The sequence below is a fragment of the Balaenoptera ricei genome, chromosome 20 (genome assembly GCF_028023285.1).
Source record: "Balaenoptera ricei isolate mBalRic1 chromosome 20, mBalRic1.hap2, whole genome shotgun sequence".
NCBI classification, from domain to species: Eukaryota; Metazoa; Chordata; class Mammalia; order Artiodactyla; family Balaenopteridae; genus Balaenoptera; species Balaenoptera ricei.
This window is the reverse complement of record NC_082658.1, coordinates 61505079-61573441: the sequence shown is the minus strand read 5'-3', so window position 1 is coordinate 61573441 and position 68363 is coordinate 61505079. Positions and strand designations below refer to the sequence as shown.

Genomic DNA, 68363 nt, shown 5'->3' with positions numbered 1-68363 from the left:
TTCAAGAGGTGCGGACCACATGTTGAAGGAGTGGAGGGGCTGGGCCAGCAGGGCCACCTGGTCCCAGAACTCAGGCTGCTCCTCAAAGCAGCAGCAAGTTCACATCCATCCCCACAGCAGGCTCTGGAGCAGGGGCAGGGCCGATGGAGGCCTGGCTCTGCTCAGCCTGCCTTTCTTCAGACTTCTCGTTTTCAGAACTGCTCTGCTCACCCTGAGTCAGAGTGGAAAATCCTGACCATCGCATCCAGCAAAGAGGATGCTTCAGCGTTTGGGAGAGAAAAGGGCCTTTGGGGCTTACCCAAAGAAGGCCTTACTTCCCAGGGAGAATGCTCTCCCCTTCCGTAACCCTCGGCCTTCCCTCCCTGCTACATGTGGGTTAGCTGGCAGCTCCAATACCTCCTGCTTTGCCCTGGCTTCTGAGAATCGGCACCCCGACCCCTCCCACTCCGGTGAAAGCTGTTTTTCTGAGCATCAGGCCTGAGCGTAATCACCTTTAGGAGCTGAAGCGGCCTGCTCTCTTTTTGCAGCCAATACTTAAATTCAGAGGCTCTGACGGCCTTTTAGATGATCCTACTCCTCCCCCGAGCTCTTCCTGGAGGCTCCTGTCCCCACACCAGCCAGGACCTCGGGAGGGACCAAGGCCCCGAGCCACCCAAGGGCGTGAGCAGGGAGCTGAGACAGACAGAGACCTCCAAGGCGAGAAGACAGAGGCTGAAGGGGTGCGGCGGGGGCCGGAAGGCTCTGCACGTCGCATCCTCTGCGCTCCTCTGGCACCCGCCCCCCCCCACGCTGAAACCTCTGCGACCTCCTCTCCTCTTTTCTGTAAAACCACAAGAAGGCAGGTGGAGGCCGCTCAGTCCCACTGAAGTGCTGATGGTTTCCTCTAAGAGGCTGCTCCCCTACAGACTCACGTCACCCACCTACAATAAGTCACTCATCGCACTTCCAGCTTTGCCCTCCCCACTTGTATTTCAGGCCAGCGCAACACAGCGCGGCTCCACGCTCTGGCCACGGGGTTCAGGTGAGTGGGGCCTGACATGGGTCTCCTCACATGGAGATTTATAGTGAAATACGGGGCCCACGCCTGAAGACATACCCCAAAGTAAATACACCATCTGTGCAGGCTCTCTGGGGTGACCCAGGAACACAGAATGTAAGGGGCAGAAGGCGGAGACACAAACTTTCTGTGGCGCATGGTTTGGGCTCACCCAGAAATCAGCAAATGTCACCACTTCCATCTGGAAAGATGGGGCCGAACAGCTCTGTGTGAATCCGGGCCTAAACATCTCCTGGGGATATGAGTTCTGAGTCTTACTCCAAAGCCTCACGTGTGTAGAAATAAAATTAGTCCTTCTGGGAGGGGAGGGAGAGGGACGGACTGGGAGTCTGGGGTTAGTAGATGCAAACTATTACATGTAGAATGGATAAACAACAAGGTCCTACTGTAGAGCACAGGGAACTCTATCTAATCTCCTGGGATAAACCAGAATGGAAAAGAATATTTAAAAAAATGTCTATATGTGTATAACTGAGTCACTTTGCTGTACAGCAAAGATTAGCACAACACTGTAAATCAACTATACTTCAATTAAAAAAATTTTTTTAAAAAGGAAAAAAAAAAATTGGTCCTTCTTACCCTGTGCAAAGTGCTAAGGCCGCCCAGACAAACATGCTCAGTCATCAAGTGGAAGAGGCCTGTAACATCCCCATTTACCAGGGGTGATAAATACCAAGCTAGGTCAGGGTCAGGCGCCCTGAGGGCTCCTCCCCAGGAGAGGGGAGGGTGTGAAAGTCTCCCGCGGTGCTGGGGAACGACGTGCTGCTCTGAACTGGGACGATGAAATGGAGGACTGGCTTCGCTCCTGCTTCTGCCCCACCGTTGCGCTGGAACACGCAGTACCTGCTGCCACCCCTCCACTGACTCTGATCTCCGCTCCAGGCCTCTGGAGCCAAATCAGGGCGGCCCAGACCTCCTGCGTTTGGGAGATGCTGAGAAAAACAGGCTGGGACTGACTGATTTCGGCAACTGCCTACTCATCCCCCCTCCAAACAACCAGGCCTAACGGATGACACTGTAGGGGTGAGCCCTCCTAATGCTGCTTCCCTCTGGAGAGCACAGTGTGAAAACAGGCCTGGAGGGGTTGTTCTGTGGGTCGAGGGGTGGTTGGCTGTGTTTTTCTGGAGCCTCCCTCTGGGGTTTATCTACTCCCCATGCGCTGAGCTGGTTGGGGCCTGCGGACAGAACAGAATATACCCAGAGGATATAGTATGGCAACCTCCTCTGCTCTCAGGTACGGCACGTCTGATACTTCTGGTCACCAAATGTGAGGTTGTTTTTTTTTTTTTTTTTCCCAACACCAACCAATTCAGCAACACCAGCTGGGTGTCCTACAATTTAACTAAATTCTGACATTATCTACTTGGAGACAAGTCAGATCCCACAGGTTAAGGACACCACCACTTTCAAGAGAAAAGCTGCACACTGCATTATCTTCAGAATAAGAATTTTAAATTAGATTAATAAACATGTTAAAAGATATAAGGAAGCTATTGGAACTACAAAACAAGAAAACAGAAACATCAAAAAGAACCAATAAGAGAGACTAGGTTGAATACGTAATAATTGGACTAAAAAACAATATTTAAACGTTCTCTTGAATGGATGAATTAGATAGCTGAAGAATGAATTAGTCAACTGGAAGAACAGAAATTCCCCAAAAGGGGGCTTCCCTGGTGGCGCAGTGGTTAAGAATCTGCCTGCCAATGCAGGGGACACGGGTTCGAGCCCTGGTCTGGGAAGATCCCACATGCCACGGAGCAACTAAGCCTGTGAGCCACAATTACTGAGCCTGCGCATCTGGAGCCTGTGCTCCGCAACAAGAGAGGCCACGATAGTGAGATGCCCGCGCACCGCGATGAAGAGTGGCCCCCGCTCGCCGCAACTGGAGAAAGCCCTCGCACAGAAACGAAGACCCACAACAGCCATAAATAAATAAATAAATATAAGTAAATTAATTAATTAAAGAAACGTTTAAAAAAAAAAAAAAAGAAATTCCCCAAAAGGAAAAAAGAAAGAACAAAGGAACAGAAAATATAAAACAGAAGCTAAGAGATATGGAGGATAAAAGTAGAAGTGGTAACATTTAGAAAATAGGAGTCCTGGAAGAAGGAGATAAAAATGGAGGGGAGGAAAGGCAAAATAAATAAAAGCAAAAATAAACAAATGGGACCTAATCAAACTTATATGCTTTTGCACAGCAAAGGAAACCATCAACAAAATGAAATGACAACCTATGGAAGGGGAGAAAATATCTGCAAATGATGCAACTGACAAGAGTTTTAACTTCCAAAACATACAAACAGCTCATATAGCTCAACAAAAATTAAAAAATCGGCAGAAGACCTAAATAGACATTTCTCCACAGAATACATACAGGTGCCCAAGAAGCACATGAAAAGATGTACTAACTAATAACATCACTAATTGGGACTTCCCTGGTGGTGCAGTGGTTAAGAATCCACCTGCCAGTGCAGGAAACACGGGTTCAAGCCCTGGTCTGGGAAGATCCCACATGCGGCGGAGCAACTAAGCCCGTGCACCACAACTACTGAGCCTGCGCTCTAGAGCCTGAGAGCCACAACTACTGAGCCCACCTGCCACAACTACTGAAGCCCATGTGCCTAGAGCCCGTGCTCCACAACAAGAGAAGCCACTGCAATGAGAAGCCCGCGCACCGCAACGAAGAGTAGCCCCCGCTCGCCGCAACTAGAGAAAGCCCGTGTGCAGCAACGAAGAGCCAACACAGCCAAAAATAAATAAAATTTTTAAAAAACATCACTAATTATTAGAGAAATGCAAATTAAAACTACCATGAGGTATCACCTCACACCAGTCAGAAGGGCCATCATCAAAAAGTCTACAAATAACAAATACTGGAGAGGGTATGGAGAACAGGATGGAGGTTCCTTAAAAAACTGAAAATAGAGTTACCATTTGATTCAGCAATCCCACTCCTGGGCATATATCCAAAAAAGACAAAAACTCTAATTAGAACTGAGATCCTGTGAGCCACATGGCGCAGCCAAAAAAAAAAGAAAAAAGGAAAATATATATAGCTAAGAGCAAAGAAAAAGAGGAAATACTTTCATAAAGCCAACCATTGAAGTCAGAATTAAAATAACTTTTGCACACATGAGTTCAGAACTGGGTAGAGCCTTGGCACTTCTGCAGATTTGAGGTACAGAAGTGAATTCAGAGCCCCAGCCCCTGGCATGAGTCCTTTATTGGGCAGGGTCAGCTCTCTGGGTTGAAGGTTAATTAATGTCCCCTACTTCAGCCTCTGGAAAGCCCTTCTTTTTCCTTCTCTGACATTCTCCCTGAGTTTCTCAGGCTCGGGCAGATTTGTGCACCAGCTGTCACGTGGCACCTGGCTTATTTACAAGAGAGGCTGGGAACCCCTTTAGCCTTGAGGTACCCAGGGCCCTGGGAGCTGCTGGGGTGGGGGAGGGAGGAGAGGGTCTGATCCCTGCATATACCCTCCCTTGGAAACACACCTCTTCCTCTTCCCTAGTCACCTAGCAAAACCTGAAGCCTGGAAGAGTCCTGCACCTGCCTTCAGGGGAGGGTATCACACACCTCAGCTGACTGGCTTCATTCTAAATTCATGACGACAAAACTTGAAGGGGTTTGCACACTGCCCTGCAGTTCTCCTCCATTTCTCTAAGAGGTGACAGGCTCTGTTTCTCCAACCTTCCCACACCCTTACTCCCACATGGTGACCCTGACCTCACATTTCTTTGAGGAAACACCGGCCACTAGACCTTCCCACCCTTGGCCTGAAACCTGTCCACACCTGGACCACCTGACTCCTTTTCTCGCTCCGTGAACAGAGATGAAAGCCTCCACTTGGGCCATCCTCTCACCTTCCCGAGGTCTCTGTTCTTGCAGGTACCCTCCCCCCTGCACTGACCACTGGACGTGCATCAGCATACAAACAGAATCTGTCATTTCATGGACAGCTGATCTTTAAACGAACAATCGCCCCCCACCTTGACCCCATGTCTCCTTGCGGTTACTGGGCCACCCCCCTGCTTCCCTGTGTAATGAAACACCTCCAAAGGGTGGTCTGCACATTGTCCCAACTTCAACTTCTTCACCTTCTGTGGGCAGAGGGGGTGGGGATGACTTCAGATTGTCTTGAAAAAAAGAAATAAAACATCACAACCATGGTTTAAAAATGGCTTCCTCCCCAAGCCCCTCTAAAGTGATCATAGAAGATTAAAAAAAAAAAAAAAAAAAAAGATGTAAATCCACAAGGACCAGGCAGAGGCACGGCCAGCAGTGTTTGCGCCATGGACGGCGGATGGCCCCTCGTAACTCAGGAGAGAAGCTGAGACCTAGTGCCCTGGGAACCCAAGCACCGAGGAGACCCTGCTGACCGGGGGGAATGAAGTGGACACCTGTCTGCTAAGCTGTGGGAACTGTGACATCACCCACGGAGGACGCTCAGTGAAGCCCCATCCACACAGCTGGCTTTCTGGTGCCAGACATTCGAGAGCCTCTTCCATGAAAGGCAGAGATACCCCCAAAACAAACAGAAAAAGTGGAACTGGGACCAAAGGAGACCACGCAGAGAAACAAAGGAGACTCTGATGCATAAGCTTTCCTGTTCTCGCTCCAACTCTCTGGACCCAAGTGCTGCTTTCAGGCTGTGCTGGCCTGGACACTCAGCCTTTCTGGCCAACAACCTTTTTTAACATTGAGGTTTTTAACATTGAGGCAGCCCCCTGGGGCACGCTGGGGCTCTGAGGGAGGGTCTAACATTCAACTCTAACTCACTCTCCACGACTTACATGATAAAGTCTAAATGTGAGTGGCATTTCTGAAATGTCCTAAACCCTTGTTCTGCACTCCTGTCCCCGGTTCTTGAGTCAACTTGTCCTTCCCTCTGCTGTGGTCTGAAAGTCTGTGTGCCCCCCAAAACTCACAGGTTGAAATCCTATTGCCCAGGATGACAGAATTAGGAGGTAGGGCTTTGGGAAGTGCTTAGTACAGGAGGATGGAACCCTCATGAATGACATTAGTGCCCTGATAAAGGAGACCCAGAGGGGTGTTGTCCTTGCATCCGGTGAGGAAACAGGGAGAAGGCCCTGGCTGCCATCCTGGCCCTCACCAGTAGGTGACCATGCTGGGGCCTTGACTTGAACTCCCAGCTTCCAGAACTAAGAGAAATAAATGTCTGTTGTTTATAAGCTACCTAGTCCGTGGTAGCAGCCTGAATGGACTAAGGCACCTTCAAAGCATCCTTCCTTTCCAGGCCTGCACTAGCCCCAGGCAGGGACAACAAACTTTCCTCAAAGTCTAGGGGCCTGGGAGGTGGTCAGACACTGCCAAGGGGAACTGCAGCAAAAGCAAGACATGTGGGACCTGAAAGGAAGCCAGGCATGACACATACCGTGTGACTGCACTCACATGACACTGCGGAGACGGCAGACGTAGCGGACAGAAATCATCAGTGGTTACCAGAGCAGGGCGGTGGGGGAGGGGCGGGCAAAGGGGCACCAGAGCACACTTTGGGGTGACGGCAACGTTCTGTATCTTGACCACTGTGGTGGTCATATGCTTGTATATTTCTGTCAAAACTCTCTGACCTGTTGGCCTTAAAGGGGTGTAAATTCTTAAAAATTACAAAGCACATTAAAGTTTTAAAGGGTGTAAGTTATACTACAATAAACCTGACTTTTAAAAAAAAAGAGATGGGAACGCAAAGGGAGACGGGACCGCCTGCTTCCAATCCCACCGCCATCACCTGCGAACTGAGCTGTAATCGCGAGCGAGCAGTTAACTTCACCCCCTCAGACTCCGTTTCCGCTTCTCTGAAACGGAGATGCCCACAGATCTCCCTCCCAGCGTGGAGGTGGGGCGTAAAAAAGAGAACGCCTGCGAGGCGCCGGCTCGAGCGCGTGCCTCCAGCTTTGCCCGCGCCCAGAGAGCCCGAGGCAGGTGCCTCCCTACCCGCTGGGTGCGCCCCGCGGACGCGCACCCGCTCCCCTGCACGGAGGCAGGGGCCCCAGCCCGGACGCCCGCACTCCCGCGCTGTGACAGGGGAGGGGGCGGGGGGCGTCCGCGGGGAGGCTCTGCCGCGCTCCTACCGCGGCCTTACCTGGCAGCCCCAACAGGACCGCGGTCACCGAGCTCCCGCGGCGCGTCGGGGAAAGGGGCGGGGCCTCACCTGGGCGGGTAACTGAGGGGACGCAAAGGGAGGGGCTCCCTCGGGAAACTGGGTGACGAGCGACGCTGAGGCGCGGAGGTGGGGCAGTCCCGGGTGTGGGCGTGGCTGAGGCGCGGAGGGGAGGGGTCGCGGGTGTGGGCGTGGCTGAGGCGTGGAGGCGGGCCCTTTGCGTCACCCGCTTGGTCTCCTGATTGGCATTCACCCCTCGGTGCTCGACCGCGGGTTCTTTGGCTCGACCTCGGACGCATCCCGGCTCATCCTTTGTCTTGGTCAGGCTATCTGATGCTTCCTTGGTCCAGGCTGACGCAGCCTGCGTCTGGTCTTTCTCCTGTCGCTGTCGCCGGTTCTGGCCTGCCTATCTGGCCTCAGGCTGTGCCCCTCTTATCGGCCTTGACTCTGTCCCTTTAACCAGAGCTTCCTCTCTCTGCCCCGTCTTTATCTCGCCTCCGCCTCCCCACCCCCCCTTTCTCTATTTTTGTCTCCCAGACGACAGAATATCCTTCTCTCCCGGTCTTTTCGGTAGTAAAATCAGACATCCGTTAGCCGATAGCGGGGTCTGTTGAGAACGGGCCCAGATCCAGCCCGAGGTCGGAGAAATTCCCCAGAGGCTATGCGCTTGGGACTGGGCCCCCGGATTTGGCCATCGGCCTGGCTGTGGTTATTCTGGGTCCCGGGAGAGAGGCCCCACATCTGGGCCTGGCTGAGCAGTGGCCTCCGGGGCGCTGAGCCCGTGTGGGAAGGGGCAGCTCGCTTTCCCTGAGAGCCAGAAGCCTCCCAGGCCAGGAGGGTCCCACCCAGACCAGCAGGACTTCGGCCCCCTTCTCCTGCAGGAGGCACCCTTGGCCTCCGTGGCTCTCTGAGGGCCAGGGCCACCTCAGCTAGTATTCTCCTCTCCCAGTACGATTCTGCTCAACTCCAGTCCCTGTCTCCCTTGTTCCAGGAAGCCTGTCCAGCCTCCTAAACTGGCTTATTTCTATTTCTTCTCTGTCAGTCTCAGACACAAAGCTGCTCAGAGAGGCTGCATCTGGCCAGTAAACAGGCCCAGCCCAGGCTCTGGACCAAGTTTTGGGAGAAGCAAAGGTGCAGGCTCTGGCTTGTGCACCCCGCTTCCCCTCCAAGTCCCACCCTCCCCTCCCTCCGAGGCCAGAGCAATTCCCTCCTTCCCACTCTGGATCCCCCTCTCCCACCTCTCTTTAGAATTTACATTAATTATGCACAGGCTTTAGACATCTTGCACAGTTGAGTTGGGTTTTTTTGTTTGCTTGTTTGTTTTAACTCTGCAAGAGATGCCATATTTGTTTTTCTAAAGGCAGTGGTAAAAAATTAAATAGTCCAAATGATGCATATCAAAAAGGAAGTTGCCTTCCCACCCTCCACCCTTAGTTCCCCTCTCCAAAGGATATGTCAGCTGCACTTTTTTCTTTCTCTCTTTTTTTTTCTTTTTTTGGCTGCGCGGCATGTGGAATCTTAGTTCCAGACCAGGGATGGAACCCATGCCCCCTGCAGTGGAAGCACGGAGTCTTAACCACTGGACCACCAGGGAAGTCCCCTGCTGCACATTTTTTGAACCTCTCACTTGTTTTTGTTAAAAATCAACTCTGAAAATCAATTCAAGTGAAAAAACATGCCTTTACAAAAAGTTACTAAGTGTGAAGTGAAACACATGGAAAGATTGAGCCTAAAGACTGCTTGGGGGAGATTTTCCTTGCATGGAGACTGGATTGGTTGAAGCTTTTTGAAACATGAGTCCGGTGGCATTGGAATTGAGAAAGCTGTGTTTCTCTGCTTGATTCATTTCCGACTAAAAACACAGGCATTCTCTGCTCAGAGGACCTTTTTTTTCTTTAAGATAAAATTCACATATAGTTCTCTAATTTAAAGCATACAATTCAATGGCCTTTGGCATATTTACAACAATCATCACAATCAAACTTAGAACATTTTTCATCACCCCCAAAAGAAGCCTTTCAGCTTCCCATTACCCCCCAAGTCCTGTTGCCCTAGGCAACCACTAATCTACTTTATGTCTCTGTAGAGTCCCCTATTCTGAACATTTCACATAAATGAAATCATGCTATATAAATCCTTTGTGACTGGCATCTTTCACTTACCCTAAGTTTTTCATGGTTCATCCCTGTTGTAGCACGTATCATTATTCCATTCCTTTTTACGGCTGAATAATATTCTATTGTATGGAGAGAATTTTATTTATCCATTCATCAGCTGATGGACATTTGGGTTGTTTCCACTTGGCTATTATAAATAATGCTCTTGTGAACATTTGCGTACAGGTGTTCGTGTGGACTTAAGTTTCCATTTCTTTTGAGTACTTACCTAGGAGTGGAATTGCTGGGTCATATGGTAACTCTATGTTTAATTTTTTTGAGGAACAACCAGACTGTTTTCCAAAGTGGCTGCACCATATAATCTGCCAGCAGTGTATGAGGGTTCCAACTTCCCCATATCCTCACCAACACTTACTATTATCTGTCTTTTTTAAAAATTTATTTTATTCAAGTATAGTTGATTTACAATGTAGTGTATTATCTGTCTTTTTAATTATAGCTATCCTAGTGGGTGTCAAGTGTATCTCATTGTGGTTTTTGATTTGCATCTTCCTGGTGACTGATAATCTGAGAACTTTTTATAAACTTGATTTGCAATTAGAGTTGTCTGCCCAACTGTCATTGTCACCTGATGTGGTGATGCCTCTGAAGGACTCAAGGGTCTCCACTTACTCTTTAATTTTTCCCCGACAGCACAGTAATGCCCTCTGCATTATGATCATAATTCAAAGCCTTCCTGAGCACCAACTGGGGGCTGGACGCTGTGCTGGGTGATGAGATACAGCAAAAAAAAGCAACATCTCACCTCTTGGAGAGCTTGGTGGGTAAAGGTGTGGCTCTGGATTTGAATCTTTGCTTTGTCACCTCGCAGCCACGTGGCCTTGGACAGGGTATCTACTCTTGCCCAGCCTCAGTTTCTTCATCTGTGAAATAAGGTTGCTCTGAGAGTTGCACGTAAAGCACTTAGCACAGCGTCTGGCACATAGTGACTGCTCACAAGGCATCTGTTATTGTTAAAGATGAAGCCGGGACTTCCCTGGTGGCGCAGTGGTTAAGAACCCGCCTGCCAATGCAGGGGACATGGGTTCGAGCCCTGGTCTGGGAAGATCCCAAATGCTGTGAAGCAGCTAAGCCTGTGCGCCACAACTACTGAGCCTGCGCTCTAGAGCCCACGAGCCACAGCTACTGAAGCCAGTGAGCCACAACTACTGAAGCCCGTGGGCCTAGAAGCCCATGCTCCGCAACAAGAGAAGCCACCACAATGAGAAGCCCACATGCAGCAACGAAGACCCAACGCAGCCAAAAATAAATAAATAATTTATAAAAAAAAAAAGATGAAGCCAGATGATTAAATAAATGTTAACAATACTGGACAATGAATTATGATCAGAGAAATGCAAAGTGTCATGGAACACATAGTGGGGACCCCCAACCCAGTCCAGGGTCTAGGAAAGGCTACCCAGAGGACGTGATGTTTAAACAGAGAGGTCGGAATTGGCTGGAGCAAGGCAGCGTGTGTGTGTGTGTGTTCCTGGCAGTTGCAACAGCTTGTGCAAAGTCTTGGAGGCTTGGAGGCAACAGAAGAGAGCATGGCATCGGGAGAGACTGAAATGTGTTCAGAATGTCTAGAGCAGAACTGTGCAATAGAATTCTCTGCGATGATGGAACAGTTCTATCTCTGTGCTACCCAATGTGGCGGCCACTAACCACATGTGACTATGAGCATTTGAAATGTGGCTAATGTCACTGTAGAACTGAATGTTTGATTTATTGTAACTGACTTAAATTTAAATAGCCACTGAGGCTGGTGACCTTACATTGGACAGCACAGGTGTTTACACTAGAGTGTAGTGTGTACTTTCAATCAGAGATGAAGGTGGAATGTGGAGAAGGGCCTCCAGACTGCACCGGCTTGGTATGGACCGTGCCTTTTATTCCAAGTGTCGAGGGAAGCCACCAGTTGGGGGGAGGGGAGTTAGGTGATCTGGTTTTCATTTTTGAAAGATCACTCTCGTTGCTGTAAGGAGAATCGATTATGGGGGTGCTGGGGACAGGAGTGAAGCAGGGAGACCAGCTTGAAGACAGCTGTGGTCTCCCCGGCAGGGATGATAGTTGCTTGCATCAGGCAGAGATAGAGACAAATTGGTAGGTTTGGGGGTGTGGGGTTCCTGACGGCTTGGATTTTAGGAGTGAGGGAGAGGGAGGTGACCTAGGGCTGGATACTTACTTGGATGATGGCTGCGTCCCCAAGCCCCAGCGCTGAGTCTGGACCAGGGCTGGTCTGGAAGGGAGGTCTAATTTCGAAGCACAGGCCGGCCTCCTGTCCGCCCCTGCTGGCTGGTGCTGGAAGCGCCTTTAGCTCAGGGAAGGAAGGCAGCGGCCGTCAGGGCCCCTGGCTGGGGGCCTGGGGGGCTGGGGGAAGGCCCCGGAAGGTCGGGTGGGCGGGATGCATTTCCAGGGGGAGGTGCTGGGCTGAGTCTCTCCTCTCCGGGGGGCGTCCACATCAGCTCTCCCTGCCCTGCGACGGGTAAACCAGTTCCCAGGCTGAGCCACATGGCCGCTGGGGGGCAAGTGGTGGGGAAGGGGAGGGGTGGATGTCCGTGTGCAGTGGGGCGAGTCCCCTCCCCGCCCCACGCGACACGCCAGCTCCCCCCGAGGCAGGGCCCCGCACCCAAGGGTTGCCTCTGACTGCCCCCCCGCATCTGGGGGCCTCAGCGGCAGGCAGTGGGGTGGGGTCGGGTGGGAGGAGGGGCGTGTCTCCCCAGAGAGGGTGTGGCCCATGGTCCGGAGGGTCAGTCTCCCGGCCAGCGGGTCCCGCCGAGGGAGAGCTGACCCCGCTGCGGCCAGGCGGGCGGCCGGGCGGGTGGGCTGAGCGTGCGGAACGCCGACGGACCCAGCCGGCTCGCGGGGCTCCCAGCCAGCCCGCGCCCCTCCGGGCCGCACTTCCTCGGTAGCCCCGCCGCCCGCCCGGACGCGCCGCGCGCAGCCTCCGCCGAGCCGGTGAGTCAGGGATGATGCGGGCTTCCCAGGGGCCCGGGCCCCGAATCCTGACGGTGAAGGGTGGCGGCCGGGAAGCCCGGGTGGGCGCCTTGCTCCCCCAGCCCTGAGCCAGGGTCTTTGAGGGGCTCCGGCTCTCTTCTCCACCTGGCCTACCAGATCCTTCCTCCCCGGCCGGGAGGATGGGGGGTCCGGGGGTCCAGCGGCTGGGCAGACAGCTGTTGCTGCGGAGACTTGGGAGCAGTGGGCTGGGAGGCAGAATGGTGAGGGGCTGGGGACATCAGCCAGGCTAAATGGCGTGTGGCCGGGAAGGACGCCCCAGGGTGGGCAGAAAGACGCAGGGTCGAAACTGCATGATGAGGCAGTCGACAGGCCCCGGCCTCTCCTGCTGCTGTGGGAAGATGCCCCCCGCCGTCCTTCCGCCCCGGGGCTGAAGCCGCGCAGAAGATGGTCCAGGCCCTGACCTTCCCACCCTCCGCTTCCCGTCCCCAAGCTCTGCTCTGCTCCCTGCCCCCTTCTCCTCCCCGCCAGCCCCGCTGTCTCCCCACCTCCCCAACTCGGACTCTTTTTCCTTCTTTCTGCCCACCCACTGGGGGGGCCCCCCGGGGCTTCCCCCTCCCCGCCCTGGGGCCCCGCCCTGGCGAGCGCTGGCGGCTGTGGTTTCTGCTCTCCCGGGAGGTCGAGGTGGTGCCCTGAGCTGAGCTCCCCCGCCTGGCCTCGGGCCTGTCGGGGAGCTGCTGGGTGAGGGGAGCTTGGGCACCAGCGAGGCGTCTCCCTCCTGCTGTGAAGCCCCTAGAGACCCTAAGGCACAGAGAGGTGGCACTCCTCAGAGACTGAAAGTACAGACGGGCCCCGAAAGGTTTTGAGACCTGAAGAAGAACGTCCCGGTAGGCCGAGGTGGTTTCAGACCAGGCTGTGCCAGCAGCCTGGGACCTTGGGCAAGTCACTTCCCCTTTCTGAGCCCTAGTCCTCCTGGCAGCAAAATGAGGGGTTTGATAGGCCAGGGGTTTTCCAGCGGTTTCCCCAGGGCACCCCACACCCACTGTGTGGGAGGTTGAGTGACCTGCCCCACCCAAAACTGCATTTTTTTTTAATGTAAGTATTGGCCACTGGGCAAGACGTTGTGTAGAGAAAGGGGTGTGCTGTTAACACAGATGTTTTCGGACCAGGGGCTGTGGCTGGCCTCTCAGAGATCAGGAAGTCCCAGAGGGACAGTCAGGGACAGTTGTGGGCCCTGTTCCTCCAACAGATCCTGTCCTCCCTCCTCTTGCTCCCCTCCCCGCTCCTGTTGGGCTGGGCTCGCGCGCTGGCGGCTGGTCTGCTTGTACCCAGCTTCTAACCCTCTCTGGGCCGGGCTTCAGCCAGCCCTCCTACCCCCACGCCTACTGGGAGGAGCGCATGCCTGTGACACCTCCGTCCCCACAGAGGTTCCAGCCAGAAGGAGCAGCCGCGCCTTAGGATGGCCTCGCCCTCCCGCCCTCCCGCTTTCAGGCTCGAGACGTCAGATGGAGGCCAAGAAAGTGGTGCCCAGGTGGACAGAGGAAAACTGGGCGGTGGTGCCGGGCCGCCCCCCATGGAGTCACCATTCCAGGGCGAGGACCGGAACTTCTCGCCTCAGATCAAAGTGAACCTCAGCTTCCGAAAGGGGGCAGGTGCCAGGTGAGGCAGCAAGCGGGGCCGGGGGAGCCCGGGGGGCTCACCGCCAGCAGAGTCAGACTGGGTGGCCTAGCCCCGCCCCAGTGCCCCTGTGCCACAGCCTTGGGGGTCCTGGGTCTGGCTCTGATGGCTCCTGAACCCTGCTCTGCTCTCTGGGGTTGCTCCTTCCAGAACCTTCCCTGTTCTTGGCCTTCTGTCTCCTGAGGTTGTGTTCTTCTTGTAGGGACATACTCTTTCACCTCCTGGCATGCCCCCTGTTGGTGCCGTCCCCTTCCCAGCCACAGGCCCTGCGGGGGGTGCTAGCAAGATCCACGCTCCAGGCCAAGAGAATCAAGGACACGTGGAAATGTCCCGGGTGTTCCCGGGCTCTGCTCCAAGGCTGGACCTGTTGCCCTGGGGTCGTGGACTCTGGGGCTTGAGGACGGTGGCCTCCTGCTCGGAGCCACCTTCACTGTGACCTTCCCGTGATGTCTTCTAATTCAGACTGTGGGAGCCACTCTCGGAGGAGCGCCACCTCCAGTCCTGTGGGTGTGGGGGAAGGGTGCACCTGGATCCCCGCAGTGTGAGGTCTGACATACGAGGCTGGAGAACCTGCCTGGGCCAGGCAGCACTCTGCCAGGGAAGCCCCTCCCTCCCTGCTCATGCCCTGGACTCTGCCCCCAGCCTCGGCCTCCCAGCCCAGAGCCGCCTGTCCTGTTTGTGCTGCGGGACCGAGGTCAGGTTCAGACCAGGGCAGGAGAGGGTGCTTGCAAGGCTCCTGGGAGCGGGGTCACCTGCCCGAGACAGAACCGGCCCCTCGATGCCCTTTGGTGCTTCGATCTGTGCTCCCGCGGGGCCTCCCTATCCCAGGACCGTGATGCCGCCCTGTGACAGGAAGTGCTTTGTCCAAATAGCCACTTCGCCCGGCCGGACTGCCCACGGGACTCCCCAGTCAGCCGCAGTGACCTCTTGGTCACGTCCTGGCCGCATGGTCTGCTGGACGGATGATGCTGCGTCTGGCCAGGCAGCTTCCTGCCCTGTCAGTCACGTGATCATGGCTTAAACCATGACTGATCCAGTAATCCCCCCACTCATCAGAGCCCCCACCCCTTTCTTGGTTGATCCATTCCATGGCAGGCCTGAGGGTCCCCAAAGCATCAAACAGTCCCCCCTTTCTTGTCCCTTCATATCTGCTGGTCGTGGTACCGGGAGCCCCAGTGACAGCCCAGGCGGGGATGCCCACACACGCTGGATTCAGAAGGGCTACCGGCCCCTCCTGGGGCCTTTCGCAGAGATGTGGCTTCTCAAGAAAATTCTGTGAGCGTCTGGTGTCCGCTCTGGACCCCACGCCTCTGAGAAACCTCCGTCTGTCCAGCCTGGCGTCTCTCTGGGGTGGGCAGTCGGGGTCCAGAGTTGGTTGAACAGCAAGCACCCCACAGCCCGTGAGCTCTGCACCATGCGGCTTTGGGAAAGTTACTCTACCTCCTTGTTTGTCTGATGGAAAAAATAGAGATTACTCACGCAGGGCAGAAGTGAGGGCCAAAGGGGCAGGTACTCCGTCGTTCGGCCATAGATGGTTTCGGAGAGGACGTGGGGCTTTTCTTGATTTTCTTGGTGGAGGCCAGCGGCACGTACGGCCCCCAACAGTCCGTGGTCACCTCCGGTGGCCCCGCCCCGCCCCGCCCCAGAGCCCAGCTCAAGAGCCACGAGGAGCTCCTGTGCTGAAATGGACAGTGAACCTGTTGCGAGCCGCGGGGCACCTGGCGAATGACAGGGGGTGCCTGCAGCCAGCAGGCGTGGCCGGTGCCCCAGCCGGGCCCCTCCTCCGGGGGTCTGAGCGCTTGCGGTCTCCTTGGCCTGCCTGGGTGCGTAGAGGCTCTCAAAAGGCTCCCGTGGGGCTCCTGGGCCCCAGAAAAGGCTCCCTGGGAAGCGGGACTCTCTGGGGACCCAGGGCTCTCCTGCAGCGTCAGTCACAAACCACATCCCCACAGCCAGCCAGACCCAAACCGCTTCGACCGTGACCGGCTCTTCAGCGCGGTGGCCCGGGGGGTCCCCGAGGACCTGGTGGGGCTACCAGAGTACCTGCGCCGGACCAGCAAGTACCTCACGGACTCGGAGTACACAGGTAGGCCTGCTGCTTGGGCCGGAGCCGCCGTGTGCTGTGCCGAGACCAGGCCGCCGGCTCGTGGTGACCAGTCAGCAGCTGGGGGGCGAGGAGGGGCGGTGTTCTAGCAGCCCTCCTGCCAGAACGACTGCAGGGGCCCTGCTGACTCCCCCTTCCACTCGCCGCACCGGCTCCCAGCCTGCCTCTGCCGCCTCAGCCGTTTCACTGGCCGAATGGGTGGATATTCACGGCCTTCCTCAGTGCAGCTTCTCCCTGTCTCTCTCTCTTTTTCAGTCACAGCATCGCTGAGATCTAATACACGTACCTTACACTTTATCCATCTCAGAGCATTCTTTGCCCCAGATCTAAATATCTGTATTGTTTGGGGATATCTGATTAGGAAAAGAACATGTGTGCCTTCTAGAAGGTTCAAATAGTAACGAAATGTATAAAGCTGAGGGTAAAAACAGCCTGTCATCCTGGACCCCTGATAATGATTTGGGGTACATCTTTTCAAACTGTTTAAATACATTAGGCATACATTTACATAAATGGGGTCATGCCATTGATGTAAATACATAATGGTGTGCTTGTAATGGGCTCTCCCCCAACTTAGTCCATTTCAGTACACAGGCCTCTAACTCAGTCACTGTAACAACCTGCAGAGTTTCCCATCCTGTACATTTACCACAATTTACTTGACTAACCCCTTATTGGTGGCCGTTTAGGTTGCGTGTAGTTTTTGGCCTCAACACGCTGTGTGCTAGGCCCTCTGTGGGCTGAGAATTTTGTATATAATTCCATGTGATCCTTACAATAAGCCTGGAATGGTCCCATTTTACAGTGAGGAAAACTGAGGTTAAGAGAGGCCAAGGGGCTTCCCTGGTGGCGCAGTGGTTAAGAATCTGCCTGCCAATGCATGGGACACGGGTTCAATCCCTGGTTCAGTGGGCCACAACTACTGAGCCTGTGCTCTAGAGCCCATGAGCCACAACTACTGAGCCCGCATGCCACAACTACTGAAACCCGCGCGCCTAGAGCCCATGCTCCGCAACAAGAGAAGCCACCGCAATAAGAAGCCCACACACCACAACGAAGAGTAGCCCCCACTCACCACAACTAGAGAAAACCCGCGCGCAGCAACGAAGACCCAACACAGCCATAAATAAATACATTAAAAAAAAAAGAAATACTACTCCAAATGTTCTCGTGTAGACAGTGTTGCACACATGACGAACTATGTCTTAGAAACTTAATTTCTAGGGCAGAAACTGTAGTCATACCTATTGGTATTCTAACACCTGTTGGCTGGAGGCTTAACTCCCTGCAGCATGGCTGGGCTCCAGCCGGCCGGGGTGCTTTGGGGCATGGGCTCACTGTACAGGCGGGTGGGTGGCCTGAGCACCGCGGTGGCCCCCCCTCCTCCCACAGAGGGCTCCACGGGGAAGACATGCCTGATGAAGGCCGTGCTGAACCTTCGGAACGGGACCAACGCCTGCATTGAGCCGCTGCTGCAGATTGACCGGGACTCCGGCAATCCTCGGCCTCTGGTCAACGCCCAGTGCACAGATGAGTACTACCAAGGCCACAGCGCCCTGCACATCGCCATCGAGAAGAGGAGCCTGCCGTGTGTGAAGCTCCTGGTGGAGAATGGGGCTGATGTGCATGCCCAGGCCTGTGGCCAGTTCTTCCAGAAGAAGAGACAAGAGACCTGCTTCTACTTCGGTGAGGAGCCTTCTTGGATAAACTGAGCTGCAGAGGGGGTAAGGCCTTGCCCAAGGTCACAGGGTTAATGTGACCCTTAAACCCAGATCAGTCTGACCCTGAGGCTCATGCTTCTAATAGCTAGGCCGCCTGCAAAAGCAGTTTGTCTTAAGAGGTGTTTTATCCTTGTCTGGCCAAGGAAGCTCGCCACACATGAGCTCAGACCAGGGCAGGGGAACGGGGGCGTAGAACTGGTGTGTGATGAGACTTGACCAGACAGGGCCTGGAGAAAGGGGTGTCTGGGCCCCGGCAAAGAAAAGAGAAAGAGGCAGGGGGGCGGGAACCCTGGTTGGCAGGCTCCCGTTCTGCTCCCTTAGATGGTAAAGAGCTTTGGGCCCCTCTCCCTTGGGTCAGAGCTGGACAGAGCCACCTTGACTGGGGCTTCTAGGAGGATGCGGGGCCCGGGGCCTTCTCCGCTCACTGCACTGGCCTGGGTGGGCCCGGGACCCCAAGGCAGTGCGTATTCTCTCCTGTGGGCGCCTGACCCGCCTCAATGAGGTCCAGGGAGCGTGAGAAGCAGGCGGGTGGACGCTGGGAGGCCCGAGGCCCAAGCTGTCCCCTCGGCCCCCAGGCGAGATGCCCCTCTCTCTGGCTGCGTGCACCAAGCAGTGGGATGTGGTGACCTATCTCCTGGAGAACCCGCACCAGCCCGCCAGCCTGCAGGCCACCGACTCGCTGGGCAACACGGCCCTGCACGCCTTGGTGATGATCGCAGACAACTCGGCCGAGAACACGGAGCTGGTGACCCACATGTACGATAGGCTGCTCCAGGCGGGGGCCCGCCTCTGCCCCACGGTGCAGCTCGAGGACATCCCCAACCTGCAAGGCCTCACGCCCCTGAAGCTGGCCGCCAAGGAGGGCAAAATTGAGGTGAGTGGCCAGCCCCCCTTTCCAGGAAGCAGCAGGACTCAACCCGGGATTTCTGCAGAAAGAGCCTGAGGTGGTGTCTAGCTCAGAACAGTTTCAGCATGCACCTCTCCTGTGTGTGTGTTTATTGATAAATTACATGTGAGTTACAGAATGAATATATTACATTTTAAAACAGGGATTTTATTTTATTTATTTATCTTTGGCTGCGCAGCTTACAGGATCTTAGCTCCCTGATCAGGGATTCAACCCAGGCCACGGCAGTGAAAGCGCCAAGTCCTAAACACTGGACCACCAGGGAACTCCCAGGGATTGTTTTTTTAAGTCACTTGGGTTTCTTGATTAGGAGACAGTCTTCTCATGTTCTTTGCTCTCAGGTTTTCTTCGTATTGATGGCTAAGTGTTCTTGATAACGAACGTATCATCATTTTGTTTACTATAACAGTTGCAAATTTTTCTCCCAGTTCAACGTTAAAAAAATTTTTATGGCATTTTTTGCTACACAGAATTTTTACATTTGTATGTATCCAAGTGTTATTATCTTTTCCTTGGTTTTGCTATTGCTTAATTCCTTCTACAAGGTTTTAAAACTGTGTGTGTTTGTGTGCATGTGTATATGTGCACGTGAATGTGTATATTCCATATCCATATTTGCTTCCAGACTTTTCTTTTGCAGCTTGATTTTTAATGCCTAAAACTTTATCTGAAAGTTATAGGTTACTCTTATAAAGAGTAAGCACGAGGGACTTCCCTAGTGGTCCAATGGTTAGGACTCTTTGCTTTCATTGCCGAGGGCCCGGGTTCAATCCCTGGTTGGGGAACTAAGAGCCGCTCGGCAAAAACAACAAAAAAGCATGATCCGGCTTTACTTTTTTCCCAAACGACTTTCCTGTTGTCTGATCCTTATTATTAGGGGAGCTTACAATCCACACAGCTGACACAGGGCCCAATGCTTAGAACACAGGTATTTTTAAAGGTTAAGATAAAAATAAACGTAAGCGGAAGTTTTATGTTTTTTTCCTGCCCTCCAAGGTCCCGGGGGTGTGGGTACCTCTCTTTGCCGTCTAGAGGCACGACTGTGTGGCCTGTGGAAGCCGCTCCCCGATCTGGGAAGCCTCCCCAGCATTCCGCATTTGTAAAACCAAATTGCTTCTGGACCTGTCCGGGTTAGGGGTGGCTTCTAGTCTGTTGAAAGCTCGAGACTCTGGCCACAAACGTGCACACACGTGTGTAGCTGGTAGCCTCTGATCTCATGGGGCCTTAAGGACCCTTGGATTGGGGGTCCCTCGGCCATATGAGTGTCCAGGAGAGAGGCATTGGGGCAGGAGTGCGGAAGGAAGAGGCAGGCTGGCATGGGCGGGTGGGTGGGAGTGTCTGCATGGTTGGCTGAGTGTGCGTGGACCTGTGTAAGAGTTCATACGCGCAAGGACCCGCGGGTGCAGGGCGTGTTCGCGTGTCTGGGCGGTGGGCAGCTCTGTGCAGGCCAAGCTCACGTGCCTGCCCTGCAGATTTTCAGACACATCCTGCAGCGGGAGTTCCTGGAGCCGAGCCAGTCCCTCTCCCGCAAGTTCACGGAGTGGTCCTACGGGCCCGTGCGGGTGTCGCTGTATGACCTGGCCTCTGTGGACAGCTGCGAGGAGAACTCCGTGCTGGAGATCATCGCCTTCCATTGCCAAAGCCCGGTGAGCCTGCTTCACCCCGGGGCGGCGGTGTGCGCAGAGGGCCTGCCAGAGCTCCCTGCAAGGTCCACCGCTGGGGGCTGCCTGCAGGACCGCTCCCGCCCTTTAACCGAGCAGTCGGGGTGTGGCTGCACGTGCGAACCCGGCCGCCGGTCCCACCCGACACGGGGGTCACACCGGGGGCCTCTCTGTTGACCAGCACCTGCTCTGGACTGGTCACTCCACAGCCATGAGGGTGGGGTGGCGGCCGGCGGGGAGGGGTCGTTCGGGGCTCCGCGCCCTCTCCGCTCTCCCCTGGTGCCTCCGCATGTACTCGCTGAATGCGCCTCTGGCTCTCGCCTTCCCGTCCCAGCACCGGCACCGAATGGTGGTTTTGGAGCCGCTGAACAAACTGCTGCAGGCGAAGTGGAATCTGCTCTTCCCCAGGTTCCTGTTCAACTTCCTGTGTTACTTGACCTACGTGTCCATCTTCACCGCTGTCACCTACCACCAGCCTCCCCTGGACAAGGCAAGGCAGGGAGGGGCACATCCTGGGGAGGCCTCCTGGAAACAACCCTGGCAGAAGATGGGGCAGGGATTACAACCCCGTCCTGCAAATGCTGACGGGAGGCCTTACCGCTTGGTGGTCCGCCCACGGCGCTTACACAGCTGGTCATGATATGGAAGTAACAACATAGTAGTAACAACAACAGTAATAGTACTTACTGAGTGTACAGCACACGTGAGAAAGTATTCAAGTGATTGACGACGTGTGTTAATGTATTTAATTAATTTCACAGCAACCCTCTGAGATGATGAACTCTTATCATCGCCAGTTTACAGTTGAGGGAAGGAAGGCACAGAGAGTTTAAGGGACTTACCCAGGGTCACACGGGCTGTGAGTGGTGGAGTTGGGATCTGAACCCAGGCAGTCTGGCTCCAGAGCCCGTGTTCGCTCTGCTGCTCTGGGGGCCTCCCCACAGCTCTCCCGAGGAATGGGCCCCCAGCCTCGCTGTCAGAGGGCAGCTGCCGGGAGGGGACCCCAGGCCCGACCCGAGTGTGTCTTCGTGCAGGACTTCCTCCCGCTGGAGGTGACCGCTGGGAACTCCGTGCTGCTGCTGGGCCACATCCTGATTCTGGTCGTGGGGGCCAACATCCTCATGGGCCAGGTGAGGGCTCCTCCCATCCCCCACCCCAAACCTGGAATTCTGCTACAAGAAGCCTGGGAGTGAGTTCACGACAGTCCCTCCATTTACGGGAAACTGAATCCCACACCTGGTCCCATCCTGGCCAGCCTCAGGGCAGCTGAGGGCCGAGGGTTCCGGCCTTGCCTTTGGGGCTGGGTACCCTCCCTGCTGTGCTTTCTGGGGTGCCCGCGGGGCAGCAGGTATCTCCTATGATTCCTTGGCAGTGCCGGCTCTGCTCCCCTGGGAATGGAGCTGGACGCCCCCGACCCCAGGTCCCTGGCTCATTCCTCACCTGGGGAGCACAGAAGGGTGGCGGCAGGGGGAACTCAGCCCAGTGCCTCCAGCACGGCCTCTTCAGGGGAAGATGCTGCCAGCTTGCAGGAGACAGGCTGGCCGTGGCACTGAGACTCGTTGAGTGAGTCTTTGAGAGTGGGCAGGACTTAGGCACCAAGGCCAGGTTGGCTGGAGCACCCGGTGGTCCCCGTGAGGCCAGGGAGGGGAAGGGAAAGGAGCCTCTTTCACCATATGGAGTGCGAGCTCTCCACCTGGATCCACAGGGAGACAGGAGGCCCCTGCCATGGTCTGGGTGTCTGCACTTTTTGGAAACAGGGTCCAAACTTTCTCAGCTATCAGCAGGACTCACGAGCACCCCCAAAGTTCAAAGCTGCCGCCCGAGCCCCTGAGGTGGTCCTGGCGAGACTTTTACAAGCAGGGCGGCCGGCGGCCCTGAGGGCAACGGGGCTGCTTGTGGCCTGGAGAGCAGGTGTCACGGCCTGTCCTCCTCCTTCCCCCGCAGCTGTGGTACTTCTGGAGGCGCCGTCTGTTCATCTGGATCTCGTTCATGGACAGCTACTTTGAAATCCTCTTGTACGTGTGGCCTCACTCCTCCTCCCCTGTCTTCTGCCTGGGAGGGGGCACCAGGCTGGCTTTGGGGGTGAGGACCCTGGGCCAGGGAGCTCCAGGAGGCTGGGAGCAGCTCGCAGGCCAGACTCCGGAGTCGGGCTGCTGTCCGGTCCGGGTCCCGAGCATGATAGTCACATCGACCGAGCCCCCGCTCTGCACCAGTGGAGCCTGAAGTCTTCACATGCGTGTCTCCCTGAATCCCCGCCGACACTCTCCGAGCCGGGCGTTATTACTGTTACCCCCGTTGTACGGGGAAGGGAACTGAGGCCCACGGGGGTTGAAGGCCTTGCCCGAGGTGGAGGTCAGGATGCTTGGATCCAGTCCCAGAGGCGAAACTTCTCATCTCTGAGGGCGTGGGGGGCGAGGCAGCGGGGGCCAGCGGTGGCCACAGGAGGCCTGCGAGCTGAGCCCGCCCTGCCTCCACGCAGCCTGGTCCAGGCGCTGCTCGCCGTGCTGTCCCAGGTGCTGTGCTTCCTGGCCATCGAGTGGTACCTGCCCCTGCACGTGTGCTCGCTGGCGCTGGGCTGGGTGAACTTGCTGTACTACATGCGCGGCTTGCAGCACACGGGCATCTACAGTGTCATGATCCAGAAGGTGAGAGGCAGGGGCGGCCCCGTGCAGCCAGACCGGGCAGGGCTGGACACCGCACCCCGGGGGGGCTCCCTGTGGGCCCAGCAGGCAGGTGCCTCCCCCAAGCTGAACCACCCACCGGCTCGTGCCTTCTAGGTCATCCTGCGGGACCTGCTCCGCTTCCTCCTGGTCTACTTAGTCTTCCTTTTCGGCTTCGCTGTAGGTAAAGGCCCCCCGTCCCCCACCCACTCCTTGCCCCGCCTCGAGGCTGCCCGCTGGTCTCCCCAGGCTGAGGACCCCCTGCCTCTCTCCTCAGCACTGGTGAGCCTGAGCCGGGAGGCCCAGGACCCCGGGGCCCCCGCGGGCTCCAACAGCACGGAGGCGGCGAGCGAGGGGGACGAGGAGGGCAGCACGGCCCCGTACGAGGGCATCCTGGACGCCGCCTTGGAGCTGTTCAAGTTCACCGTCGGCATGGGCGAGCTGGCCTTCCAGGACCGGCTGCGCTTCCGCGGGGCGGTGCTGCTGCTGCTTCTGGCCTACGTGCTGCTCACCTACGTCCTGCTGCTCAACATGCTCATCGCGCTCATGAACGAGACCGTCAGCAGCGTCGCCAGCGACAGCTGGAGCATCTGGAAGCTGCAGGTGCCCGGCCAGGCGCCCCGTCCCCTCCAGTGTTCTGGGCCCGGCGGGAGCGCGCACAACCCACCGAGCTGGGCCCCCGCGTGGGTGCGGCCCTCACGGGGGCCTCCCTCGTCCTCTCCTTCCTGCGCGGGGCTGCCGAGAGGCTGCAGGAAGGCCTGAGGGCGGTGCCTGGCACACAGTAGGTGTTCAGTGTGTTAGTCACCATTGTCATTAGTAGTAAGTGTTTCCTGAGAGCCTAGTGCAGGGCTAGGCACAGTTCTAGGCTCTAAAGACCCGGCAGAGAACAAGACGGAGACCCCGCCCTCATACAGCCCCCTCCTGTGTTCGTCGCTTGTTCCGTGGGGTCGGCTTGGTGGACAAGGCAGGCGGGATGCGCGATCCCGGAGCTGGCCCAGCCTGGAGGAGCTGGGGAGCAGGGGCTCGGGTAGCTGGGAGCTGATGTGACACCTGCCTGCAGTGGAAGCAAGAGCTGCTGCTTGACTGGGGAGGGTCGGGGCTGGGCCTAGGCAGTTGGTGCAGGGTGAACCTCGCCCGGGGGGCTGGACTGTGTGACCAATTCACCGTTGACCTTGGGCAAGCCCCTTACCTTCTCTGAGCCTCACCTGCAAGGTTCTGTGCCCGCCCCCCGCCCCCAGCTCGTTTGTGTGATAGCAGCAGGCACAGGTGATGTTCCGTACCTGGGGGAATTCTAGAACCTGTAACGATGCAATCGCAAGGAACTGTAGGGCGCTCGTCACATGCTGACTTCCCAGCAACCACCCAAGGCATATTGGCCTCAGTCTGTAAGCGGGGAAAGAGGCTCAGAGGGATGCAGGGCCTGACACCACATAGGTAATCAAACCTCGGGGCTGGATTCAAATCCATGCACTTAGCAGGTGCTGAGTTCTACTGTAAAGTGCTGGCCGCTCTGTCTGATGTATCCTTTGTCCCCAGAAAGCCATCTCTGTCCTGGAGATGGAGAACGGCTACTGGTGGTGCAGGAGGAAGAAGCAGCGGGCAGGTGTGAGACTGACAGTTGGCACCAGGCCGGACGGTCGCCCCGACGAGCGCTGGTGCTTCAGGTGAGTGGAGAGGCTGGGCGGGCGGCCTGGGGACCTTGCTGAAAACCAGGCGACAGCGGCTAGGAGTCAGGTCTGGTGGGAAAGGCAGGGCCTCGGAGCACCAGGGGACTGCGCCCTGGACAGGCGAGGTCAGCGATGCTGGATCTCATAGGCCCGGCCTCCACTGCCTGCTCTTCCGGTCTGGTCACCTTCCTGGCCCCCTGACTGAAACTGGAGGTCCCTCCCCAGTGGTCCCTGACCGACTCCTTCTGCCCTGAGATGGGGCACAGTTAGGAGGCCAAGAAGCCAGAGGCATCCTCGGGTTAGAGCATGCTAAGCTTCCCCTGGCTGGTCTGCCCTGCCCTCCCAACGCCCCCGTCCTGACCACGGAGGCTACAACCCTTCCATGGAGAGCAGACGCTCCCATGGGGGCGGGAACCTGGTGACAAGTGCACGGCCAGCAACACACTTTCCTGAGGTAGCAGCCAAGCAAGGGCGGCGGGTCTTAGTCACGTGGAGTAGCCGTGAAAGGGCCCCAGCACCTGGGAACACACAGATCCAGCTGATCTAGACTCCTCTCTGGATGCTGGGGGCAACCCAGGTCGCCGTGAGCAGCCAGAGGGGACAGACGCCTGTTCCCCCCTGTGGGCGCCTGGCCGGGGCGGCAGTCTGAGAGCCGGGAGGACAGGGCTCGCGGGGGCTGCTGGGTGGCCCAGCGTCCTGCGGAGAGAAGCCCCGTCCGCCTCCCGGTCCTGGCGTGCACCCCTGGGGGCCCTCTCCTGGGGCAGAGCGCGCTGCCTCCTCGGCCTCCGGGAGCCTCACAGCTGCGCTGTGGCCCGCAGGGTAGAGGAGGTGAACTGGGCTGCGTGGGAGCAGACGCTGCCCACGGTGCGCGAGGAGCCCGCGGGGCCAGGCGGCCCTGGTGAGTAGCTGTGGAGTGAGTGCGTGCGTGCGTGCGTGCGTGCGTGTGTGTGTGTAAAGGGTTTGCCCCTTGAAGCGGCGCTTCCCCCTCCTCCCGCCCCCCCCCCCCACCGTTGCCTGGGAAACCGGCTCTTGGGCACCCTCCCCTCCCTCCTCCTCCCGGCCTGGGCGGAGCGGCCAGCAGGGGGACAAGTCAGGGAGGCCCCCCAGCCCCGTGGCTCCGCCCCGACAGGCCGGCCTCGCTGCCGCCACACCGCTGAGAGGCCACTTCCTCCGCCTTTGCCTCCGTCAGGCCCGCGCCCCCTCCATTCTAGGGTGGTGCTGGCCCCCTCCACCCCGACTCCTTCGTCCCCCTCCACAGCCGGCAGGCGCCCACCTCAAGTCTTCGTCCCCCCTCCTCTCCTCTCTCGTGCCCTTTCCCACCCCTCCACTTGCCGTAGCCGCCCGAGACCCTGTCCGTGGAGTCTCCTCCGGCCGCCCAGGCTCCTGGGTCCCTGACCGCGGCCCTCACTAAGCGACAGCTTTCCTGCGCACCCGTCTTTGTGTCGCCCTTCCTCCGAGTCCTGCCGTCCCATCCCTGCAAGACTCGGAAAGTGCCCTTGTCCCTCATCTTGCCCCAAGCCACCCCGACTCCCTACCCCACCCGCCTGCCGCCGCCTCCAGCTGGACAGCCCCAACAGGAACAGCCCTGGGCTGCCCTGCCGAGGCCTTGTAGTCGGCCCGCCCCTCCCAGCCCAGGCGGGAGGCCTTGCGGGTCTCTCCCCCTGGTGCTGAGGGTCCTCGGGACCTCCGGGTGGCTGAGGTCCAGCCGCCGGGCCCTCTGCCCTGCCCCCCACCTCTCCCACGTCTGCACCAGGGGGGCTGCTCAGCCGGCACCCAGACCCCAGACCAGGCTTTAGGTCCGGGCTCGTCCTACTCCAATCCCTCTTACGTAGACGAAAGCTACACAGCCTCAACACACACCACCTCCCACTCCCTGGCAGGCCACCCCCGTGCCCCCGGGGTCAAGGCCCAAAGCCGCTGTCCAGCCCCCTCCCCGCATCTCCCTCCATGTGCCGGCCGGTCCCTCCACAGTGCTCCTCGTCCCTTCCTTTCCTGGGCTCTTGTCTCTGCAAGTGCCCTGCCATCCTCTGGGCGTCCCTGCCCCACCTTCCCCACCGCTGGCGGTGGGGTCTCCTCTCTCCTCTGAGCACCTGACGCTCCCCTCCCTCTGGCTCCTCAGCACATCACCTCGGGTGTGCTGGCTTCTAACACAAAGGCCTGTCACCTGCAGGGACTTTCAGCTCCTGGGAGGAGGGCCCTGACTGGCACCTGGCAGGGGTTCAGGAGGTGCTTGCGGAAGCAGGGAGGCAGGAGAGGGATTGCTGGGGACCCCGAGGCTGCTGTCCCCTGGCATGATGTGGTTTCATGGCTGTGGCTTCCTCCTGTTTCCCTGGTGCCTGCGTCCTGGGGACACTCCCTTCATCCCATTCACAGGCGCCCTGAAGAGCCCAGCCCTGGCCTCCCAATCCAGCCAGGACAGTGCCGTGGAGGAAGACCATGTGCCCCTCCAGCTCCTTGAGTCCCACTGACGCATCAGGGGGCCGGGAGGACAGAGCACGGAATGTTTCCAGCCCCACCTACTGGCTCTGGGACCTCAAGGGACTTTGGTGGCAAAAATAAGTAATTTCTTGTGGCTAACTCTCCTGGAAACATTAGTTGAGTAAAGGTACTTGGCCCCAGGACTTCCCTGGTGGCACAGTGGTTAAGAATCTGCCTGCCAATGCAGGGGACACGGATTTGAGCCCTGGTCTGGGAAGACCCCCACATGCCGCGGAGCAACTGAGACCGTGCGCCACAACGGTCTCTGGAGCCCACGTGCCGCAACTACTGAAAACCGCGTGCTCTAGGGCCCATGCTCTGCAACGAGAAGCCACCGCAATGAGAAGCTCTCGCACCACAACGAAGAGTAGCCCCCGCTCATTGCAACTAGAGAAAAGCCCGCGCACTGCAACAAAGACCCAACACAGCCAAAAATAAAATAAAAAAGAATTAAAAAACAAAAGGTACTGAGCCGCTGGGCTGGTCGGCGTCTGCATGTCTCTGTGAGCTCACTTCTGTGTCTGGGGCCGGGCTGCTCCCGCCCTCTCCTGGGCACAGGGACCCTCACCTACCGCCCCCCAGCTGCCCTCTTCGGGGTGCAGGCAGCTGGCCGAGGTGCTGTGCCTGCTGTCACCGCAGACGCGAGGTGGTGGACACCAGCAAGCACAGCCGCCTGTCCTTCCTCTCCCACAGCCTCCAGACACCCCTTAAAGCCACCCCAGGACGTCTCTCAAAGCCTTTGAGCTCCTGGGCTTACTTAGTTCAGGCTGTGGATTATTGCCTCCTCTCCCCTCTGGCTTCCTGCGCAGTTCCCACCCTTCCAAGCCAGAGGGACCTTCCTGAGACACAAGGGCAACAAGTTACCCGCGTCTCTGAAGGCTTGAGAGGCTCCCGGCGCCCACGGGGGCCCTAGCTGGCATCCCCAGCCCTCCGCGGTTTTGCAGACGCCTCCCTGCTCTCCTTGGCACTTGCAGTATCCTTCGCGCAGGATGGTGGACCTCGTGTGTGTGTGACTCCTAGGCTTGGCTCTCCCTAGAAGCCTCCCCTCCCTCCATTACGATGCTACGCTTATTTCTAAAACCAGCTCAAAAACCTCTCACTATCGCCTTTCCAGTTTTCACCGTTAGGGTGTGTGTTCGTTAAGACGTGCGTGCACGGGTTTTTTAAGTGGCAAGAGCCGAGCCTGTTCCCACACTGGGACGGAGGGAGGTTTCGCCGCTGGTGAGACGGGGCACAGCTGGAGGAGTCCCGAGGGAGAGGGGACGGAGGAAGGAGACTGAGGAGGGGGGTCCGAGCGCAGGGGGCTGGAGAGGCTCGTGCAGGGAGAGCAGACGGCACCGCCCCCCAGGGCCAGGAGCAGCTACGGTGTGTGCACGCTTGCTGCGCGCCCAGGCTCTAGAGGGTTTCAAGGGCGGGATCGCACGTGATGCGCAGAACCGCCGTCTGTGGCCTCGGTCGCTCCACCTTCCAGAGGAGCAACCGGAAGCTCACAACGGCTAACTCTTCGCTCGGGACCACCCGGCGGCGGGGCGGCGGGGCGGCGGGGCGGCGGGGCGGCGAGAAAGCCTTCAAACGGCGGGCGCGCACTGGACCCGCGCACGCGCGCTGGGGCTCGCTGCGCCCCTGTGACCCAGAATTCCACGGCCTCGGAAGGGACCATAGGCTATGCAGGAGGGGGGAGTCCGAGGGCGGCGCCTGCACCATTAAACGGGCCGGAAGTTCCGTTGAGTCTTTTGCCATGATCCGCCTCCCTTCTGTGAGGGGTGGAATGTTCCGACTCCTTAAGAGGCTGGGACGGCGGAGGCCTGACCTTTCTATTGTAGGTGTTGGGCGGTTGGCGGTGAGTTCCTCTAGAATGGTGGGCGGGCTGCAAGGGCCAGGGAGCCAGAGCTTTTCTAATTTCTCGAACGATGTCCTCGGGGAGCCTAACTGGAGGGCGGCGGGAGGCTGCGTCCACGCGGGCCTCGGGGCGGGCGCCGTGGCCTTGTGTCCGAGTTTGGGGGCCGAGGCCCGAGCACCGCGTGCGCCTTCGTCCGGCCGGGCAGCCGCCGTCTCGGGACCCCTGACCCCGGGCTCGCCGCTGGGAGTGAGCACCCCCCGAGAGAACTAGGTAAGCGGGGCTGCCTGCACCCTAGGGCGCGGAACGAGGTTCGTAGTGGGGCCGCGAGGGAGGCTTGCTCGGCTATCCTGATGATTCCGTAGGAAGTGCCGTCAGATGCGAGGACTGACGACTTCTACGCCTATCCGACCGCAGTCGCTGACACCTGATGCTTTATGTTACTGTAGCTGCCAGAGTCTGCCCTAAATGCACGTCCTAATCCTTGTTTCAGAGGGCAGACACACTCGCTTTTGGAGACGGGAGCGCAGCATCGCTACCCGAGGTTAAGAGCCAGTTTGGGTAAGGATTAATACGTATTGTAACTTAGCCGTGTCAGTCTTGCAACCTTAAATGCACTGATAACTGCCTGATGTCTTGTCATTGTTGTTGCTTTCATGCGTTTGACATAATTAGGCACTGCCTCGTTGCGTAACTGCAACGGTTAGGAGGTTGCGGCTCCTAGTTATGTCTAAACCGCATCTGTATTCAGAAGCGGATGCCTTAAGGCGGTTTTAGCGGAAGCCCAGGTCTCTGGGGCGGTACCGTGGTGAGGTGCTTGGCTGCTCTGATGAAATCACTAATAGGAAGTGCCGTCAGAAGCGATAACTGACGATAACCATTCCTGGCTGACTGCAGTCACGCGTCCTCACCAGTAGCTGGTGCCCAGGAGTAAGCTGGTCTGAACTGTGACCCGTGATCTCTCTTCACCCAGGTTGCAAGTTAGTGAAGGGTGGCCAGCGCGTGATCACTGACAGCTGAGGATGGGAGCCCAAGCGCTGGCCTGCTCCGAGGTAAGCTAGCTTTGGGCTCTGGAGAGGTTTGTGGTTGAGGAGGCCTAGCTGTTGAGTTGATTCATGTGAAGTTGCTACTGGACCAGATATGGGCAGTGTCGTCCGGCTGACCTAATACCTTGTGTCGGTGCAGCCCTTGAGCATTATTGAGAGAATATCTGAGAATGATTTTGGTTCGTGATGTCTGGACCAGACTGCAGAGCCCGCCCAGGAGTTCCTTTTGATGTCATGGCTGTATAGTCCTGAGCAAAGTGCTTATCTGCTCTGAGATGCTCTGAAAATTGACAGCCTTAGGTTTGTTTGCAATAACGTGACTGAACGGAGGTTAAAGCAATGGGAACTGCCTCCAGTTGCTTTTGGCATCTGCTCTGTGTCCATGGGTGCCTCATTCATCCCGCCAGGTTTTAAGCACTGAAGAGTGGGGTCGGCGCAGCAGAGTTCTAAAGCGGGCGGCAGTGGCAGCAGCACCGCAGCCCAAGAAAAGGTAAGATTTGGTCTGCACAATGACCACCCCCATGGTAGAATGGATAAGCAGCTAGTTTTGTTGAAATGGATTTGCAGAAAAGGATATCAAATGATGAAATCACCTAAAAAAGCTGGAATTACCGGCAGATTGTGTGGTGGTGAACCTACGGTTTTCTGAAGATATCTTTTAGGCTGTGAATGACTGTTCTTGGAGTATAAAGTAAGATTAACTGATACTTAGTTTCCTTGCAGGCTATGCTGCAGCAGGGGCAGAATTTGAAATCCAAAGGACCAGGGGCGGCCATCAACTTGGACCCTGAAAACCTAGGCTCCCACATTTGGTGTAGAAACACTCACCTTGTACTGAGTATCAGAGGGACATTCTCACCAACGAGAGAGCCAAGAAATGGATTTGGCAACCTTTTTCTGGGACCGCGCGGACTGGCACTTCTGGTGTCATTAAATTCATGAGTGTTCTTGTATCGTCCCTTAACCAAAAGGAGCTTTTGTACTTTTAAATATTGTATAAATGCGTTCTTGGGTGAGAGCCTGAGGTTTTTGAACTGGAAACTTCCAGAAATTTCTATCTCCATGCAGTTAACCATAAACTGTGTAATAAACGTATGGTCTTTGGTATTGGTTCTTACAAATGTGTATTTAAAGAAAAAGTCCAGTTTGATCACTGCTGACATATTAGCGGTCCAGGTGTTAGTACTTGTCACCTTCCCTTAAAGTAGGTCTAAGCTGTTCTCCCCTCTTGAGACTGGGGCAGAAATCCCAAAGCATTTTAAGGCGTCTGTAACACGTGAGGCCAGCCCCTGTCCCTCGGCTCTGTCTGCCCTTCTGCATAGCCTCCCTCTAGCTCCTGAAGCTCTACCCCACACCTGCCCAGACAGCAGCAGGCAAGGTCCCACCGTCTGGCTCTTCACCCACCCCCATCTTGCCGCCTTCCGCTGTGAAGGTCTTGGCTACCTTACCTGGCATGAGGCTGGAGGCGTGTCAGGCTGTGCTTCCCTAGCCCTCTGCCGTTTGCCTGAAGGGTTCTGGTTCACCAACACTGGGCACCCAGAATGATTTTCTCTAGCTCAAGAATGATTGGTTCCCAGTCTCCCTGGACTTGCTAATTGTGCCTGAAAGGGATGACTTCCCAACCCGTAGGCCTTGGGTAAGGGGAAGGTAGGGTGAAAACCTTCTCCCCTTGGGAACCTCCAGTTAATTTTTTTTCCCCTTCTCCCAGTTGTCTTGCTTGGAGGCACCTCATCTGTGTGGTCCTGGGTTTTCAGGAATGTGCTCAAAGTAGCGAGGATTACTCTGGGGACTCCATGGGGAAGGACTTTATGGGAAAATGGTCCTTTTAAAAGGAAGCAAGGCTCACTCTGGCCTGTACCCTAGGAACACTGACGCGTGTGGAGTTCCACTACTCTGCGGAGGTGCTGTGCGGTTTCTGAGTGGCATGCACTGTCTGCCCCAGGCTTCTAGGATGCCCTAAATAGTGAAGGGTATGGGGGGTGGCTGGTCTCGTGGCTAGGCCTCTGGGGTCACAGGCTGAAGGGTGAGCCTTGTAAATGGAGGCTGAGACCGGGAAGTTGGTCCCAAGGAGCCTGGGCGCCACAAGGAGGAGGCAGGTGCCACAAGGAGGAGGCAGACACCCCTCAGTCCAGATGGGGATGAGGCTCCTGGGGTCTCCGGCAGCCAGTCCCCTGCCCCAGCCTTCAGCCAGGAGCTAGAGATTCCGACCTGCCTTGATCAGGGGCACATCCAGCATCTGGATATTTGTAATTCAGGACTGGAAAATCCCGGGTTAGATGCAGAGCTGCCACCCACTACACTTCCTTTTCTGGGGGGGAAAGCTCTGACCGTTCACATTAACTCAAGCCTCCAGCATCCCCAGCCCCTACACGGCACCCACAAGTTGGGAAGCTGAGGGTTGGTTCCTCTTGAGCCAGGGATGACTGCTCAGGAGCCGAAAGGCAGATGTGGATTGACAAGGGGGTGATGGAGAGGACCAGAGAGGAATTACAGTCCTCCTTTCCTAGATGCTACCATCTGGCTTCCTGGGTCGGGGGAGGTGCTGCCAGGCCCATTCTGGATGGTGGCCTGCGACCCCGCTGGGAACGCCCGCCCTGCCCCAGCCATCCTACCCCAGCAGGACTCCCTGGAGAGGCCCCCACCTCCCTGTCACGTCTCAGATGCACCTATAGTCTCCCTGCCCTCCTGGTCCCCTCCAGGGTCCTCCTGGCCCACAGTCTCGTCCCGGGCCTCGTCCCCACTGCCCGGGCCCTCGCCCAGCTCCAGGATGGTGGGCAGGTGGCCCTGCTTGGGGGAGCGCTTGCGCAGGCTGAGCAGGAAGGGCTGGGGCAGTGAGAAGATGTCCACGTTGTTGCCCAGGTCGATCCACGTGACGCTGGGGAACTTACTGGGGTCCTTCAGGGCGTCAGTGAGGTCGCGCAGCAGGGCCCGCGTCAGCCGGTTGCCGTTGAGCGCCAGCGTGGTCAGCCGGGGCAGCGTGCTGAGTGCCGGCAGCAGCTGCAGGACCATGTCGTCCGTGAGGCCCGTGAAGCCCAGCTCCACGCTGTCCACCTGCTCCCCGCAGCGCTGCAGGTAGCCGGTCACCCGCTCCAGGTCACGGGGGGTCAGCGGGATGCCAGACAGGTCCACTGTGTTGTCCGGAGGGCTCCCGGCCAGGACTGCCTTGAGGCTGAAGGGGAGACGAGACGGCAGGGTTCAAGCGGGTGGGGCAGGTGTTTCTCCGGAGGCAGCCTCCACTCAGCCCTCTGCCCGCGGGGCAGAAACCAGGGGCCCCGGTCCCCTCGCACTGCCCTCATCTCAGCCTGGTTGCCCAGTGGGCAGCGCCTGGGGATCACAGGGCAAGGCCCAAGTGTTTCTGCAGTGACTAGGGGGACATTCTGGGGCCAACGCCGGGGTCTGCACTGGACTCCTTCCTTCCTACTTTTTTTTTTTTAAATTATTTATTTTTTATTTTGGCTGCACCGGGTCTTAGTTGCGGCACGCAGGATCTTTCGTTGCGGCAGGCGGGCTTCGTCCCTCATGCGACCCTTAGTTAGTTCCTTAACCTCTGCGCCTCTGTTATTTGCCTGAGAAATGAAGCCAACTGGGTACCACAGGGTTGTCATGTGAAATAATAAACGCAGTCAGAACGGCGCCCTGTGCAGGAGGGTGGCGGACGGCCGAGCTCCCTGCTCCCCCACGGGTGCCACAGATCTCGGAGGCCCCTCCTTCAAGACCATCTTCCCCGCCAGACAGAGGGTCCTTGGGGGGGCCCTCGGGACAGCAGGCGGGGGAGGGCGCAGGGGCCCCGAGCCTGGGTGGGCTGCTGTCCCCCCCCTTCCACTCCCTGCCGCCCGCCACCCCTCGCTCTTCTTTCTCACCACCCGCTCCCTTGCTCGGGGGCCCAGATCTCCCAGCTTCCAGATACCCCAGGCGAGCCCCGAGGCTCCAACCCTGGGAAGGACAGGGAGTTGGACGGGGCTCAGCACCTGTTACTGGCAGCAGCCCTGGGATCACAGCTTGGGCTTCCCGTCGGCCTCACAGGAGAAAAAACAGGCCAAGGGAAGAGCTCGGTAAGAGTCCCAGTGGAGGGAACACAAGTGCAAAGGCCCTGAGGCTGGCAGCGCTCAGCGTGTCTGTGAACCAGCAGGAAGGCCAGTGTGTGGGTGGGGGCGGGGACGGGGACCATCACTTGGGCCTGAGTGGGTTTCAGTCAGCGGGACGGGGAGGCGTCCGAGCAGTGAGGCTTCTGAACGAAGGATGGACTGAGCGCCCTGTGTGCCGGGGAGACAGGAGGGCCCTGGGCCCCAGCAGAGCTTACCCTCCCGCTTTTCCCGCCTCCAGAACTAGCGCACAAGCAGACAGAACTGCTCTGTCCCCGCATTTGGTCCCTGCCCTCAGCCCACTGGGAGCCCCGTTTGGCGACTTCCTCCCCCAGGGAAGGGGCCCTGAGGATCCATCTCCTCTCCTGCCTTGGGGGGCGGGGGGGGGGTGTCCAGCAGAAGGGAGGGGGGCCCAGAGCTCTTCTGCTCGGCGAGGGGGCTGGGCTTCCCCTCCCGTCTGTGGGACCTGGAGGAGGAGGCTGCGTGCCAGCAGGGCCCTGACAGAGCCTTCAGGACACCGGCCACTCCGCTCCGTGATTCGCAAGCAGTTCCCCTCTGCTTCTTTCTGCCATGCTGTTCTGGCCCCCAGGTCCTGTGTCCCAGTGTCCCCTCTGCCCCCAGGGTGCAGGGGGCCACACGAGCCCTGAGGGTCCTCACTGCTGTACGCCAGGGACATGGCTGGGGTCTGGGTCCCCCTGGGAGACATCAGGAGGGCTGGGGGGAGGGGGTGGGGCGAGTGCCCGCATTCAGCGCACCAGGATCAGAAACCCCTCTTGTCCCCCTCCCCAGCATCAGAACGGGCGCGCACCCCCAGATCCCACCACACAGCGGGGCCCAGCCGCCAGCATCTCCCAGGGCTCCTGCCCACCTGGAATGCCCACTCTACCTGCCACTTTCCCCCGGCCCCCAGCCCTTCACTTCATCTTCTCCAAGCAGCTCTTGCCTTCTCCCCACGTCCCCGGGACGGGGTGCTGTCCCCTCAACGCCCGGCCCAGCACAGCTGGCTTTGAGCTGCCCTTGTAGGAGGCGGCTGGGCGGCGGCAGGGGAGACCCGCCTCAGGTGACCGCGACTCACCAGGCCTGTGGCTTCCTCTTCACCAGCCCGCGATGGCGCCTCCACTGGGAATGGGGGCTGAGGTGGTAGGTCAGCTGCCGGCACAGCTTCTCCATGGCGCCCAACGCGTCGCCCTCCTGCAGAGGAAGCCACAGGTCCCTGAGCCGATGGAGCAGGCAGGGAGCCCAGGCCCCCACCTCCAGCTTCCTGCCTCTGCGGGACCAGCACGGACCCCAGGCCGAGCTGGGGAGGCCTGCTGTGCGGGCCCAAGGTGGCCGCCCTGAGCAGGGAGCAGGGGTTGCAAACTCATCTGCACGATGGTTTTAGTTTCTGTGAATTCGTTGCTATCATTGAAAAACCTGAGATGTCTATACCAGTCTGGATTCCAGGTGATCTGACAGTTGATCCCTTAGCCTGACAAATACCCACTGGGTACCTCCTAGGTGCCGGGCACTTGCTCTAGAAGCTGGGGATTCAACCACAAGCAAACGTCCTTGCTCGCGTATTCCACACAGCAAAGGGGACAATACTTTACCACGTCTCTTCTGCCCACGTCAACGGTGGGAAAATAAAAGAATGAGGTGCTAAGTGGTTCCCGGCCCAGTTCATTCATCTTCGTTACCTGTCTGGCCCACCAGCATTTGACCTTGAGACCCTGGGTGTTATGGCCTGAATTGTGTCCCCCCAAATTCTTAAATTGAAGTCCTCATCCCCAATACCTCAGAATGCGGCTCTATTTGGAAACTGGGCCTCTAAAGAGTAATTAAGGTAAAATGAGATCACTGCGGTGGGCCCTAATCCTATACGACTGGTGTCCTCATGAGACGAGATCAGGACACAGACATGTACAGAGGGGAGACCATATGAGCACACAGGGGGAAGACGGCCGTCTACACGCCAAGGAGAGACGCCTCGGAAGAAACCAACCCTGCCGACGCCTTGATCTTGGACTTCCAGACTCCAGAACTGTGAGGAAATACATTTCTGTTGTTTAAGTGGTACTTTTGTCACGGCAGCCCCAGCAAACAAATACGCTGGGTTAAAGGATGCAGCAGAGAGATTTTAGAGGCTCCAACTCTGTCCCAAGGGGAGTCAATTCAACAAAGAGGAGTCCCCGAGGCCTGGGAGACTGAGTGGCCCAGAGCGTGTGCTCCCACCAGATGGTCCAGTGCCAAGGGCCAAGGCCAGGAAGTGCCAGGCACGGATGCAAACCCACTTGCAGACAGCAACGCGATGTGTTAAGGCCAACCATGAGCCAGGGGCCAGTGCCCAGCAGGGCGCCTGGCACAGAGCGGCTGCTCAGCAAAGGCCGGCTTGATTATTACCACTATCATCAACACTCTGCTAGTGCTGTCCCCCCTCATCTGCTGTTTGGCTTTCCCAGGTTTCAGGTTACCTGTGGTCAACCTCGGTCCGAAAATATCAAGTGGAAACTTCCAGAAATAAACTCAGAAGTTTAAAATTGTGCGCCATTCTGAGTAGCGTGATGAAGTTGCGTGGTGTCCCACTCCCTCCCGCCTGGGACATAAATCATCCCTTTGTACAGTGCATTATCGCTGTATATGTTACCTGCCCTTTAGTATAGGAAAAACAGTGTTTTTAGGGTTTGGTACTATCTGCGGTTTCAGGCATCCCATGAAGGTCTTGGAACGTATCCCAAGGGTCACTGTGCTGGCCGGGGTGAAGGCCAACTTTGAAGGCCAAAGGGAGAAGGGGAGGGGCTGGCACATCTCGAGCTGAGGGTCTGCACCCAGGACCCCTGCATGCTGGAATCACCCAGAGCTTTAGACAACACTGCTGCCTGGGCCACCCCGCAGCGATGGGTGGGCAGCTCGGGCTCGGGGACTTTTAACAGCTCCCCTGGTGATTCCCCTGTGCTGCCAGGTGGACACACTTTAAAGACAAGAAGGACCAGTGGGTGGGATGTGGTGGTCTGCCCGGCATCACCCCTGCGACCATCCGGGACAGAACGTGGCCAGTCTCCCACAGCACCCGTTCCAAAGCCGAGGAATGAGCTCCTGGCCCTAAACCTAACCTCCCGCAGGGGTTCCAAGATCAGGGGCCACGGACTCTCCCTCCGCCCTCCGGGCCCGGAAGGAAGAAACAGGAAAAGAGGCGGCAAAGCAGCCGCCGCAGTGCGCCGACACTGCCACCAGGGGGCAGCCGCGCGCAGGGCGAGACCCCCAACCTGAGCCTGTTTCCTCATTTACTAAACAGGGACGGAAGATGTGGTCACTTAACAGCGGACCTGAGACCAAACGTGAGCTAATGTCCTCAGAAGTGAGAGCCCCTCCGCTTGTCTGGACTAAAGAAACACAGCTAACCTTTACCGAGTTATATTACCTACTATGCGCTGGGCACTAACTCATAGCCATCCCATGAAACAGGGGCCCCTATAATCCCGCTTGACAAATGCGGGAACGGAGGCACCAAGAAGTGGAGGGGATGGCAGGCCACGCGACGTGGAGGATGGCATCAGGATCCAAACCCTGCAGTCGCTCTGAGGCTGGGCTCTGCTCTGTCCTTGAGGGATGAATCTTTTGCGAAGGTTGGTTCAAGTAGCTTCTATTGTTTGCAACTAGAAAAGCCTCAAGCAAGCCCACCCACGTTTTCCCAACTCCATCACTTTTGGAAGCCCCCTCCAGGCCTCCTCCTACAGGAAGAGCACTAAGCAGGAGTCGCCCAGCGTGGAGGACGAGGAAGGAAGGGGAGGAAGGAGGCGAAGGAGGAGGATGCTGGCCCCTCTCCTCTTACTCGGAAAGCCGTGGGACCCAGCAGCGCTTTTGTGGGACCACACCGCACTCCCAAGCCACAGCTGACTGGTCCAGAGGCGGACCCTGTGGGATTCCCGACTTGGGACAAGACTCCTTGGGGGCTGAACACTGACAAGTCAACTCAGGAGCCCCGGGCAGCCATGAGGTGTGGGTAGGGGGTGGGTGGGGAGTGAGGCCGGGTGGAGCAGAGGGAGGGCGGCAGGTGTCTGTGCTGTTTGGGGTTCTAGTGCCTCTTTCAAGCTTGGCTGCCACCGGGAAGGATTAAGTCCTCTTCCTGGCTCAAGGCAGGCCGCGGGGGCTTCTGTTGCTTGCAACAGAGGAGGCTGCAAGGAGGCTGCGGAATCTGCAGCTTTCCCTCCCACCCGTGGAGAAGGAAGGAGGGGGAGGGGCTGTGGCGCAAGTCGGGTACACTGGGCACCGGCCCAGCGCCGCTGACCGCGGACCTTGGAGAAGACCCTGCCTGAGGGACTCACTGACCCGTCAGGAGAGAGGCCCACGGCAGACCTGCAGGCCCCTCCGGGCCAGGTCACGGTGTCCCTCCGACGCCCCCTGCCGTCTTCAACCCCCCACCCCAAGAACTGCAGCAAGCACAGCCCCGACCGCTCTGCACCCAAGGCTTCCTCACTCGGTCATCAGACACGACTGCCCTGTCTACTGCACCCTGGACGCTGCTCTAGATCCGGAGACTGTGCTGGGTTTTTTGTTCACTCCCCACCCCGTTCTCTGTGCTGGGAAGGCTGAGCTCTTACAGACGGCACCACCTGGCCCTCTTGCTCCTGGCTGTCAGTGGGACTCAGCTAACGGGAGGGAGGTCAGAGGGCAGGAGAGAAAGGCCCAGGATTAACTCTTCTCACTCTCACCCTGCTTTAGCCAGCCTCCAAGTCGGCCCCCACGGACGCTGGCCTCCTGGCAGGGTACAGCCTCCTTCCACACTGCGTTAGGGCTGATTGGGTAATCAATACGCTACGTCAGCAGGGACAGTATGTGACGTCTGAGGCTGGCTCATAGAAGACACTGTGCTTCTCCCTTGCTCTCGGGGATCACCCCCTCTGGGATAAGCCAGCTGCCCTGAAGCGAGGAAGCTCAAGCAGTCCTGTGGACCGGCCACGGGGCTCGGAGCTGAGGCTTCCCACCAGCAGCCATGGGGTATGCTACCCTGCGAGTCCCCGTCGAGCCACCAGGACTCGCAGCCTGGGCCAATGTCCTGAGCCCCTAACTAGAACCCCCCGCCTGTGCTGCTCCTGAATTCCCGACCTGCAGAGATGGTTCAACGATGAATGTCTGTTGTTTTAAGCCACCATACTTTGGGGTGACTTGCTATGCAGCAATAGAAAATACAATAAAATATAAAAGAAGAAAAAAAACACAAGGTGGCTCTGGGAGAGCTCCTCAGCAAATCACTAAGCACACACCCTCATTTTAGTGTCTGCTGGTGGGAAGCCTGATGGTGGACATGATGGGACAGACGTGCTGGGTGGGAAGGAAAGTCCCTAAAACTTCCCGCTACGTTATCCGCGCTGATAGGGGGATTTGTTCTAGGTGATTTAGGGACACGCAGGCGGAAATGTCCAGGAGCGGGGAGACTTTTGAGTCTAAAGCCAGGCTGCAGATACAGACTTGGGATTCATCAATACCCAATCAGGGGCGGGATGGGGTTTTGCCTCTTCCCCCTTCTGCGGGCAGGCACAGACCCAGCCCTTCCTAGGGTCTCGGCCCACACCCTGCTGCGGTACAGGAGGGGGTTTCTGGTAGGTTGAGAAAATAGGACTCATTCGAGGTGGTCATCTTAGCAGTGAGAAGGATTATTTGTCTTGTGGATGCTTCACCAGGAGTTGGACCAGAAAGGGCTACTTTCTTCGTCCCATCTCACAGCTAAGGGAGATCCCGCCCCCCCGCCCCCCTTTTGTCTACAACCTCTCGGCACACACTTGGGCTGATCTGAAATTCTCAGATGAAAGAGGTCCGAGCAGCAAGGCCTGGCTAGCCCTGAGCCAGCTCACATGGGGGTGGGTGTGTGTGTGTGCAGGGGCCGCCCCCATCATCAGCTTGGGGACCCCAGAGCCAGGATCTCCCACCCATGCCTCAACCTCAGCTGGGAGAGTCCTCCAGAGGGCCTCTCCTGCCATGTGGCCTTGGGTACGGGTAGGGGACTGGCCAGGCCCTGGGCCTCCAGCAGGGTGGACCCCGCTCTGGCTGCCTCTGGAAATCTGGGTTGGAGATCAGCCTGTTGATTTCCAAGACTCTGAGTCCACAGGGGCTGGGCCTGAGGCCGTGGCTTTCTTGCTTCTGTGTCCCACAGCTGACCTGCTAAGTCTGAGCACCCTGCCTGGCATGTGGTCAGTGCCCACAGACTGGTTACACCTCGGCTTCTGGGCATGAGGCTCTCGGCCGTGCCAGGCACACGCCCATGCTTCCTGTAAGTCATCTCACTGAGCTCTCGAAACAGCTTTATAGGGGAGGGTATGGCTATGTCCACATTCGAGTTGAGGAAAACAAAGTTCAGCTAATGAAGTGACCTGAGAAGGTTACACCTGTGCGATGGACGGAATGTTTGTCCCCCCTCCGCCCCCAGTTCATATGTTGAACCCCAATCCCAACGTGATGGTGTCTGGAGGGAGGGCCTTTGGGAGGTGATTAGGATCGGATGAGGCCATGAGGGTTATCGGAAGAGACCAGAGAGCTAGCTCCCCTCCTTTCTGCCACGTGAGGCCACAAGGAGAAGGTGGCCGTCTGCAGACCACAAAGAGCGTCCTCACCGGAACCTGACCGGGCCGGCACCCTGATCTCAGCCCTCCAGCCCCACAACTGTGAGAGGTAAGTGTCTGTTGTTTATTAGCCACCCAGTCAATGGTAATTTGAGGTAGGAGCCTGAGCAAAACCACTTGTGAATGGCCCTCTAGCCCTCCCCAGTGGAGGGGACACATGACAGTGCAGGACCCCTTGGCCTCAGCCCGCAGCCCCTTAGCCCTGTCCTGTTTCCTGGGGTCGACGTGGGCAGTTGGCCACCTGCAGACCCGCCTGCGTGGAGGGAGGGGGGCACTGGAGCTGCCCCCAAACAGGCCCCTCCTCCCCAGCCCAGCCCCGGTCTTGCGAGCCCCACGGAGCACTGATGGCCCAGAGATCCAGCACCTGAGCGCTGGCCTGCCCTGCCCAGCACTGGGGCCCAAACGCTGGGGTTCTCACCTGGGCCGCAACCTTTCTCAGATCGCTTCATCACCTGTATTTCGTCTTCCTCAACTCTAAGATGGGCATAAAAAACAGTCCTCTCCTATTGAGCTGCTCTGAGTGCCCTGTCATCTGTCACTCCTCTCACCTGTGGGCAACTAAATCCATGCTCTGGAAAGGGCAGGGGTCTGGCACCCACAGGGCCTCCTACGGCCTGGTCTCAGCTCCGCAGGCGAGCCAGGTATACCCTGAATGAGAAGCGGGCGGTTCCAGCCGCAGCCGGTCCCCCGTGGCTCCTGCACCAGCTCCTCGTCCCCAGGCCTGGGGGCTCCCAGTCCGCCGACGCTCATTGCTGTCACACGTCTGAGCCCAGCACCCCTGCCTCTTGCGGTATCCCTCCACCAACCCACCCCACACCTGCCCCGATGGGCTCCCAGCCATCCATGGCCAGGCCTCCACCTTGAAGTCTTGACACCAGGCAGTCCAGAGAGAAGCCAGAGAGAAGGCCCTAGACAAAGCCCCAGATGGAGGTGCCACCCCAGAGCAAGGTTCCAGCCCCTGGGTGCCCGGGCCAGGTGTGGGGTGGGCTTGGGAACCGCCCCTCGCCCCGATCCTAGGTCCTGCTCTGAAGTGGAGGCCGCCCCAGGCACTCCTCCATCCTGCTCTGGCTTCCTGCCCCTTCCTTCCTGCTGCAAGGAAGTGCATCTCTTGGAAGCTGCTGGAAATTGAGGGATGGGAGAGAAGAAACCAAAACAAGAGAGAAAAGCCCAAGTGTGGAGCTGCCCTGCCCTGGCTCTCCTGTCCCTGCCTGGGTCCCAGCCTGGACTGTGGAGCCAGCGGGAAGAGGGGCAGATCGCCTAGACCCAGAGGGGCTGGGCAACGCCCGCGGAGCCTGGAGAGCCTCGGAGCCAGGCAGGAAGTGGACAGGAGTGAAGTGGGTGGGTGTCAGATGACACTCGGCCTCAGAGAGGAGGACAAGTGGGCGTAGTGGGGACTGCGGCAAACAGAGCGGCATGTAGGGCCACGGCTACATTTGCTCACACAGCGCCTTTGTGCAAAGAAGACAAAGCCCATCTCTAGGTGGACACAGTCTCGCACCCGTGTCCCCGGCTGGTGGGCAGAGAGAGGGCTGGACCAAGCTGTCTCCTGCCTCCCCGACCCCTGCCACCTCTGTGTACACATCTTTGTGCAGGGTACAGCCTACACAACCGTACCTGGCGGCTCTGGCCCCATGTGACAGGGGTGGCTACTCAGCTCCAGGCCTGTAGAAATGAGCAGCTTCCCATTTTTCAAGGGCAGCTAATATGGGGATTGTGTGAAATACTGTGAGGTTTACATGTGGGCAATGAATCCAGATTTACTGCAGCCCGTGGGTCAGACAAGGCCAGTGCTGATGGTGCTGTAGGCAGCCTCCGCCGTGGGTGCTGGGCCTCAGGGCGGGGTGGGCACCTCAGGTGCTGCACGAGGGGCCCAGGCAGCGCTGACCAGCCCCCCTCGGGCACCAGGCTGCTCCGCCCAGGAAGCTCCCCCCTTACACCCCGGAGCTCGCTGGCTCAGACCACGGCCACCCTACCGGCTTGGGACAGTGGATGTAGCGTGCCAGGCTGATGATGAGGTCGTGTGTGATGGGGTCCACCAGGTTCCTGAAGCTGGCGTAGCGGTACAGGACGTCATCCAGCGAGGTCGACTCCATGCCTAGGTCCTGCAAGAGGGAAGAAGGCCCAGAGGTCAGCGAGGCCCCACCCTACCCTGGAGCCCCGCCCAACATGCCCAGAGTACCCCCTGGCCAGGGAGGAGACCCCTCCAAAGAGGTTTCCCATCCCACACGGAAGCATTTACAGAAATTCCCCCGGGGGCCAGACAAGCCCCTGCAGAGACGGCCCTCCCCAGATAGCCCCCCAGCCTTTGCCTCTCCAGCTCCCCCGAGGATGAAGCCAAGGGTGGTGGACCACAGCGCTGGTTGCTGCTTCTCCACCTGGGACGAAACTTGGAAACGGCGTGATAGTAAAACTCCCGTGCTTTGTGACAGGACCACGTATTGATATTTATGTGCTTTCTTTTTGCTTCTGAGGTCATTTTTACTGCTCCTTCTGTGAAGGACCCCGCCTTGGTGTTCCTTTGCCTTGTGGGGGGGGGGGGTGGGTCTCTGAGTTGTGGGGTTGAAAGGAGAAGCTGGCAGGCACCCAGAAGAAAACCCCACCAGCCCTCCCCCTAAGAAAGGGTGTCAAGTGAGGTCCTCGTAACAGGAGGGGCGGGAGCACAGAGGCAAGGGGCACGGAGTGGGCGGGGGCCATGGCAGAAACCTCTGGGGCAGAGGCTCCCCAAGCCTGGGGAGAGACAAGGGCTGGGAGCATCTGCAGAGACCCCTGTCCGCCAGCAAGAGACCCCACGGGCTTGGCCAAGAGCAGCGACCAGTCTGGGTCCTAACCCCCAGGGCCTCGCTCCAAATGTTCTGGACTGTACAAGACCCGAAGATTCTTGTCCAACCCCAGGAAAGGGGCAGGCCCCCCAGACACGGCTAAGCTTGAATTTCCCACCAGCCAAGCTGGCGGGGGCTTCAAACAGAGTTAATTGCTTTAGAGAAGTAAAGGAAGATGGTTTTCTACCCCAGGGTGTTGGACTAAACTTTGTGCCCTCTGTCTGTGGAAGAGCTTGGGTGTGGCTTCTGACTCTTCTCAAACCCCCTCCCCAGTTTCTGTTGTCCTCGGCGAGAGCTGTGGGTCCCTCCTAGCTTGGGGCCTTGCACAGAGCAGAGAGGAACAAGGACATTCCGATCTGAGGACTGCCTCACCCTAGGTACCCTGGGCCCCCAAGCCGTATGTGGAGCTGCCCCATCACCTCCCAGAGAAGGAAGGCTCCCAGCCTGGGTTGCCATGGTCCAGCGACCTGCGGACAGGAATGTGTGGTGACAGGTGAGTCCCAGCTGGGGTTTGCTCCCTTGTCATTTCGGTGAGTTATCCTGAACTTTTCTAAATACCTTCCCCATGTGATTCTTAGAAATCCCTGAAAGCAAGTAGGCTGGGTATCGTTATTCCCAATTTACAGATGAAGAAGCTAAGGTTCAGAGCAGCTGACTTTTTTTTTAACCGTCAGAATTTCAGGAATGGAATGTACGACTGGTGACTACAGTTAGCACAGCTGTGTGGTATATTTGAGAGTTGTGAGGAGAGTAGATTCTAAAAACTCTCATCACAAGGAAGAAAACATGTTTTCAAACTATATGAGGTGATGAATGTTAACTAAACTTATTGTGGTAATTATTTTGCAATATTTGTAAGTCAAGAAAATATGCTGTACACCTTAAACTTAGTGCCAAGTCAATTATATCTCAGTAACACAGAAAGAAAAATCAATTGCATGCAATAAAGATGTTAACAAAAAAAAAGAATTTGAGGAATGGTAGGGGTGGGCTTCCACGTGGGCCTGGGGCCTGTCTTGGGAGGATCTGCCTTGTCTGCCCCTGGGGTGAGCTGGGCAGCAAGCAGGCTGGAGGGCGGGGACGCTGCCCTGTGGTTTGGCCGCTGACATTTCTAAGAGCAAAGAAAGGGCTTTGCTGGGGTACCTGGCGGGGCCGTGCTCTCTGCCCCATGGGGAGCCTCGCGAGCCCGGGCCCTAGCAGGGTCCCCCCCCGCCGCCCCCCGCAATGGTTCCGGGAGCTCTGCCCCCACCTCCCTGTTGGAAGAAATGGGTCTCGAGCGCCATCAAGGACACAACGGGCCAGCCTTGGGCTGTTTCTGTTCGGCAGGAATGAGCCTCAGAGGCAGCGGCCGTGCCCGGCGCCAGGTTCTCTGGCTGCGGAGATAATTGACACGGTCTGGCGTGGACGCGGTGAGGGAGGCGCCGGATCAGGGTGCGGACAGGTCCCATCCTGCCGTGGACCCGTCCCCACCCTGCTTGTCTAGCCCCTCAGCCTCCCGGGAGGCGTCGGGGCAAGCTACCTGTGTCACTGCGTCTCAGCCTCCTCGTATGTAAAATGGGGACGGTGACCCGCGTCACAGGTGGGCGAGGGACATAAACCTAGTAACACAAGGTAACGCCTCCGCAGGGAAGAGAATCACCAGCTGAGCTCCCCTCCCCCTTCGGTGCCCCCCCCAACCCCCGCCACGTGCAGAGGTTCTTAGCCTCTTTTTGGATACCAGGCCCATTTGAGAACGTGACAAAAGCCATGCCCTCTCTGTCCAGAAAAGCCCGGGAGCCGGGGCAGGACAGGGAGCCTGGCGCAGTCCACGCCGGCCTCACGGTCAGCAGGGCGTGCCGGGGCCGTGGGGACGCTAATTGTCACCAAGCAAAGTGCAAACTCCGGCGCCGCCCTCTGTGTGGCAGGAGAGGCTGGGAATACAGGAAGCGGAATTCAGACTGTCAATTCGTGGACGAGGGACCTCTTCCCCCTTGGGGTCCGTTTCCCCATCTGTGAAATGGGCAAACGGACACTCGTAGTTACTGAGCCGTGTCCCAAGACCCTGGGGCTGATGACGACAGGAGAGAGGCCAGAAGAGTCAGCAAGGCTTTGGGCCCAGCTCTCCGCAGAACAGCTCTCTGGCTGCCCTTCGGGGTTTTTTTTGTTTGTTTTTGTTTTTTAAAGTAGTTCTTTTGCCAGAGAAGTTTGAAACCCCCAGACTGGACGGCTGCTTGGGCTTCTTGGGTTCCTACCAGCCCTGCCCCGTCCTCCCACTCACCTCCTTTCCAGGCCAGTAGAGGCCATCCCATCCTGGAGGGACCAAGAAAACCCTAGCTGCTAACCCAGGACGCTGGGGCAGGTGTGGGAAGGCGTAAACTGCCCTTCCCCAGCCCCCCGCCCCCCTGCCACGTCCCGCCCTGCATGTCCCACCCTCCCTGTCAGTCTGGGCACCCAGCCTGCTGACAGTGGGTCCCTCTCTCCATGCTGCTGCTGTTGTCTGGGTCATGGAATTGTGGCTGGGGAGGGGGCAGAGGGTGGGAGGAAGGGAGGGGGTAGGGAGGCGGTCTCCCCAGGAAGGCAGATGTGGCTCTGCTCCCGTGCTCTGGGTAAGTTACGTGTGAGTCATGGCCACCGCCCGCCCTGTGAATTCCAGCTGGGGTGGGGCTCCCGGAGGTCCCAGGGCTCCGGGTTACAAGAAGCTGCAACAGGGAGACCCAGATGGGGGCCTGACAGACGCTGCTGCACTTTTATCGCTTTATTCCTTTACTTCGACCCCACCTAGGCCCCCGGAACGCTTGTGCGGCTTTCAGACACCTCACATGTCCTGAGGGCCTCGGGCCACGTCTGGCGTCCTTGGTGTCCTCTCCGTGTCACCCACACTGGGGACAAATGTGTCATGACTGCACTGACAGTGCTACCGGCCCTGCCCACCAGGGACCTCAATGCTCCGCTCTGCCCTGGCTGCCTGTCGGGGTGCGGGACTGAGGGGGGCGGAAGAGCCAAATCCACGTGCGGCCCCTCCAGGCTGCCCCGGGCGACTGCTTTGGCCTTGGAGGGCCTGGCCTGCCTTGCAAATACCAGGCACTGAGGAGACTACGAGCTTCCTCACTACGAATCTAAATGGTACCATCTCTAGGACCTGTGCGTGTGGACGGTTCCCGATCAGAAAACCTGCGAACATCAGCGCCTGAGTCACTGCTTTGGGCAGCTTGGCACGGAGAGTGTCGCTGGCCTGCGACCAAGGGGGTGAACGGCAAGCATGTGTCCCCTCGAAGAAGTGGGGCTCCCACGTTACTGAAGCTGAAAGAACCAGGTTTGGGGACTCACTCCAGTGGGAAGAGTGAGGGGTACGGCTTTCCAAAAAGCGAGCAGAGATTCACAGTATTTCTCAAAGTGTGAAGGGGGTCCTCAAGACCCTTTCAGGGCCTCTGTGAGGGCCTCTTTTCCAATGACACAGCAGCATGATGCTACATTTTCTTTGTAGACTTCAACCAGAACAACCTACTGCAAGACAGCGAATGCAGAAGCAGTGGGTGTGAGAATCCAGCTGTCTTCTACTAAGCCAGCCACACACGAAAGGGAGTCACAAAACTATGAAACAGTGCCACTCTTCTCACTATACTTTTTCTTTTGGAAAATATAGTTATTTTCACAAAGATTTCTTTCACATTGCAAGCTTATTAACTTTAAATGGATGAATAAATAAATCTTTAAAATATTTTTGTTTTGATTTCTTATACAGCAGATAGCATTTATAAGATATGACCCACATAGCGAAAACCTCTTTGAGGTCCTCAATAATTTAGAGTATAAAGGTTCCTCAAAAAATGAAAAACAGAACTACCATACAATCCAGCAATCCCACTTCTGGGTATATATCCAAAGGAAATGAAAACGTACTATCAAAGAGATATCTCCACTCCCATGTTCACTGCAGCATTATTCACAATAGCCAAGACACGGCGACAACCTAAGTGCCCATCAACCTATGACTGGATATAGCGGTTGTGGTCTATATACACAATGGAATTCTCTTCAGCCGCGAGAAAGAAGGAAATCCTGCCATTTGCAACAACGTGGATAGACCTTGAGGACATTATGCTCAGTGAGATAAGTCAGAGAAAGACAAATACTGTATGATTTCACTTATATGTGGGACCTAAGAAGAACAGAACTCTGAAAAACAGAGTGGATTGGGGCTGGGGGGTAGGGGAATGGGAGACGGTGTTTAAAGGTACATACTTGCAACTAGAAGAAAAATAAGTCCTGGAGACTAATACACAGTACAACTATGAAAGACAACAAAACTTTTGTTAGCAACACTAGAAGAAATGATATTTATGTGACAAGACAGGGGTGTTGGCTAACGCTATAATGGCAACCATATTGCAATATAAATGTATCAAGTCAATACATTGTGGGCCTTAAACAATGTTATAGGTCAATTATATCTCAATTTAAAAGAGTTAAAAAAGTATAAAGAGGGCTCTTGGACTTCCCCGGTGGTCCAGTGGTTAAGACTCCGCGCTTCCACTCAAGGGGGCGCGGGTTTGATCCCTGGTTGGGGAAGTTCCGCACGCCGCGCAGCACGGCCAAAAACAAAAACAAAAACAATTAAATTAGAAAAAATAAAGAGGGCTCTTGATGCCGAAAACAGCTGGAGAACCGCAGGGCTAGAAGCGTGGGGTACCATGGGAGAAAGGGGCTAAGCCGAGCCAGGCTAGGAGCCAGGGAGCCCCTGGGGAGGGTTTAGCTTCCCTGCTATGCTCTCGCCCGTCACTCCGATCCTCAGCGAGGCTCCCTGTTGATGCAGGTGTAGTTTTGGTGGTGGAGCGGGGCGGGGGGCCTGGGAGAGGAAGCTCGGCCCATGCCCACAGCTCGTGGATGGTGTCTGGGAGCAGGAACAATATCAATCCCAGGGGCTGGCCCCGAACTAGTGAGCTGACACCGTGGGGACCCAGGGCAGCTGCAGAGGGGGCAACCCAGGACCTCGGCAGCGCTTGGGGTGGAGGGTCAGCGGGGAATTTTGACACTTGCCTGACTGCCAGCCTCTCCCCTTCTTGGCCTTTGTGGGTATAAACAGAGATTTTAGATCCAGGTCACTGCTCTTACTGTTTTAGTTTGTGGGTTTTTTTTTTTTTTTAATTGTTAAAGGTACTCTATCGATGATAAAATTTGGCCGTTTGCATTCAGTTTGAACACAGATTTGCAAGTCTTTGGGACTGAGCTAGCGTTCAGGGCCACCGCTCAGCCCATCCCTGGAGCTGCTCCCATACCTGCATCTCATGCCCTCGCTGCCAGAGAACGTCATCCAGAATGAATACACGGGTGGTTATTTTCTGAGCTCTAGCCTACCTGAAAAATCCTTTATGTTAACGTTGCACCTGAAGGCAACCTGGCTAGAGAGAAACTAACCTTCAAAATGCGGTAGCCCCCTGGTACTCAGCATGGCAGGCGACTCTGAGGCAGCCTGATTTTTGGGTCTTTAGCTGCTTTTTCTGCCCAGACGTCCATGGGATTGTCTTTGCCAATAACCTCTAGCTGCCTCTCCTGGATGGTCCCAGCACACGGTCCCCTTCCCAGGAACATCAGTTCAACATACAGCGTAGCCCAAAAAACAGCTGATGTCTTTACAACAATCTCACAAGGTCACCAAAAGGGCACCCTCGTGACACCCCGCCAAAACTCCTAACATCCCTTCCTTGTATCTCCCCCAAGACCCCACCTATGCCTCAGTCGCTCATCTCCACCCTGCAAACCCTCTCAGCACCCAGCCCTTCCCTTCCTAATACAAATCAAATCAACTTCTCTGGCTCATCCAGTTCTTAGATCAAATCACCGCCAGCCCCGCTCCAACCAGAAGATGCCAGTGTTGATGAGGATGGACACACGACTGGAGCTCCTGTGCACTGCTGGCAGGAATGTGAAGGGGTGCAGCCACCGTGGAGAACACTATGGCGATCCCTCAAAAAATTAAAAACAGAGTCACCATATGACCCAGCGACTCCACTTCCGGGTACATATACCAGAGAACTGAAAGCAGGGACTCAGACAGATCCTTCTACGCCTATGTTCATAGCAGCATTACTCACAGTGGTCAAAAGGTGGAAACAACCCAAGTGTCCATCAACTTCTACAGACGCATGGATAAACAAAGTGTGGTATATGTCTACAATGGAATAAGAAGGAATGAGATCTGACATGTGCTACACTGTGGATGATCCTTGAGGACATTACGCTGAGAGAAATCAGTCACAAAAGGATGATTCCACGCATATGAGGTACCCAGAGAAGTCAACTTCATAGACACAGAGTAGAACGGCGGGTGCCAGGGGCTTTGGGGGAGAGAGGCTGGGGAGTTGTTGTTTCATGGGGACAGAGTTTCAGTTTTGCAAGATGAAGAGAGTTCTGAGGATGATGGTGGTGACGGTTGCAAAACAATGTGAATGTGCTTAACGATACTGAAGTGTAGAAATAGTTAATTTAAGATGGTAAATTTTATGTGATGTGCATTTTGCAACAATTTAAATTTAAAAAAAGGTCCTGCGACCCAGGCAGGCAAAAACAGACACCTTCCTGAGATACGAGGGATCACATGTTTCTGGCCATTGTTTTTCTGCCTGCCACACCTGGTTATTACAGTTTTTTACCACTGTGTGTCTAGTTGTGGGTGTTTTCTTTGAATTTACCTTCAGTGCTGGGGTCATTCCATCTACAAACACGGACCTTTTTATAGCCTGTCTCCTCATCGGGAGAGCTGATGCTGGCTCCGAGCGCCCTCGGAGCTGACCTCTTCTCGTGTTCACCCCGCAACACACGCCCGTGACGGGCCGGGTTTGCTTTCTGCCACTGACCTCGTGTCCGGCACCGTCAGCCCCACCCCCACTGCTTCCAGCCAGGACTGCGTGTTGGCCAGTGTTTCGAATCCTTGCAACTCTTATTTTGCTCATTAATCTCCCTTTTCATCTCACCCTCTGTTTTTTTTCCATCTCTTTTTTGCCTCTTTTCGGGGCATTTTGTTCTTGCCCCACAAAGTTCATTTCCCCCGGATCCTGCCGTAGATCATTCCAGAGTCAGGGTCCAGCCTCCACAGTATTCATCTGACGCACAGGGTTATTTTCCCCACTTGCTCACCCCTGAAGGAGGGGCGATCTAGTGAGATCCCCATCCACCATCTGTCTAGTTTGATGTTGTGATTTATAATAAGAAATAGATATTTGGTCTTTGTCCTCTTTCTGGCACAGAGCTCCTAAAACCTGCGGAATTTCCTAACTGATGAGAGAGACAAAGGTATCTTTCGTTATGAGATGACTTTTTTAATGACTTTATTTTTGTTAATGAGGTGACTTTTGGAAGGCCCCTTGGTCACCTGAGGATGGGGCCAGGGGAACCAACCATGTCATTAGAGGTTGGAACTTTCAGTCCCGTCTCTGACCTCAGGGAGGGGACAGGGGACGAAGAGAATCAGTCACCAATGGCCAACGAGGTAATCAGTCGAGCCTATGTGATGAAATCTCCAGAAACTCTCCAAAGTGCGGGGTTTGGAGAGCTTCTGGGTCGGTGAGCACGGGGAGGTGTGGAGAGTGGACACCTGGAGGGCATGGAAGCTCCGTGTCCTTCCCCACACCTGGCCCTGTGCCTCTCTCCCATCTGGCTGTTCCTGAGTTACATCTTTTTTTTTTTTTTAATTTATTATTTATTTTTGGCCGTGTTGGGTCTTGGTTGCTGCACACGGGCTTTCTCTAGTTGCGGCGAGCAGGGGCTACTCTTCGTTGTGGTGCACGGGCTTCTCATTGCGGTGGCTTCTCTTAATGCAGAGCACGGGCTCTAGGCTCACGCGGGCTTCAGTAGTTGCAGCACGCAGGCTTCAGTAGTTGCGGCACGCGGGCTCAGTAGTTGTGGCGCACGGGCTTAGTTGCTCTGCAGCATGTGGGATCTTCCTGGACCAGGGCCCGAACCTGTGTCCCCTGCATTGGCAGGTGGATTCTTAACCACTGCGCCACCAGGGAAGTCCCGAGTTACATCCTTTTATAATAAACTAGTGAGTAAAATGTTTTCCTGAGTTCTGTGAGCCACTCTAGCAAATTAATCCAACCCAAGGAGAGGGTCGTGAGAACCTCCAACCTATAGCTGATTGGTCAGAAGCGCGGGTAACAACCTGGACTTGTGATTAGAGTCTGAAGTGGGGGGCTGCCTTGTGGGACCCCCTTAACCTGTGGGATCGGACACCATCTCTGGGTAGAGAGCATGAGAATCGAGTTGAATTGTAGGACACCCAGCTCGTGTCGAGTAACTGCTTGTTGGTGTGAAAACCACACCCGTACGTTGGAATTTTAACCAGAATCTTGACCTTGTCCCACGGCTGCCTCCCTGGATAAGAGCTGAGTCCACCTCTCAGGTTCTGGTTTGTAAGCAGCCCAGCCTGGGGACCACACCCTGGACACGGAGCTAATGTGACTCTGACCTTGGGAAGGGACATCTCTGCCCACCTCCACAGCCTGGGCCGCCAAAATTCCAAAGACGGAGTCTGTGGAAACCCACAGTGGTGTCCATATCCCAGGACTTCCCACCCCTGGCTGAGCCCACGGGCCACGCTGGACTGCCAGCGGCCACAGCTCGCGGGTTTCCCTCTCTCCCGCCTGCCCGGTGGAGGTGGCGTCTGAGGGTGGCTTTCTCCAAATACACGCAGAGATGCCTGGGGAGGGTGCGGCGAGGGGAGCGCTCAACAGTACTGTTTCTGCCCCCAAATCACTGCCCGCGTGGGAAAGGGGCAGCTGCCTGAGCTCCTCCGACTGGGGAGAAGGGGGCTTCCCCTTCCTCTGGGAGGCCTCAGCTTCCGGGGGGGGCCGGGGCAGCTCCGTCTGTCTCAGAGCTGGAAGGGGTTCCTCCCAGGCCGCCCACCTTTCTTGGCTTTCAGGAATTTTCCTCTGTTTTTGGTGTGTCTCCGCAAGTATTTTAGGCGGAAGCCGCTCAGGAGGCTGCCACGCACTCGCTATTTTAAACCACAAGCACCCTCCTGCCTTTTAAGTTCCAGGTTTTAGGCCTGTTCCCAGGAGAAAGGCCCTGCGGGAAACGAGCTTGTGTCTGTCTCTCTCCTCCAGGCACGAAGCTACGGCTCCTGCGACCGAGCCCGGGGAAGGCGCAGGCAGCAGGCTCTGCGTATTAACCAGACAAGGGAGACAGCTGCCAGCTGCACTGAAGCCGCCGGAGCCCGCGAGTGCGGGGCGATAACGAGGCAGTGATCGGACGCGGACCTCCTCCGGAGCAACAGAGGCCGCTCTTCCGGGGGAGGGACACAGTCTGGAGTACCGGCCTGCCTGGGCGACCGATCTCCGTGTCCCCTCCCCCCTGACATTCTGGCTGCCTCGGGGATTCCCAGGGGCGGACGGGAACTGCCAGGTGCTGTCGGGGAAATGCAGCCCCAGGAAGCCGCCAGGGGCAGAAGCCAGAGGAGCTCGGCGTGAATGAAGACGACGGCCTCTAAGGAAGGTGGGCAGAGTCTTAAAAATGCCACCGGGGACTTCCCTGGTGGCGCAGTGGTTAAGAATCCATCTGCCAATGCAGGGGACACGGGTTTGAGCCCTGGTCCAGGAAGATCCCACACGCCACGGAGCAACTAAGCCCGCGAGCCACAACCACTGAGCCCACGTGCCACAACTACTGAAGCCCGTGTGCCTAGAGGCCGTGCTCTGCAATGAGAAGCCACCGCAATGAAAAGCCCGTGCACGGCAACAAAGAGTAGCCGCCGCTCTCCGCAACTAGAGAAAGCCCGCGCGCAGCGACCAAGACCCAACACAACCAAAAAAAAAAAAAAAAAAAAAAAAGTGCCACCGGGGATGGAGGGGACACCTGGGGCAAGGCATACACCACATGTGAGAAACAGAAACGGATGCACCGGGCTAAATGGCAGTGCCCAAAAGACAACTCCACATCCCTAGTCCCCAGAACGTGTGAATTTATCTCATTTGGAAAAAGCGTCTTTGCAGATTAAGTCAAGGATCTCAAGATGAGATCATCTTGGGTTACCCAGTTGGGCCCTAAACCCAACGACAGGTGTCCTTACAAGAGACAGACACAGAGAAGAAGGGGATGGGAAGATGGATGCAGCCAGAGCCACCAGCAGCTGAAGCGGCAAAGAGTGAAATCTCCCGACAGCCTCTCAAGGGAGTGTGGCCTGCCAACACCTTGATTTGAGGCTTCTGGTCTCCAGAGCAGTGAGAGAAGAAGTTTCTGTTGTTCTAAGCCACCAAAACAGTGGTCGTCTGTGACAGCAGCCCTAGGAAACTAATATACCGGATGGAAACAGCGTTGGCATTTTCCCCAGGGGATGCACCAAGGCGAAAAGGTTAGGGCAAGTGGGCGGGGACCCCTTTCCCCCTCTGGCCTGTGCTGACCTCAACCAGGAGCACAGCTGTGGGCAACTGGGACCGTTACCGGCAGAAACCTCCTTGCTGCTTCCACCAGCCTGGGGTCCTCTCTGGATGCGTGTACCCCCGACACACTCTCCTTTGCTGTCTGCTCCCAGAGGTGGGACTGGGCTAGTCAGAGATGCCCCCTGTAGGGAATTCCCTGGCGCTCCAGTGGTTAGGACGCCGTGCTTTCACTCCCGAGGGCCCGGGCTTCGATCCCTGGACAGGGTTAACTAAGACCCCGCAAGCCGGGTGGCACAGCCGAAAAAAAAAAGAAATGCTCCCTATAGGACCACGTCCCCTAAGATGGTTTCCAGCCCAATGTGAGAAAGAACATTTAAAAACAAGTGGTAAAGGGAATCCTGACACGCACTCCAACAGGATGAAGCGGGAGGACATGATGCTGAATGAAATAAGCCAGTCACAGAAGGACACATACTGTACGATTCCACTCGTATGAGGTCCCTAGAGGAGTCCAATCCATAGAGACAGAAGGTAGGATGGAGGCTGCCAGGGGCTTGGGAGAAGGGGATGGGGAATTAGTGTTTAATGGGGACAGAGTTTCAGTTTGGGAAAATGAAGAGTTCTGTAGATGGATGGTTGCACAACAGTGTAGATGTGCTTAATGCCACTGAACTGTAAAGGTAAAAGTGGTTAAAATGATAAGTTTTATGTTATCTACACTTTACCACAATTAAAAAAAATCAAGTAGTGAGTTCACAGACACTGGAACTATGTAAGCAGTGGGGAGAGATCCCTTAGTGCTGCTGTAGCAGGAGTTCTGTACCAGGAGGGAAGGTCACTGCTAAGGACTCTTCCTTCTGGCCCCCTGGGATGCGTCATTAGCGTGGCCTTGGATGCACGATCCCAGAGCCAAGGGCGTGGCGTGTGCACCATCCAAGAGGACACCGCTAAACAGCTGAAGAGGTGGGGCCCTGAGGGCAGGAAGAACAGGGAAGGACGGATGCAAGGAACAGCAACAGACAGAATCTAACCCAGCGATGAAGCCGCCTGGATAGGGGAGTTGGAGGAGGAGGAGTCGTATGGGGTATTGAGGACAGAAGGTCGCTCTTGGGCTCACCCGCTCCCTCTTAACCCAGAAGGGGTTGAATCACACCGGCAGATACCGGAGTAACGCAGCTCAGATACACCCAGAAATTCATACATCTGGCATTTCACACACTTGTAACATTTTAGAGAACCACCTAAGTCAGAGTACCTAACAGATGAGGCCTGCAATTCCGATTTGGAAGGGGTAAGTGAGTAACTGACTTTAGGCTTATGATTTTAAGCAGGACGCTGAAGGAGGATTGGGCCAAGCTTGTGACAGTTTTGAAATGCTTAACAGAATTTAATATTCACCTTGTTTATAAGCTTATTACATTTTAAGAACTGTTCAGGAGCTTGGGAAAGTCCTGCTTTTTAGGATGGCTATTTATAAACGTAAGAAAACTGGACATATTAAATTTGTAAAATCACTAAGATATTTAAAGAAACTTAACGAAGTTATAAGCCCTCTACCCTTAAATGTGATCATTTAAATCGACTAGATTCATAAGCAGAATAATGGCATTTGTAGGTTAGACTTAAAATCTTAGGGAAACAGTAGGCTTTAAAATTTTTAGTTCGGTATGTTGAATCGTAATTGAGAAAATCTAGCACCCATAAGTACTGTGTGTGTCTGTATATATGTGTGTGTATGTGTGTGTGCGGTGTGTGTGCACAAACACATCCCAAGGACACCATAAACCTCCCAGGGACACGACGATGAGGGCGCGGTCCGGGCGGGCAGCTGTCCTTGTGTGTGTGTCCAGTGTAGCCCGTCCCCGGGGAGGGAGGCCAGAGGCGCACACACACACACTCACACACACACACACACACTCACACACACACTCTCTCAGACTTCAGAAACACCAAACAGCAAAGCAAACTTGAAAAAGTCATAAAAGCAACCGCCGCACTGGCCTCTCCCTGAAAGAAACCCGCTGGCATTGGCCTGCTTGCTGGCAAGGCTGCTCCCGCCGGCTCCAGGGTGGGCACTGTCCCCTCGGGCCCCCGGCCGCCGCTGCCCTGCCCGCTTGCCTGGCCGGCTGAGGGGCAAGGACGGTTCACCGGTCCCATCGCAGGGCTGCCGTCCCCCAGGGGTGGCTGGGGACTCCTGCTCTTCCACAACCACCGGCCCTGCAGGGTTTGAAGGCGGGCACCCTGGCAGGCGACCCTCCTTAACTGTGACAAGTGCCTGGTGGGTCTGCTCTCCCCGCCAGGACGCAGCATGCTGGCTTCACGGCTGCACGTTATTTGTGTTTTAACTTTGATGTCTTTAAAAATGACACTCTCTGCACAAAGCAGGCCTCTGGAAACAGATGTCTGACCACTGCCAACTGTAACGCAATTAAAATCCAAGAAACAGCAGTAGCAACAAATAAATAAAAGGACGCTTTCTCTTCAGAAAAACATAAAATCAGCCGGGAGGCACAGCAGGGCTGAAGAGGGTTTGCTCTGCCCCCTGTGGTCACAGGTCCACCCAGGCTCTGCTCAGGGCGGGGCAGGAGCCCCCCAGGCTCCAGGCTTGAGTTAGCCCCTAGGTCACTGTGTGGCCCCGGGCACGTGCCCCTCACCCCTGCGCCTTCCTCCCATCCGATGTTTCAGCTACTGCTTTAAGACTCTGAAAGGCTGGGAGCATTCGCGCTGCTTCCCAAACTTATCTTCCCGGCTCCCGCTCCCCAGAGCATCTGGTGGGCTTATGATTCTGCAGAAAGCCTGGGGCCAGCAGGTCCCTGAGGTCCACCGGCTCCTACATTCCACAGATTCTCGGCACTCTGTCATCCATCCCGCGCCCTCCTGATCTGTGCTTGGGAAATAATCCATTGTTGATGGCTTCCGGTGAATGCATTTAAGTCCATTTGTCTTTCCATGTGGTTACTGTTGTACATTTTAAATAAAAGGTTTGATCCATTGTGGAAGGAAATGCAGAAAAAGGGGTGGAGGAGTGACTTCAAGGCTCCTTCTGGCTCCCCGACAACCTGCTTTCCAAGCAGGACAGGCTTCATGGGACAGCCCATTTCTCAGAGTGAGAAGTCGAGGACTGGAGGCTTGTGATCAGTGGCAGTGCAGGGGGGCCCCGGGGGCCCCCGGAAGTTTCTTACCCGCCTCCCCCAGACATCAGCCCTCGGAGGACAAGTGTAACAAGTCAGGGTTCTCCAGAGGAACAGAACTGACAAGAGGGGTGTGTGTGAGAGAGAGGGATGTGTGAGGAATAGTGACTGTGGGATCTGGCAGGTCTGAAGGCAGGCAGCCTGGGGCAGGATTCCTCCGCCTTTTCTCTCAAGGGACTTCAACTGATCACATGGAGGCCGACCCACACTACAGAAGGTCACCCGCTTTACACAAGCTTGACTGATTTAACGTTAATCTCATCTAAAAAATATCTTTGTGGCAATATCTAGACTCACATTTGACCAAAAACTGGGTACCATGGCCTCGCCGAGATGGCACATAAGATCAGCCCCCAACCACAAACTAGGGGTCTTTACCACTTTAAATCTCTAGGTCAGAGGCAAGGCCCAGGCACAGCCTCCGAGAATCCGGGTGAGCAGAGATGAGTCACACAGGACAGGGAGTCCAGCTCAAACGCAGCTCACACCCAAGTGCAGGGTAAGAGGTCCCCCAGGTCCACGGCCGCGGGCGAGGCCCTGCCTGCGCTCCAGCTCAGCTGATTTCCCCAAGACCTTTTCTCTGGGCAGCGGGGAGGGCGGGAGTGGACCCAGGGAAGGAGCCCCGGCCAGGTGGACTCTTCCCCATCTTCAGGCCCTGCTCCTCCTCGGGGCCTCACTGCCCCACAAGTGGAAGAACCGGGGGCCACAACCAGCAGCAACAAGAAAGAATCAGTGAGCCTCAAAGGCTGCAAAGGGCAGTGTCCTTGGGGAGGGAGGGCTTTTGCCTGGTCTCTGGGAGGTCACCGAGTTTGTCCACAGCTTCCGGGGACCCTGGGAGGGCTGGGGTGGAGGTGGGAGTGGGTGAAGTGAAAGGGCCAAAGTGACAGGCCCGTGGAGGCCCAGAGCCTCCTGCCCGGGTCCCAGGTCTCTCTCCCGGTCCCAGGGTCCCTGGGTTCTGCCCACAGGATTTCCTTGGTAGCGTCTCCCCCACAAAGCACGACCCAGGTGCAACACACCGGCTCTCCCGTCCCCCGCCAGCTGCCCCTGCTCCTTTGGGCTTCCTGGCCAGCTCCTGCCGGCTTTCCAAAACTGTTTCTCCAGTTCCATCCTGCTGCCCCCTCTCCTATTCCAGGCCTGCTCCCCCAACTTCCTGAGCCTCTGTCCCCCTCACAGTGCCCTCTTCTGGGCCCTCACGAGTGGACCAGCCTCCCACTGAGATGTGTCACACCGAAAACATCTCTATTATTCTCCCCCTGCTTGACTGGGCTGATTCTCAACCAGCAGGTGATTTCTGGAGAGATGGGAATTCTCAGAACAGGTAACTTGGAAACTTGTGTCTGAGTTTCCATCTCTGAGAAACCTCCCTCCTCCCGATGGTCCCTGGGCTGGCAGCTGTTTGGAAACCCCATGGGAGTTTTTACCCAGAAACTCCACAACTGCAGAAGAAAATGGAAAACATAGATCGGCCAATGAGAATGACAAGAAGTTCAGAAGACTGGCTCATACTGGGAAAAACTAAACTGAAGGGAGTTATTCCATCTGGAGACGTGGAGGTTATTTACAGGGGGTGGAAGCACCCAGACCTAATTTCCCCCAGAATCAGTGGAGGCGGGGATGCAAACAGTCTGGGAAGCTGGAGAGGAATTCCTGGTCCCCAGGACATGGGGGAGGGGCTGGAGTCCATGGGAGCCCAGCAAGGAAGGACTCTCTGATCTACCTGTGTCCCCCCTGGTGCTCCCCCTCTGAGCCTGACTCCAGACTCACTGAAGATGTCTTTGCATCTGTCCAACGCCCTTGGAGAGGCAGGAGTGTTGAGCTGGAACCTTCTAGAAGAAGATGCCCGATCGTTTCAGCTCCCTGATTCAGGAGGGAGAGGGCAAGCGTTCAGCTCAGAGGCAGCAATCATGCTCTGGCTGACACTGCACTGTTCCCTGCCGTAAGTGATGTGGGAAGGCTGTGCCCGAGGGGGCAAATGGGAGAAGGGGTGAGCCTCCTCACTGGCTTCAGCTGATAAAGACTGAACTTCTGCGCACCTTCACCAAGGATGCTAAGTACAGCTGTGCAGGATGCACACTGCACAAGGGTGTCTGGGTGGGGCTGAACTCACCAAGCCTTGACTTTGTCTCTGCCAGCCAGAGAGGTGTCTTCTTCTACTTCTCACAAAGGCACCGTACGGGCCAGGAGCTGCCGTACATCTCACTGAAGGACTGAGGTGATGAGGCACCACTGGGCCACCTGGACTCACTCACTGAATGGCCTTCACACCCCCCAAGTCCTTGGTTGCCAGGAGCAGGGCTGTGGCCACGCTCCACTGTGCGGGCAGCGAGCTCATGAAACACACTCCTTACTGGGACCACGCTCTCTTCGGGCTGTGCTCCGCTCTCCACCTCCTCCAATTTCATCTTGGCCTCCACTGCCTCATCATCCCACGTTAACAAACAAACCACTGAAAAAGTACCACTTGGAGAACGTGCTGGGGGACAGGGGGCCAAGGGCATGGGAAGGGGGTGTGGACAGGAGAGGCACAGGCCTGAGCACCAGGGCCGCTGGGAGGGGCCGGGCCGGGCAGGGGAGACAAAGCCCCAACTAGGAAGCGGGGGGCTGGCGCCCTGCAGCTCCCAGCCCAGCTCCTGGTCCATTTGGGAGCCCCGAGGGAGGAAGGGTTTGTGCCGGTGTGCAGAGGTCAGCCCCAGGGGTCTGCTTCCCTCCAGAAGCCCAAGCTCTTGCACAAGCTGGGGACAAGGGAGTGACATCAGCACACGACTGTGAATCCGGCTCGTGTGGGAATGAACGGGTCCATCCCTGAATCCACGGGAGCCTGGTGGAACCTGCGTGGTGGCAGGGAACCTCAGTGGTCATCTCAGCCACACAGCCCTTCAGTTTGTTGGTGGGGAAACTGAGGCCAGAGAAGGGAAGGGCGTGGCAAGTTAGAGCCTGAGCCGGGACCAGAGCCGAGGTGCCCCCAGTTCCCAGTGAAGGCGGCCACCAGAGCGGAGCCCTTTCTCTGAGCCCCGCTAAGCACCTGCACTAGCACCGGCCTCCTGATCCCTCACAATCCCTCCACGAGGTGGGGGGACAATTACTACTGGTTCTTCTGCCTCCCGGGGCCTAGACCAGTGCCTGGAAGAGCGGGCACTAGGCTGTGGGACACGTGAATCACTCTCAGGTCTTAGTTTTGCTCATCTGTATTTTCTTGTTTTCGTACAATGATGATGCACTGCGCTTTTATAATATTAAAAAAGAAAACCCACCATTTTTTGCTTTAAGCAATATCCTGCTGACCTCACAAGACTATTTAAGGAGCAAAATAAACAGGAGAAAATGCGTTATGGGCTGGGAAGCAGCACGCAGGCGGGAGGGGTGTCTGACCTCCTGCGCCTGACCTCCGCCCGAGGCACCGGGCACCGACCAGACCAGACAACGAAACCCCCGCCCCCGCCCCCGCCGCCTCCTTCCAGTCCTCACGGCCCCCATGGCCGCCTTCCTGCCATGGAGGCCGGGGCGTGGCGGCTGCAGGGGGAAGCTGAACAAGACTGGGCCAAGTAACAGAGACGAAAAGTCTGCTTCGCGCCCAGGGAGAGGGAGAGACGCAGAGAAGGCCCAGGAGGCGGGCAGGCGGGAGGCGGACAGAGGCCGGGAGGCGGACGCCAGAGCAGGCAGGGGCAGCCCTGGAGGTGGGCACAGACCTCAGGTCCAACGGGAGGCCACCCTGCGGGCCAACACCGACACCCTCCACTCTCGCCCGACTCTGCGTCTACCCTAAGATGAAGTTAGAAGCATCAAAATGCCACAGCCCTTGAGCAGCAGCCGTCGGCACCACTCCATATGGCTGCAGCAGCCAGGAGTTTGAGCTAATAAAAGTTAAAAAAAAAAAAAAGGCTGGGAAATGTTCCCAGAGAGCCACGTGGGCTCTGCTCAGGCCAGGGGGTGGGGTGGGGAGGAAAGCAGGCGCTCTAAGGCCCGGCCCCGCCCTGCTCGGCCTGTCAAGGTCACTGCTCTCATTAGAAGAGCGGGCTCTCCCAGCGACAGTGACGGAGCCCGCCGGTTTACACCACTGCTCCCACCCCCCGTTTCTCCTAAGGAGAGTGGATGTGACACAGCCGGTGGGCCAGGGGATGCAGCATAGGGGTGTGTGTGTCATTCTTCTCACAGGTCGCCCACATGCTGCTCCTGGTGGGAAAGTGACGGGGGGCAGATGCCTGGCTGAGACCTCCCCTTGGGGTGGGGATCTCCCTGGACGTTGACCCCACCCCTTGGGCACCCTGATGGGGAAGCCAGAGAAACCCTAATCACCTGGATAACCCTTTTGCAGGTGGCTCCCGCCTGCAGGCGTGTGTGGGCTGTGTGGGCGGACCGGCGGAGCCGCTGGAACCCTGAGGATGGGGGAGGCTGACAGTACCAATGCCTCCGGTTACTGGCAGGATGACTCGAGAGGTCTGAGCCAGACCCTGCTGGCTCCTGAGCGAGGACACTGCGGGGGGGGGGGGGCGGGGGCGGGGGGAAGCATCCCTGGAGAAGCTTAAAATCCTCTCGACAAGGATTTCCTGTGCCCAGTATACGATCTGTGGCCTCTGCCAGCAAAGTGCACTTGGAAATGAAATGACTCTGGGGAAGGGGAGGGTGCACCAATGCACCAAGGCGGTGTTAGGCAGGGCGGGGGGTCTGCGGTGGAGCCCAGGCTGCTTGTGGGCATCTCTGAGGGGGCGGGCATTAGCTCTAGAAGAGGGCCCCCTCCGCACCACACCTGAAGCCAGGATAGCTGGCCCAGCCCCGGCCCTGCCGTCTCCCCCCGGCCATACTGAGGTGGCCGTGTCCCTGGCCTTGGAAACCAGTAGAGCAGGAGGCCCTGGCATGGGGTTCCTCCTGCTTCTGCAGCCCTGGAAATGCCCAGCCTGGTCAGAGAGCAGCAGCGTTTAAAAAGGAAGGTTCCTCTTTGCGGATGGAACGAACATGATTCAGCACAAGCAGCGAGTGAGGAATGTGGAGGCCAGCCTCGCGTCAGGCTCCACTCTCTCCCGCCACCTCAGCAGAGGCCCTAGACTGCACCTGCCGTGCGGGATCCCCATAGAGCCCTCGGAGGCCGGGCACCGTGCCACTCCCCTCTCCAAGAACACCACCGCCTGGCGGGCTGCCAGGCACAGCCGATCCCTGCCCACACGGCTCCCAGGAATCAAACCAAATGAGAGCAAACTCGCCAGATCTCACGACCATACCAGCAGGCCGGGCAAATAAGCCCCTGGACGCACAGCCCAGATCCAAGGGCTTGCTGAGGACATGCCGTGACAGTGCGTCCCCAGCACACGCCTCACTGAAGATTGCAGCAGCTGGTGTTCAACACAAAGGCAGTGGTGGGGTCTCCACCCTCAGGAAGCATGTGACGTAGTCTGACAAACAAAATGGACAGCGGGGAAAACTACATCTGTACGCACGATTAGATCCACACAGCCTAACCGGCAACCGGATCTCAGAGTCGTGGGCTGACGTGGCTCAGGAGGGTGGCCTTGGAAAGGTAAGGAGCATTCCACGGAAATGAGGAAGTGCATCCCAGGTGAAGAAGAACAAGATCAAGGCTGAGGGCGGGGAACTCCCTGCTCTTTGTCTGGTGGCCTTCCAACCTGCTCACCTAAGCCATCTTCTCGGGGGGTTGTTGGAGGAAAAAGGCAACTCTTGCTCGTCTTTCCGCCTCCAGGAAGGAAAGAGCACCCAGCCTCCAGGTCCCCAAGGGCCCTCCACGTGCTCGTCCCTCAGCCAGCCTCCGGGGGCAGCCAGTCACCCTCGGCTCCTGAGGGCTCTTTTCTGCACTGCTGGTGAGGCTCCCGTGCCCAGGCGTAGCACGAGGCCAGCCCAGCCACCCTGGCCGCGTGGACGGAGCCACACCGGCGGGCTGAGCCTGGAACAGCTCTGCTCAGTGGGGCTGCACCATACTGAGCGGCAATAAACCAACCCGATCAGACCCTCTTTATGGGAAAGCAGGGAGGAGGTGGCCACCTCAGCCTGGTGTATCCCGGGGAAACTGAGCCCTTACTCTGGCGCTCCGTGAAGCTGGCTGATGACCCAGTCTGGGATTTGGGGACGCAGAGAAACCACTGCTCTGAAGAGATGACACCCCACCTTTCATGTAGCCTGGCACGCGCCCTCTCTCCATGACTAAAGGTTACTTCTTCCCCAGGGCTCCTCGAAGATGGCAAGTGTGAGCCTAAGACTTAGGAAGCAACGTCTGGGGAAGGGTGAGGCCTGCAGGAACCGGGCCGGGGGAGGGGAGAGGAGCGGCCTCTTCTATCCACAGCTGACTTCCTTCATCCCCACGAGCACCGCCCCACACTGCTTCTGAACTTGCAGTGAGCTTTTGACCCGGACTGAGCCCTGGTCAGGCAGACAGAATCTAAAACATCCTGGGCCCGGCCTGAGAAAGGGTACGAGACCCTGCCCGCAGCCCGCCCAGACCCCAAGCAGATTCTCCTGTTTCTTATCGTCGTTGCCGTGAGAACGAGTCTTGATTTGCAGAGCCAAGGCAATTTCACACACTTTGTAGCATTTGCTCTGCTCAGTACCTCAGATACCCTCTGGGAAACAAGGAAACACCACACAGAGGTTATCAGCTGGGTCCAAGGTCAAAGCAGACTGAGGACCGGAAGGCAAGCTGCCCGGGCTGACCCTTGGCCCCAGGCTCTTACTGAGATGACACTGCTCCTAAAGGGAGGGGGTGGCTCTCGGCTCCTTCCAGGCAGCTGGCAGCTTCCTGGCATCCTGCCTGCACCCCTAGCACAGCTCGGCATCCTTAACATTAAGGAGGCCTCCTGATTCCTCTCTGGCAAGGGACAAGCACGGACAGACTGGAGAGGCTCCCATCAGGGAAACCACCCCCCAAATCTTAGGTTGGAAAGAATCCTAGATTCAGAAGCAGCAGCAGCGGCAGCCACTCTCCTTCAGCCCACCGTGAACTGCCACACGTGGTCCCGGGGTCTCTAGTTCCACATCCTGAGCCTGTAGCAAGTCACATGATCGGGGGAGGGGAGGTCCCAGATGGGGGCATATCCTGAACTTGGGGTCTGCGAACCCTCCGAAATACTTGCAAGACTGTGAGTGTTGCTGCACTGGTCTGGGAAGAGTGTCTAGAACTCTTTCAGGGCCACAGAAAGCTCAGGGACTCAAGGGGGTGAAGAACCACGGGGACTGAGGACCTCCAGCCTCCTCCCCGCCTCGGGCTCTGGGCAGCCACACGCGTTGTCAAACACAGGAGCAAGTGAGTACGGCCGTGACTGTGGGGCTGCCGTCATCTCCGCCTGTTCCTCTTCATCAACGCCACCCTGCACCTGGTGGGGCTGGGACAGCATCCCAGCAGGACCAGCCCCTGAGCTCTGCACACCCCGCCTCTGCCCACTGTTACTGACGAGGCCTCCTCGCTGGCCCGACCCCGCCGCGGCCCCGGTGTTTGCCCCTCTCTCAGTGACTGCTCATTCCCTTTCTGAACATCACCACCTCCAGCCTAGAGGAGGAAACTGGAAAGGAAAATACGATTTAGGAGAAAGAGCCACTTCAGTGCACAGCACAGATGCAGCTCTCCATTCCTCCAATCAGCCTCAGGGTCCTAAAAAACCACCTCTTGGTTTCTCACAGACATTTGGACACCCGGGGCTCCCCTCCCACACTGCCCAGGGCCCACGGCCACTTCCTGGAGGGACCCGGATCTGCAAGTTCCAGGCAACACAGCTCTCCAGGCGCCTTGGGCAGGCCCGTCACTGGCTCCAGAGAGGCCCACAGACCTCACCCGGAGGTCAGGAAAGCCCAGTACACGGCTGGAACTGGAGGGCGAGTTACGCTGCTGCTTTCACAGAAAAAAGGGTGAGCCTGGTTACCCTCTGCCCTCCATCAGCCCTCGCAGTCCTGCCACTGAGAAGGGTGTCAGGACACCAACAAGACACCATCTCTCCGGAAACGCTCTCTGTCTCAGGGACCCTGTGGGGGTCACAGGGATGCATCTACTCTCCGAAACCAGCTTCCCCAGGATGTGGAATCACACTCAGCCTCGAGGCTCTGCCTCACCCCGCAGGCCCCAGCGGATGGACTGGCGGCGCTGCGCTCTTTTACCCTCCCAGAAGGGCTTGTCTGGACCTCCACCGTCAGCCCCTCCACGGTCCTGAATCCTCCGAAGCACCCACCCCAGTGCGAGGGAACAGCACATGATCAGAAAAACCTTCTCACTGTCTGGTGTGCAAATGGATATGACGATCTGGAAAATCCATTATGCTGTTTGAAAGCAAAACAGTTTCCACAGAGGCCATACGCTGGTTTCCAGTTTTTGAAAGACACAGAAACACACGCCAGGAAAGTTACGTGGCGCGGAATGTCATCTTTCTTTGATGACTGGGCTCAGAGGAGGCACCTGGGGACCCAGTGGCATCTCAGGCAGCCTTCCGGACGCTGTTTGGGAAAGTGGAGGCCAGAGCGGAAGCCTCTGCTTCCCTCTCCCTGTGCAGCACACACCCTGGGAACACACACTCCAGGGCAACCCACACCACATATAAAGGGGGTTGGGGGTCTGCTGCAGACTCCAGGAGCGATGTGGGTCTGATTCGATTTTGGAAGCTCCTCCCGGGAAGGCTCTCCTACAGCCTCTCTCATCGGTGATGGGAGAACTTCATAAAGCCCACCCGAGAGACTCCCGCCCCCATCCCCTCCGGACTCCACCACTAACGGGATCAATCTAGCAAGAACACGGGACTTGGACTCAGCTGCCCTCACAAAGCCCCGCCAAGACAACCTCTGGGGATGCAGGAGGTGCACCCTCCTGCCTCTCTGCCACTCCACAAAATCCACGGAGCAGGCCGCCCCCTCCCTCAAAAGAAAGTGAGGAAGGAAAAAAGCCAAAGAGAGGTGGGGGACAGCGTCAGCCCCAGGGCAGCCCCAAAGCAGAGGGGACCAGCCAGATGTGCAAAGACGGTCCCTAACCAGCGGGGCAGGGACGGGAACAGGCTGAGGGCAGAGTGCAGGCAGCCTCCTGAAGTCCCTGCAGACAGACAGTCACGTAGGAACCCTGTCCGGCCCCCCCTCGCCCCCCTCCACTGCTCCGCGGGGGCTCCCGGCAGAGCGCCTGCCAAAGTTAGTCACGGGAGAGAAAACCTTGTCGCCCACCCGAACCGCCATCCGGGACGCCTCTCATCCAGGAGGCCTCCCGGGTGGGCAAAGCCCCTGGGGACTGGCATCTCACCAGCCCCAGGGCTGCGCCCTTGGACGCCCCCTGGGGAAGCTGACGACTGCGCATTCCTTGAGGACCCTTGACGGGGGTGACTGCCGGCGGGTAGAGGGGAAGAAAAGCGCCTCGGCCCAGGCAGGCATCCCCTCCCGCGAACCGTCCCCGGGACCAGCCGCCTCCTCTGCCTGCAGAGGACTGAAGCGGGGACATTATTCCAACAGGTCCCCCGCAGCCGGGCCTCACCGGGCCAGCCTTTTCCTCCGCCCTGCCCTGAGGCCTCGAATTCAGGGGCAGCGCCGAGGCACCTGCGGCCAGACCGGGCTCCATCCCCGCGAGCAGGGGCCCGGGCGGTGCCCCTCGGCGCTCCGGGGCCTCCGCGGGAAGGGGCGGGGCGCCCCCGCGCCCCCTCCCGGCGCTCACCTGGCGCAGGTGCTGCAGCAGCGTCCCCGCCTCCTCCCGCCGGCCCTGGCGCACCATCCGCAGCAGCTCCTGGACCATGCCGACGCGCCGGTGGTAGGGGGGCAGCCCCGCGCCGGCGCCCGCGCGCCCCGCCTTGTCCCCGGCGCGCAGCAGCAGCGACGCCCAGAAGTCGGGCCGCTCGCGGCGGGGGCCGGGCGCCGCGCCGGGGCTGGCTCTCTCCGCCAGGCTGCCCTTGGTCTGCCGGGTGCCCATGCCGCCGCCGCCGCCCGCGCTCTCCGCGCCGGGCCGCGACGCCGCGTCCCCGCCGCCGCCGCCCGCCCCTCTGCCGCCCGGCGCGCGCGCCTCCCGTGCGGCAACTTTGGGGGAACTGTTGCGCGCGGGCGGGCGGGGGCGGGGGCGGGGGCGGCGGCCGCGCTCCTCCTCCGCGCTCCCCGGGCGCGCTCCCCCGGCGCTCGCCGCCCGCCCGCCGGCCCCGCCCCGGCCTGGCCGCCCCGCCCCCGGCTCCGCCGTCGCGCGCCTCCCGGGCCTCGCGTGCCCCCCTCCTCCCCTCCCCACCCCTCCGCTCCGGCTGGGCCGCCCGGCGCCCCCTCCCTGTGGTCCCCGCGCCGCGCCCCCTGCCGGCGGCCGCGCTGCGCCTCACGGGCGGTGGCGCGGGGCGAAGGGGGCAGCCGGGGACTTCACTCCCGGCCGGCACCACTCTCCCCAGATGCTTCCACGACCGCGCGCGGATGAGGCCCATGGGAGCGGAGGGGAGGGGGCCCGTGCGCTCGGCGACGTGGGGAAGGTTTGGAGCATGGACGCTGTGGGGTGGGGGGGGCGGGACTCAGCCCCAGAGTCGGGTTTCTCAAAGTGGGCGCCGCTGAGCATCAGAGCCCAAGTCGTCCGAGGGCTGGTTGAGAACGCAGACTCCCGGGCCTCGCCCCAGACCCGCCCGATGAGAGTTTCCGCGGCGGGGCCTGGCGAGCTGCATTTTTAGCCAGCCTCTCGGCTGAATCTGACGGACACTCCTTTGAGACTCGGCCGGTGGCGGCGGGCGGTGGTGCACAAACCAGAAACCAGGTGCAAGGCTGCGTGTTGTGTGCGTGTTCTTTTAGGGAGAGCCCATTGCTTGCATCAGTCAGTGTCAGAGGGTTTGGACCATGCAGGTGCAAAGAATAGCTGTCTTCTCTTGCTCTTGCTCTCACACCTCTGGAGAAGGGGCCTGGGGGTAACCCCCGTGCGAAAAAGCAGAAGCATGCCTGCATGCAGCCCCACGGCACATTCCTACCGTCCCCTCCCTTCCTGGCTCCACACCAGACCAGCCCTCACCCCCTTGGTGCGGCAGATCCCGCGGGGTCAGACGGTGCTAGGAAAGCTGACCACAGCCCTGCCAGAGAGAAGGCTCAGGCGCCTGGGGACCTGCTCTGCCGCGACCACGGACCACCCTGGTTCCAGAGTCACGGCTGCGGGAGGAGCAGCAGTTGTGTCGCTTGCCTCTGACCCAGGCCCTGGGTGCTGCTCTGGGGGAAAGGACAGCGTGGGCTGTAGGGCAGGAGGGTCGGATCCCGAATCAGAGAGAGCCGAAGTCCACTGTGTCCTGAGCCCGGAGCATCAGGCAAGTCCTCAGCACCCTCCTGTGCCGTGTGGGAGGAGAACACTGTGTGCCCCGAGCTGGGAGGGTAAG

At 57.5% G+C, this 68363-nt stretch overlaps 2 protein-coding genes, 1 long non-coding RNA gene and 3 other non-coding genes across 9 annotated transcripts; 5 read left to right on the top strand and 1 right to left on the bottom strand.

Annotated features, from left to right (window-relative positions):
• Positions 1-12226: 12226 nt before the first annotated feature.
• TRPV2 (transient receptor potential cation channel subfamily V member 2) lies at positions 12227-27625 on the top strand. Its single transcript, XM_059906648.1, has 15 exons — positions 12227-12298; positions 13721-13954; positions 15922-16055; positions 17466-17759; positions 18370-18668; positions 20174-20347; positions 20697-20852; positions 21397-21492; positions 22307-22377; positions 22842-23007; positions 23140-23206; positions 23300-23625; positions 24559-24686; positions 25508-25587; positions 27063-27625. Exons 2-15 carry the CDS (start codon positions 13755-13757, stop codon positions 27155-27157), a joined length of 2286 nt encoding a protein of 761 aa, XP_059762631.1. The 5' UTR covers positions 12227-12298; positions 13721-13754; the 3' UTR covers positions 27158-27625.
• Positions 27626-28931: 1306 nt separating this feature from the next.
• Positions 28932-31157, top strand: LOC132355582 (uncharacterized). 4 transcript variants are annotated; one of them, XR_009499660.1, is made up of 5 exons: positions 28932-29007; positions 29498-29565; positions 29978-30056; positions 30458-30540; positions 30774-31157. It is a non-coding gene; the product is annotated as an uncharacterized LOC132355582 (long non-coding RNA). The 4 variants fall into 4 exon arrangements; XR_009499662.1 differs by having other exon boundaries at positions 28964-28986; XR_009499661.1 differs by having other exon boundaries at positions 28971-29277; positions 29454-29565.
• On the top strand, positions 29351-29417 carry LOC132356254 (small nucleolar RNA SNORD49). The gene has a single exon (XR_009499779.1). It is a non-coding gene; the product is annotated as a small nucleolar RNA SNORD49 (small nucleolar RNA).
• LOC132356253 (small nucleolar RNA SNORD49) lies at positions 29827-29897 on the top strand. The gene has a single exon (XR_009499778.1). It is a non-coding gene; the product is annotated as a small nucleolar RNA SNORD49 (small nucleolar RNA).
• Positions 30629-30701, top strand: LOC132356271 (small nucleolar RNA SNORD65). The gene has a single exon (XR_009499795.1). It is a non-coding gene; the product is annotated as a small nucleolar RNA SNORD65 (small nucleolar RNA).
• LRRC75A (leucine rich repeat containing 75A) lies at positions 31151-66952 on the bottom strand. Its single transcript, XM_059908006.1, has 4 exons — positions 66701-66952; positions 42699-42827; positions 35208-35323; positions 31151-33219 (listed from the first exon to the last, which is right to left on the bottom strand). Exons 1-4 carry the CDS (start codon positions 66950-66952, stop codon positions 32700-32702), a joined length of 1017 nt encoding a protein of 338 aa, XP_059763989.1. The 3' UTR covers positions 31151-32699.
• Between the last annotated feature and the right edge of the window lie 1411 nt (positions 66953-68363).

Coding starts and splice junctions, on each gene's coding strand:
- TRPV2 (XM_059906648.1), top strand. CDS start 13,755: ATGGCCTCGCCCTCCCGCCCTCCCGCTTTCAGGCTCGAGACGTCAGAT. Junction 23,207..23,299: donor CCTTTTCGGCTTCGCTGTAG/GTAAAGGCCCCC, acceptor CTCTCTCCTCAG/CACTGGTGAGCCTGAGCCGG. Junction 25,588..27,062: donor CGCGGGGCCAGGCGGCCCTG/GTGAGTAGCTGT, acceptor TCCCATTCACAG/GCGCCCTGAAGAGCCCAGCC.
- LRRC75A (XM_059908006.1), bottom strand. CDS start 66,952: ATGGGCACCCGGCAGACCAAGGGCAGCCTGGCGGAGAGAGCCAGCCCC. Junction 42,828..66,700: donor TGCTGCAGCACCTGCGCCAG/GTGAGCGCCGGG, acceptor TCCCTCTTGCAG/GACCTAGGCATGGAGTCGAC. Junction 35,324..42,698: donor ACATCCACTGTCCCAAGCCG/GTAGGGTGGCCG, acceptor CTTCCTCTGCAG/GAGGGCGACGCGTTGGGCGC.